The sequence below is a fragment of the Dendropsophus ebraccatus genome, chromosome 11 (assembly GCF_027789765.1).
Source record: "Dendropsophus ebraccatus isolate aDenEbr1 chromosome 11, aDenEbr1.pat, whole genome shotgun sequence".
Lineage (NCBI taxonomy): Eukaryota > Metazoa > Chordata > Amphibia > Anura > Hylidae > Dendropsophus > Dendropsophus ebraccatus.
Window position 1 is genome coordinate 25,039,182 of NC_091464.1, and position 60,948 is coordinate 25,100,129.

A 60,948-nucleotide genomic window follows, 5' to 3' on the forward strand; every position below is an offset into this window, starting at 1 on the left:
CTCACATACTTGTCACATTCCACATATACCACTCACATACTCGTCACATACCACATGTACCACTCACATACTCGTCACATTCCACATGCACCACTCACATACTCGTCACATACTGCATGTACCACTCACATACTCGTCACATTCCACATGTACCACTCACATACTCGTCACATTCCACATGTACCACTCACATACTTGTCACATTCCACATATACCACTCACATACTCGTCACATTCCACATGTACCACTCACATACTCGTCACATACTGCATGTACCACTCACATACTCGTCACATTCCACATGTACCACTCACATACTCGTCACATACTGCATGTACCACTCACATACTCGTCACATACTGCATGTACCACTCACATACTCGTCACATTCCACATGTACCACTCACATACTCGTCACATACTGCATGTACCACTCACATACTCGTCACATACTGCATGTACCACTCACATACTCGTCACATACCACATGTACCACTCACATACTTGTCACATACCACATGTACCACTCACATACTCGTCACATACCACATGTACCACTTACATACTTGCCAGAGAGTTTACCTAACATAAAATTCACTAAACTGTTGTAAGTTTTTATGTAGTAAAAAGGAAAGAAGTATACCCAGTCTATTCCTATCTAAGTAACCTGGGGCTAAATACAGCCTTCTGTCTGGGTAGCTGTAACTTAAATAAGACTTCCACTTTTATTACTAGTTATTTTTAGTAACTTAAATAAGCATTATAAATAAGATTTATGCTATTATTAGCTATTGTTCTTTTTTATGTACACTTGGGTAATTTAACAACTTTTCTTTAATGCTTTAAATTATATTTTTATCCTTTAAAGGAGAAAATGAATTTGAAAAAAAGGATGCAGCACAAGGTAAACTATATAATCATTAGTGGAGGCAGTGGCATGTACGATAGATCTTCAGTTCATTAGTATATACGTGGGTTGTTTTTTTTTTACAGGAAGTTCAAGTTGTATTTACAGAGACTCCAAAGCAATCAGCCAAAATTGGAGATATACAGTATTCTGCATCATCTGTTTTAATACAAACACCACTGAAGGAGAATTGGAAAATGTTGGACAATAAGCATAAATTTCCCCGGACCTCATCTAAAAACAGCAAGAGTGTTATCACAAAGGTAGAAATGTATTGTTTTATTTTAGTTGAACATGTGAACATAGGCTATGTTCACACGTCGTATCGGACCGGCCGTTCCATGACCCGGCTGGGGTCTATGGCCGTAGTGTTCTGATGCGGGCGCATCAGCGTGCACCTGCATCAGAACTCCCCATAGTGCACAATGAAGCAAACGGCCAGAGCTGCTCGCTTAATTGTGTGAACTGACAGGGTTTCCTACGGCCGCAATTCACTGAATTGTGGCCGCAGAAAACTGACATGTCAGTTCTTTGCAGCCCGGCATGGGATCCCGGACAGAGCATATACAATGTGTATACGCTCCGGCCGGGATCCCATAGAACAAGCGGCAATGTTCCACACTGCATTAAGTGGCCGTTGTTGCCATGTGGCTATGTTCACGTGGTGTGAACATAGCCACAGCCTCACGGGAACTTCCGGGGGATTGATCCCATTTAACCGCTACCACTGCACCATATATGTTATTAACAGTGGGCCTACCTTGTCTTTGTAATGATTTTACATTACTGCAATCACCCATTATAAAGTTTTAACCTTTCCCCTACTACATGCAAACTCTATGTAGGCAATGGGGTGAGGAGCATAACTTGTCATAGTACTTAGGATTAGTATGTCCGTATCTCTCAAACAGGACAGTTTCAGAAATGCTTGTAGATTTTAAATATGTTTAATTTCACACAATGCATCAGTTTAGACTTGGTTTCCTTAAAGGGGTTATGCAGCGCTACAAAAACATGGCCACTTTCCCCCTACTGTTGTCTCCAGTTTGGGTGGGGTTTTGAAACTCAGTTCCATTGAAGTAAATGGAGCTTAATTGCAAACCGCACCTGAACTGAGACAACAGTAGAGGGAAAAGTGGCCATGTTTTTGTAGCACTGGATAACCCCTTTAATGACACATCCCCTTTAATATGAGTGATTAGAGCAGCCTTTGAAGTGTAGAACATGGGATCTCTAATGCAGTAGTGTAGCTCTTCAGGGCCCAGCTAAACAGTTTTAGGGCTCCTTTACACAGATAGATTTTTAAAGCCAAAGACAATAAACTGAGAACAGGTCATAAAGGAAAGAGTCCTCTTTTCAAATCAATCCCTGGCTTTGGCTTAAAAAATCTGTCAGATAAATCTCTCTGTGTAAAGGCACCCTTAACTCGTGAACACCCAGCTACTTTGTTACGCCACTGTTTAACAAGTCCATATAATGCCTCTATGGTAGTGTTTTTAAGTTTATCTTAATTATTTGAATATACAGTGGTGCCTTGGATTACAAGCATAATTCGTTCCGGGACCGTGCTTGGAATCCAAATTACTCTTAAACCAAAGCAAATGTTCGCACTAGAAATCACAGACAACTGGTTCCCCACTCCAAAAATAATGATTCTTTATTCTAAATAACATGTAGAACAGATGAAACAAACAGATGAGAAACAGCTGAATATGTAATATTATCGGTTACTGTCCAGTATAGCAACCAGCATGTGGAGTATAATGTATAGTAAGTGCATAAACCTGAAAAAACAGCAGCAGTTTGTAGATACAGGATGGAGATGCAGATCACCATGATGCAGTAGTGTAGTATAACAGGCTAGAATAGAGAAGCAGGGCTGCTTCAGAGGTCTGTGCGGTCTCATGACTGCAATGGGAGAGGGGTGTGTGTTCAGCATGGGCCAATCAGGAAGTGAGAATCACAGAGCTGTGCAGAAGGACAGTGACAGAAACTTTTCTATACATCAGTGTGAATGGCTGAGTGTGAGTGCAAGCCCATTATAGCAGCAGCAGTGCGTATAGCTGAGTATGAGTGCAGGCACATTATAGCAGCAGTGTGTATAGCTGAGTGTGAGTGCAGGCAGATTATAACAGCAGTGTGTATAGTTGACTATGAGTGCAGGCACATTATACCAGGAATGGAGAGGATGGGAAACACAAGGGCTGACAGATTTGCCATGATTTGGAAGGTGAGGGTCAGAGTACAGTGCTGTAGACCAGTTTGTGCAGGCGATGCCCCTCCCCAGCTCCCCCTCCACCTAGTACAGGGAGCTTTTAAACCAAAGAAATGCTTTTAAACCAAGTTACAATTTGGAAAAACAGTGAGCTCTTCTTGAAAAAACGCTCTTGATCCAAGTTACTCTTAAACCAATGTACCACTGTAGTCTAACCCCTTGCCGCAAAATGACATTTGGGGAACGTCATGCTTTCCCTGCCTCCCCCCCGCTGTCCCTGACGGTGATCGGGCAGCGGGAGGAGGCTATGTCACATAGCATCCTCCCGCTGCCTCTGCCCGGAGGGGAGCCGCGCTCCCCGCGGCCAGTTAACCCCGTAAACGCCGCGGTCAATGCGACCACAGCGTCTATGGGGAGATTTGTGTTCTCCCGCTGATCGGGCGGTGGGAGGAGGCTGCAGAACGTTGCCCCGATTGCCCATAACCCCCCAGATTGCACGTAACCACACGTTGCTTCTGACCACCGCACGTTGCCTCTGACCACCGCACGTTGCCTCTGACCACCGCACGTTGCCTCTGACCACCGCACGTTGCCTATAACCACCAGATTGCCAGTGACTCTCTCCAGATTGCCCGTAACCACGCCGGATTGCCTGTAACGACCACAAATTACAGGTACCCATCCCAGATTACCTATAAGCACTTCAGTTTATCTGTTACCACCCCACGTTGCCCGTAACGACCCCACGTTGCCCGTAACCACCCCACGTTGCCCGTAACCACCCCACGTTGCCCGTAACCACCCCACGTTGCCCGTAACCACCCCAGATTGTCTGTAACCACCGCAGGTTGCCCATAACCACCCCAGGTTGCCCATAACCACACCAGGTTGCCCGTGACCACCCCAGGTTGCCCGTGACCACCCCAGGTTGCCCGTGACCACCCCACATTACCTGTAATCTAATTTTTTTTGTATTTTAGTAACTGCGCTATTCTAATAACTATTACTAGCTGCGGTTTTGCTCCAGCAAATTGGCGCTCCCTTCCTTCTGAGCCCTGCTGTGTGCCCATACAGTGGTTTATGCCCACATATGGGGTACCGTTTTACTCAGAAGAAGCTGCATTACAGATTTTGGGGTACGTTTTCTCTCCTGTTCCTCGTGAAATTAAGAAATTTTTAACTAAAAAAACATATTATTGGAAAAATTCGAGTTTTTCATTTTTACTGTCTTATTTTGAATACTTTCCTCTAATACCTGTGGGGTCAAACCGCTCACTGCACCCCAAGATGAATTCTTTCAGGGGTGTACTTTCCTAAATGGGGTGACTTTTGGGGGGGTTCTATTCTGCTGACACTACAGGGGCACTGCAAACGCACCTGGCACTCAGAAACTTCTTCAGCAAAATCTGCATTGAAAAAGCTAATTGGCGCTCCTTTTCTTCTGAGCCCGGCTGTGTGCCCATACAGTGGTTTATGCCCACATATGGGGTACCGTTGTACTCAGGAGAACCTGCGTTACAAATTTTGGGGTACGGATTCTCTCATGTTCCTTGTGAAATTGAGAAATTTCAAACTAAACGAACATATTATTGGAAAAATTCAAGTTTTTCATTTTTACTGTCTAATTTTAAATACTTTCCTCTAATACCTGTGGGGTCAAAATGGTCACCACACCCCAAGATGAATTCTTTGAGGGGTGTACTTTCCAAAATGGGGTGACTTTTGGGGAGTTTCTCTTCTGCGGACACTACAGGGGCGCTGCAAACGCACCTGGCGCTCAGAAACTTCTTCAGCAAAATCTGCATTGAAAAAGCTAATTGGCGCTCCTTTTCTTCTGAGCCCGGCTGTGTGCCCATACAGTGGTTTATGCCCACATATGGGGTACCGTTGTATTCAGGAGAACCTCCTTTTCAAATTTTGGGGTATTTTTTTTCTCTTCTTCCTCGTGAAATTGAGAAATTTCAAACTAAACAAACATATTATTGGAAAAATTCGTGTTTTTCATTTTTACTGTCTAATTTTGAATACTTTCCTCTAATGCATGTGGGGTCAAAATGCTCATCCTACCCAAAGATGAATTCTTTGAGGGGTGTACTTTCGAAAATGGGGTGACTTTTGGGGGGATTCTATTCTGCGGACACTACAGGGGCTCTGCAAATGCAACTGGCGCTCAGAAACTTCTTCAACAAAATCTGCATTAAAAAAGCGAATTGGCGCTCCTTTCCTTCTGAGCCCGGCTGTGTGCCCATACAGTGGTTTACGCCCACATCTGGGGTACCGTTGTATTCAGGAGAACCTGCGTTACAAATTTTGGCATGCTTTTTTTCTCATGTTCCTTTTGAAAATGAGAAACTTTAATCTAAACGTATATATTATTTAAAAGTTTAAATTTTCGTTTTTTTTTACGGCCTAATTGTGCATACTTTCCTCCAGCCCCTGTAGGGTTAAAATGCTCATTATACCCCTAGATTAATTCTTTAAGGTGTCTAGTTTCCAAAATGGGGTCACTTATGGGGGTTTCCAGTATACAAGCCTTCTAAATCCATTTAAAAAAAGAACTGGTCCCTAAAAAAAAATCAGGTTTGGAAATTTTCACAAAATGTGATAATTTGCTAATAAATTTCTAAGCCCCATAACACCCTAAAAAAGTAAAATATGTTTCCCAAATTATGCCAGAATAAAGAGGACATATTGGTAATGTGATCTCAGAATCGCTAGCATACGTTAAAGCATTATGAGCTATAAGCGCATAAAGTGAGACAGGTCAGATTTTGAAAAATGAGCCTGGTCATTAAGGCCAAAACAGGCTTTAGAGGCAAGGGGTTAAAGTGTCACTGTCATTTGTAAAAACTTCTGACATGTCATAGAGACATGTCAAAAGTTTTGATCGGACTGGGTCTGAACACTTAGATCGGGAGAACAAGCAGGGAAAGGACTGCCCTGCAACGCATCTACTCTACGTTGCTAGGGCTGAAATTGCAAACACACAAAAACAAAGAAATGCAACACATCAATGGCAAGATACAGACAAAGGCTATGTTCACACTGCGTATGAGTCCGGCCGCATTTCATACGTGGCTGCAAGTACGTAGGCGTGGGAAAAGTAGACATGCGGCCGGATGCGTACAAACCGCGAACATACGCCCGTAGTACAGTTATGCTTCCCTAGCTTGTTTCGAAGCGATCTGAGGCAGGTCATTTACTTGGAAATCTTCGCCCAGCCCCGTAAACCACACAGAACCTTTTGGATCGAAAAATCAAGTTCAATTTGGCTGAAATAACTACTTCGTCCTGGACTGCATGGAAATCCACGGCCGTGAGTTTCAACGTTTCCGTCCTTAAACAATGGTCTTGTTTATTTTTCACTGCGCCGTAAGCTCATACGTAGTGTGCATTGTGCGGGCGTATATCGTATACTTTCAAGCGAACGCATCAACCTCAAAACTACGTGCGTATATTCGCGGTTCGCACTACGGCCGGAAACATACACAGTGTGAACATAGCCTAATACAGATATAAAAATCACTAAAAGCAGCCTCCCAACTGCTAAAAACAAAATATGGATTTTTCTTTCTGGCATTTGGGGGATGCTTTTAGCGATTTTCATATGCATATTGGGTCTGTATCTTGCCATTGCATTTCTCTGTGTTTTTGTGTTTTGCAATTTCAGCTATAGCAACGTGCTCCTGCCTAGTGTAAATGGTGTTCTAAGAGAGCTGACCAAACTTGTCTTTTTTTTTCTATCCTACAGTCATAATGATAATGGTTTTCCCCAAAACAATGTCTAAAACATTTCTGACAGGAGATATTTTTATAGGCAAAAGAAACATTTTTACTACTTTGCCAAGAATAAGTTTTTTGTTCTCCCCCCCCCCCCCCACCCCACCCCTGGAATTTGGCTACTTTTAAAGGGGAAAATATGGATTTACCTGTATTATGGACACAACAAATACCTGTTTCTCCCACCCTGCAGTTCACTAGAACCAATTTAGTTTGTTTGCAAAAATTGCTTGGTAAATTTCTACAGTTTTTGTGTTCTTTTAAATCTAAAAAAAAGTAAGGCTTTATTCACACAATGTTTTTTGAGGTGAAAATATGGCCGGATTTTGATAATTACAGATGTAAGTAAAGAGCATGATCATTATTTACCGCCGTAATTATCAAAACACAGCCATATTTTCACCTCAAAAACCATTGTGTGAACATAGCCTTAAAGAGTACATCTGCAGTGTATTATATCATGTTACAAGTTTTTCTAAAAGCCAATCTATATCCAAGATGGGGCCAGCCAGGAAATTCATTTCCCATCATGCAGTGTTTCTGCCTGATTGGTCTGTGATGTAGCAGAGCTGATGATGTAGCAAAACTGATACCCACATGATGTAGCAAAGCTGATACCCACATTATGTAGCAGAGCCGAAGTGACATGACCCGCATAACATATTTTACACTGCAGTTGGGGGGGGGGAGACTGACAGGATGGGAGGGCTTAGGCTTGGCTGTATGTGATGTCAGTGGGTCATGTGTCCACCGTGTCTTTAGTGGGCAGGGTTAACCCAGCCATTCGAAGAGATGGAGAACACATGATCCATGTCTCAAAAGGTGGGGACCAGGAGCAGAGAGTGAGACAAAGAGGACCCAGTTTAGCTGTTTTTCTGCATCCAGAGGGGGTGAGTCCATGTAAAATGCATAAAAACTGCACGCAACTTTTATTATTATTTTATTTTACAAAAATGGAAAGCCATTAGTGAGCTCTTTATAAATGTAAAAATGATTTTGGGTGGAATACCTCTTTAGGGTGCCTTCACACGTACCGTATCGCTGCTTATTTATCGCACAAAACTCGCATCAAACTTGCATGAAAGTAGCTGCGCTTTTTTGTGGTGTTGAACTCGCCTGTGAAAATCATATGAAAATCAAAACTCGCATGTAAAAATCGCACCAAACACGCAGTGAGAATACACATACATTGACTTGATAGCAATCAGTATCACTGTGGATTTATGTGCGAGAAACTCACAGCGATAAATACACAGCGATACGGTACGTGTGAAGGCACCCTTAGGGTGTCATATTTTCTAATCTTTTATTTCTGTAACCTTCTTGTTGATTTTTTTGTTTCCCTTCCTGTTCTGTGTCACTGTACATCCCTATACTTCCAGAGATTTTCTGTGAAGACGCCACCAAAGTGTGAAAATGTTATTACACATCCACAAGGTTTAGAAAAGAAGAAAAGAAAAGTTGCCTTAGAATTTGATTTCCACTCAGACAGCTCCGAGCCTACAGACATTTTGGTAAAATGTTGTTGTACATGTTACTTTTAATTGCAGTTCTGCATGAAACCTCCCATTGAGGGTTTTTATTCAGAGCAGTTTTGAGCAGTGATCATATCCTTACGATGCATTTGAGACGCTTTCACTTTTTCACATTTTGTTATGTTACGGCCTTGTGTTAAAAAATAAGATAAAAACAAGTTTTCCCCCATCAGTCTGTATCCAATACCCTATAAAAATAAATCAGTCATAAGGTAGAAGAGTAGGTTCCCCACACAAACCAGAACCCCTGCAACTTCACAGACCTGGCATGTATTTCACAATGTGTTTTGGCAGTGAATCACAAAGCACGTTCAGTACAAATGTTACATTTGTGTGCAGTGTATATCTATCAGCATGCACATTGGTATACCATAGCCTATACTGCGTTGGTTTGTCTGTGTGGAATTTTCCCATTTTAGATGTTGGTAATATACCTTTATATACTCAGTTTATAGCTAATAAAGAATAATATTTAATTGCTTAACATGTCACTGCCATTATAAAGAAATTTTGACATGTGATCGGTAAGGGTCTAAATGTTCAGACCCTTACCGATCGTGAGAACGAGCCAGGAGAAGTCTGTGCTTAGCGAAGTCCTCTCCCAGCTCTGTATCACCTGATGAGTCTGTGAGCTTGATTCTTTTCACTGACATACAGTGGGGAGCCGACTGCATAGCCTCACTGACACACACCCCTCTCACGGGGTCCGGGGTTACAAAAATACTATAAACTCAACCCACAGGCACACGGCTTGGGGTACAAAACCCCTTTGTAACAAAAGACCCCCCTTTAAAACATTAAAATAAATAAATGATTGTGATTATTTAAAAACACATCACGTCCAGGCTAGGTAAATAGAAGTACATAATATGATTGAGAGATGGCTAACTGCCTATATAACTCTCTTAAAGTCTAAACTGTACCACCAGGCCCAGGCTGAAGCACTGGAGGTGGGCCGACCCACCCTTAGTGGGAAGAAACCCTAGCCCCTCCATGACATGACTCTATTAGAATCAATGGAGCCCTATCATAGAGGGGCTAGGGTTTCCTCCCACTAAGGGTAGGTCAGCCCGCCTCCAGTGCTTCAGCCTGGGCCTGGTGGTACAGTCACTTTAATATATGAACTAACTCAGACTGCAGATCTGTGCTAGTACTACAAGCAATGGACGTGTGCTTGTAGTACTCGTCAGGGTTATGTCTGTTCTCCTGATGACATTGCTTTAGCAACGAAACATGTAGAGGAGGCCTGACTGCATAGCCTGTCTCCAGACCTGATCCCAATAAAAAATCTTTGGAGGGAGCTGAAACTCAATGTTGCATAACGACATCCCTTAAAACCTGGGATAGAATCCCTGCTGTAGTGTGTACAAACTACAAGAACTATAGAAAACGTCTGACCTCTGTAATTGCAAACAAAGGTTACTGTACCAAATGTTGGGTTCTGTTTTTCTGTTGTATCAAATACTTATTTCATGCAATAAAATGCTAAATAATGTGATTCTGGAATATTTTTTGTAGATTCCGTCTCTCACAGGTGAAGTATACCTATGATAACAATTCCACACCTCTCCATTCTTTGTAGGTGGGAAAACTTGCAAAATTGGCAGTGTATCGAATACTTTTTTTCCCCACTGAATATATTTTTAACATCTACCTTGAAAGAGATTGACATTGTTTACAGCTGAAACTGTTGTTCACATGTGGCATTTTTGTTGGTGTATCTGTTGTAGTTTTGTCATAATCTTCCTGCTATTTTGCTTTAAATTGCACAATTTTGGTAACACTGCACCATTTTTGCCAGGGTTGTGGCAAAAATAGTTATTTTACTGAAAATATGAGATTTGCAGCAAAATCGCAACAAAAACGCCATGTGTGTACACAACCTCAAAACGTTGTAAAGAAAGGGCTGTCTCTAGTAACAGACCCGAGGAGAGGTATTGGAGGTGTCGGGGTATTAGAGGAGAGTAAGCTGTCTATTCACTCTTGTATACAGGTTTGTCTTTACATAGTTTACCGACAGGTTATATCTTGTCCCAAGAGCAAAAACTGCTTTTTATAACTAATGAAACAGTGTACAGGCTTAGGGCCCTATTACTCAGGGTGATTATTGGCTGAACTGGCCAATATCTCCCTGTGTAATAATGCTAGCGATCTGACCACACAAACCCTCACTGATCAGTTGATCAGGCTATTCTGACATGCTGAAAATCATCAATCATCTCACCATGCAATAAGGAACAAGTGTCAAACTGCGATCCTCCAGCTGTTGCAAAACTACAAATTCCACCAGCAGTCAATTGTGTGGCCCCACCACAGACTGATTGAGCCCTGTGAAGGTTGTGTAAACCTACACTGATCACATAGATGAATTTTAGTTTACAGAACTCATAAAGTCTAATAGGAAGAGGAGAATTCATACAATTTTTACTTTTTGGCAAATGTGTTTAAACGACTGTGCGCGTTTAGGGTTACTTTACATTACGCAAAAATGACAGACATCTTTTATAACAACAGCTGTCATTGTGCAAACAGTGCCAAGAAATAACGAACGTTGTTTGCGCAATGACGGACATTGTTATAAAAGATGGCCAATATTCTTACATAGTGTGAACCTAGACCTAGTTTGATATTATGTAATGTTTGAAGAGTTCATTGGTTTAAAATATTTTTAAATGTGTTTTATTCTATTTTATTTTAGGGAATATGTGGAAATGACAGTTCATTCAAAGCATTGTATCATCTGTCTCACTCAACTCCTATTACCCATACCGTAAATCCAAAAAAGGTATTTGTTACTCGATAGAATAAACTGGAGATTTGCTTTTATGGTTAACTATAATGTGCTTTTCAACAGATTTAGTAGGAAAATAAATAAGACCAAACTGGTATATATATCCGTTTATTTTTCTACTAAATCTGTTGAAAAGGAAATTCAAACATCAATTGACTGTTAAGTGTCCACATTTTTTAATTCAGGCAACATGTTAAAGGGGTTGTTCCATTAAAAATATTAGGGTAGATTTATCAAACATGGTGTAAAGTAGAACTGGCTCAGTTGCCCCTAGCAACCAATCAGATTCCACTTTTCTTTCCTCACAGATTCTTTGGAAAATGAAAGGTGGAATCTGATTGGTTGTCGGGGGTAACTGAGCCAGTTTCACTTTACACCATGTTTGATAAATCTCCCCCATTATGTGTTTTATTTTAACAATATGTTTGAAAATAAGTTTCATCCAAAGCAATTGATTAAAAATTCTGTTTCTGTTATGAGATATCTTACATTTATGTCAGTGGTAGCGTCCCCCCACTGTTCCTTTCTGGGTCCTCCATAGGTTACCTTGCTAACTTTAACAGGTGCATTGATACTTTGGTACATTTGAATATCATATACTACATGTATGCCCACCCATAAGCCTGTATATGTTAGGAAAGTTAAAATAGTAACACACAGAAATTCATAGAAATCTCTCTCTCTCATGGAGAGAGAATGGATTTGTGTGTAGTACTATTTTTGCTCACTTTACACACAGGCTTCTAAGTGGGTGAGGAATTATATAAGGCCCAAATAATAAAAAAGAATGATCAATTGGTGGGGACAGTGGAGAATAAATTTCCGGAAAAGTAGATTCCACAGGTCTCTAGACCTATATGAGAGGTGCAACTTTCAATGGAGGGAGACTGGAAAAGCAAATTGTGGTAACTAGGGGGATACCAAGGACCAGACTGCAATACACTATTGGAAAATACAGTAGCTTCCTGGTCACATGATCACACTAGGACCTGAGACACAAGAGCTGCAGAAAGGTGAAGAAATAAGCTAAAAGTGCCAAAATTACACAATCTTACACAATCTTTGTGCTGCATTTGTTATTATCTCAATGCTCACCCAGGTAGCTGATTGTGTGGATTGCAGAGCTACAGAACATTGGTTATCTATAAAGTGTTTTGTTCTCTGCTAAGTATACTTTGTTAAATGAATATTATTAATGTGTACATCCAAAGCTATATATACGTAGCTGATGTACCAATTGAATTAATGTTTCTTTTAGCCCTTCTTCGCTCTCTTAAATGGGTTATCTGGTTAGGTAAAATATTTGTTCAATCCCCCCCCCTCCTGGAGACTAACAATTCCTTCCATACTTATTATTATCATTTCACTCTCCCCCCCCCCCCCCCAGTTCTGAGCCTGGTGCTTTTTGCTGTTTACTCCGTCCCTACTCTGATCACACTCCTCCCCCCTCCCTTCCAAGATGGCTCATGTAAACAGTATTTCTGGCTGATTGCCCACCTTGACTACCCTTTGTTATGGTATTGTGTGCACCCACCTTTCAGCCATTTGATGCAGTTTTATACTAGAACAAATCAGTTTCAAGCAAATACTATTTGTTTAATCTGTTATGTCTCTTTGCTTCTAGCTTTTTACTGAAGGATCTTTGAAGTCCCCTGGTTCTGTCCTCAAAACTCCAGCTTCCATAAAAAAGATGAAGGAAGTTGACTGGGTTGCTATATCCAAAGTAGACAGAAGAAGAAAAATGAAAGCTGCTGAAAAATTATTTAGTTAAATAGTATATAGTTTATATTACATTTTGTTTGTTTTCTTATGTTTTTGAAGTTATTGATGGATTATTATAGTATATAGTATAGACTGTCTCTAAGTAACCTCCCTTAGGGGCCCTAGTGCACTTTTAGTGCTAGGACTTGCTTTTAAGAGGATCTCTTTTGACCTGTCTGTTTTAGTAAATACTTGTAGTCCCCATGAGATTCTGTAAAATTTCTTTGTATGGCCCTGTGTTGTGCTATTATCCTGTTATTTTTACTAACAACATATGACTAAATTTCCAAATGGGTGTTACCAGTTGGTAGCATGTCCCTACATTCTGGCAATAGCAGCAGGATAGTGTCAAACACTATGGGAACATGGCTTCAACTGATAATTCATTAGATAATTTAGCCATATATTTCTAGTGAACATAGAACAGAGTTGTTGTTTCATAGGAAATAAAAGTATTTACTAAAACAGGTAGGTCAGGAGAGGCAATTGGTTCTCTTTGTAGGATTAGCATAAAGGTAATTGATTTTCTCTTTATAGGGCTCCTACGGTGAAAAAAAAAACTCTTTTCAAATCAACTGGTATGAGAAAGTTATATAGATGTGTAAATTACTTCTATTTTAAAATCTCAAGCCATCCAGCACTTATCAGCTGCTATATGTCCTGCAGGAAGTGGTGTTTTTATTTCAGTCTGACACGCTGCTATCTGCTGCCACCTCTGTCCATGACAGGCATTGTCCAAATCAGTAGAGGTTTTCTATAGGGATTTGCTACTGCTCTGGACAGTGGCAGCAGAGAGCACTGTGTCAGACTAGAAAGAATACACCACTTCATGCAGGACATACAGCAGCTGATAAGTACTGGAAGACTTTAAAATAGAAGTAAATTACAAACTTTATACAACTTTCTGGAACCCATTGATTTAAAAATATGTTTTTCTCATCAGAGTACCCCTTTAACTCTGGTACCAAACACAATCCACAGACAAAAGTGCAACTAGTTTTGAAATTAAAAATTTGGCCAATCCGTTTATTTTGAAGATTTTCTCACAGCACATACAGTATAAAGGTTTTCTGAAATTCAAATGAATCTTGACAAAATGAGCAAAAGTAAATTGTTCTACCCATAAAAACAATAATCCTGATGGCAAACTCACCTTTTTACATTGCTATACATTTCCTAGTTTGATTTCTAGATTGTACTCTGCTCTTTAAAGTGTAATTATCATTTAAACAAACTTCTGACATGATCGGTAGAAAGAAGGGGCAGATGCGCTGAGACTTCTAATACAAGCAATGTATGTTATAATGGGAGCCTAGGGAACTTCCGGTATACAGAATTGCCAGAAGTTCCATAGGCTTCCATTATAATTCCTTAGACTGATGTATTAGCAGTTTATAGCAGAGAAGAAGGGGTTGACGTCTTCAGCCCCTTTGTTCTACTGATCAGTGAGGGTCCTAGCACCCGGACCCTCACCACAGGGCCGTTTTTAGGTCATTTGAACTACAGGGCGAAACTTGCTAAAAGCTCCCCCCCCCCCTTGTTACTAGGAAGAAGCAGTGTGTGTATTATGGCATCCCTCTGTGCTCCCCCCCATATTAATAATCCCCCCGTGCTCCGCCCCATATTAATAACCCCCCTTGTGTAGTCCCCATATTAATAATCCCTCCTGTGCTCCCTCAATATTAATAATCCCCCCTGTGCTCTGTCCCCCATAGTAATAATCCCCCCTGTGCTCTGTCCTCATAGTAATAATCTCCCTTGTGCTCTGCCCCCATAGTAACAATCCCCCCTGTGCTCTGCCCCCCCATAGTAACAATCCCCCCTGTGCTCTGCCCCCCATATTAATAATCCCCCTGTGATCCCCCCATATTAATAATCCCCCCTGTGCTCCCCCTATATTAATAATCCCCCTGTGCTCTGCCCCATTTTAATAATGCCCCCTATGCTCTCCCCATATTAATAATCCCCCTGTGATCCCCCATATTAATAATCCCCCCTGTGCTCCCCCCATATTAATAATCCCCCTATGCTCTGCCTCCCTTTTAATAATCCCCCCTGTGCTCCCCCCATATTAATAATCCCCCCTGTGCTCTGCCCCCCATAGTAACAATCCCCCCCTGTGCTCCCCCATATTAATAATCCCCCCTGTGCTCTGCCCCCCATAGTAACAATCCCCCCTGTGCTCTGCCACCCAAATTAATAATCCCCCCTGTGCTCCCCCCATATTTATAATCCCCCCATATTAATAACCCCCCCCCTGTTCTCTTCCCATATTAATAATCCCCCCTGTGCTCTTCCCATATTGATCCCCCTGTGCCCCCCATATTGATAATCCCCCCTGTGCTCCCCCGTATTGATAATACCCCTTGTGCTCTCCCCATATTAATAATCCCCCCTGTTCCCCCCATATTAATAATCCCCCTGTGCTCTCCCCATATTAATAATCCCCCCTGTGCCACCCATATTGATAATCCCCCCTGTGCTCTTCCCATATTGATAATCCCCCCTGTGCTCCCCCCGTATTGATAATCCCCCTGTACTCACCCCCGTATTGATAATCCCCCCTGTGCCCCCCCATATTGATAATCCCCCTGTGCTCCCCCCGTATTAATAATCCCCCTGTGCTCCCCCAGTATTGATAATCCCCCCTGTGCTCCCCCCATATTAATAATCCCCCTATGCTCTGCCTCCCTTTTAATAATCCCCCCTGTGCTCCCCCCATATTAATAATCCCCCCTGTGCTCTGCCCCCCATAGTAACAATCCCCCCCTGTGCTCCCCCATATTAATAATCCCCCCTGTGCTCTGCCCCCCATAGTAACAATCCCCCCTGTGCTCTGCCACCCAAATTAATAATCCCCCCTGTGCTCCCCCCATATTTATAATCCCCCCATATTAATAACCCCCCCCTGTTCTCTTCCCATATTAATAATCCCCCCTGTGCTCTTCCCATATTGATCCCCCTGTGCCCCCCATATTGATAATCCCCCCTGTGCTCCCCCGTATTGATAATACCCCTTGTGCTCTCCCCATATTAATAATCCCCCCTGTTCCCCCCATATTAATAATCCCCCTGTGCTCTCCCCATATTAATAATCCCCCCTGTGCCACCCATATTGATAATCCCCCCTGTGCTCTTCCCATATTGATAATCCCCCCTGTGCTCCCCCCGTATTGATAATCCCCCTGTACTCACCCCCGTATTGATAATCCCCCCTGTGCCCCCCCATATTGATAATCCCCCTGTGCTCCCCCCGTATTAATAATCCCCCTGTGCTCCCCCAGTATTGATAATCCCCCCTGTGCCCCCCCATATTGATAATCCCCCTGTGCTTCCCCCCGTATTGATAATCCCCCCTCTGCTCCCCCCTGTGCTCTGTTCCCCCCCCCTCCAAAACACACACACAAACGAAACAAAAACCATTATACTCACCTTCATCCATACAGCGGGTCCCTGTCTCCTCTTCTGCTCCAGCCTGCGAGAAGCAAAAAGGCCGCCGCCGCACACATCCTCTCCCTCCAGCAGGGTGCAGTAATATGACGTCACTGTGGCTGCTGGACGGAGATGTGTGAGGGGCAGCAGTGGCCTGAGAGGTGCTCAGCGTGGTCTGGGGGAGCTGCGGCAGAGCTGTGGGCGGGCAAGGCAGGTGATGGGGCGCTCGGGGCGGATGATCGATGGGGTGGGCGGCTGCGGGGTGCCCTTAAGCTGTCGCCGCCCTGTGCGGTCGCCCGGCCCGCCCGCCTCTAGAAACGGCCATGCCTCACCAATACAAACTTCTGACATGTTGCTATAACATGTCAAAAGTTTGTTTAAAAAATAGTTACACTTTAACTATTTATCAGTATCCTGTTTTAATATTTGTTGTTTTAGAAAATTAGAAACAATTTTAAATTACATTGCTACATGTATTTAATAGCAGTGCATTGATATCTGTTTAGTTCAAGTGGTTCTATTAAAACTATTATTTCAAAGTCATCTGCCTTTTATGTTTCATTTTTCAGAACAGATTATTTCTCACATGCACATGCACATTAAAATGTATAAACCCCATCCACCCATCCCTCCCATCAACAACAAGAAGTAGTTTTTGTCTGATTATATTTTTATTTCTTTTTCTGGAATAAATAGACTTGTCTAGTTATAGTCTAGTTTAGTATTCTCAAGTTTTCTAATGGTAAAGCAACACAGTTCATCATATGTGTTAGAATTGGGACAGGGAGACACAAGGACAGGTGAGCCCTGAAGCTGGCACCCACCCCGCTGTCCCTACCTTCTTGCCTCAGATGCTCTAAAATAGCAAACGGACAACTGGACGGCAGTCCCTAGGCTGGCTGAGTGAAACACAGAACAATACAAGACAGACAAAACACAATAAGGAGAAGTCAGAAGTCCAAGTCAAATACCAAACGGGCAGCACAGTACAAAATCGTGTCCAAAGGGGTAGTCAAAGGGTTAATAGCAGAAGTCAGGTAACCAGGAATCAAATACAGACTAAAGGCTAGGTCAAGTAACTCTAGGGTAAACCAGGTACTATCGCAGGTGAGGAATGAGAGCTCAGGGCTGATACTTATGGAGCCTGGAGTCCCAGCCCCAGACTTGATTGGGGCTGAGGCTCCAGGTCCTGCCCAGATACAGACATCTAACTGGTGAGTCAGCTGTCAGTCAATAATTAGTGAACACACACAACACCTATGCTGATCAGCCAGGGGAGTGAAACCCTGGCCTCTGCTACAACACAGAACAGCAGAGCAGAGTTAGTGAAAAACATATGGCTGCTATGGACGCCGAGCCGAACGCCCGGCCCGAGTCCTAACAGAACCCCCCCCCCCCCCTGAGGAGGGGCCTCCGGACCCTCACGAAGACCTCCAGGCTTTTCAGGATACGAAAGATGAAAACTTTTTATTAAATCAGGGGCATGAAGATCTCGTGATGTTACCCATGTACGCTCCTCCGGGCCATACCCCTTCCAATGTACCAGATACTGTATGGTCCTACGAATTCTTCTTGAGTCGAGAATCCTTTCAATCTCGTACTCCAATTCACCTTGGACTACAACTGGAAGGGGAGGAGGACAAGCAACTGCTGGAGGAGTGTACTTCTTAAGGAGGCTCTTGTGGAATACAGGATGAATTTTTAATGATCGAGGTAACTGTAACTTAAATGACACAGGGTTAATAATTTCAGCAATGGGGAATGGACCAATATACCGGGGTGCAAATTTAGCTGAAGGCACACGAAGTCGGAGGTTCTTGGAGGACAACCATACTTTCTCACCCACCACATACTGGGGACCAGGACGGCGTCTACGGTTGGCATATTGGATATGTTTCTGTTGGGATACGGTTAGAGTCGAAAGACTCTCCGCCCAAACTGTGCACAGTTTTTGTGTAAGTTCTTTGACTGAAGTGAATTGAAACTCTTGATTAGGAACTGCTGAAAACCGGGGATGATAACCATAGTTACAATAGAAGGGGGTTAGTTGTGTGGATGTATCAACGTGGTTGTTCAAAGCAAATTCTGCCATAGGTAAATACTCAAACCATGCATTTTGATTATTAGATATGTAACACCTTAAGTACTGTTCAAGAGACTGATTAGTACGTTCTGTTTGTCCATTGGTTTCTGGATGGAATGCAGAAGAAAATGACAATGATATATTCAACAACTCACAAAATGCCCTCCAGAATTTTGATACAAATTGCACCCCTCGGTCTGAAACAATATTGGTAGGGATTCCGTGCAGACGGAGGATGTGACGTACAAACAGTTTTGCCAGGGATTTGGCGGTGGGAAGTTTTTTCAAGGCTATCAGGTGACACATTTTGCTAAATCGGTCTACTACCACCCAGATTACGGTCTTTCCCCGTGATGGAGGAAGGTCCGTGACAAAGTCCATCGAAAGATGGGACCATGGACGACAAGGCAATGGAAGGGGCTGCAGCAGACCTTCAGGAAAGACCGTGGGGTTTTGGCTCGTGCACATGTCTCACAGGACTTTACGTATTCCCTTACGTCTCTCTGCCATGAAGGCCACCAGCATGAACGAGACAACAGATAACCTGTCCCAGCTATGCCAGGATGACCAGCCAGTGTGGACGCATGAACCTCTTTCAACACTGCTAATCTAAGGTTTACAGGAACGAACAGCTTATCAGGAGGTACATCAGCTGGCGCGTTATTTTGAGATCTCAAAATTTCGTTTTTTAAGTTAACGGACATACTGGCCAACACAATGCCTGGGGGTAGGATGTTTTCAGGCTCTACCTCAGGCATATTATCAACACCAAAGCTCCTGGATAAGGCGTCTGCCTTAATATTCTTGGATCCCGGACGGTACGTAACAAAAAAATTGAAACGGGTAAAAAACAATGCCCAACGGGCTTGACGCGGATTTAACCTTTTAGCTTTATCCAGGTATAACAGGTTCTTATGATCTGTCAAAACTGTAACCTGGTGTCTAGCTCCCTCCAGGAAATGCCTCCATTCCTCGAAGGCCCATTTGATGGCCAAAAGTTTCCGATTACCAATGTCGTAATTAGCCTCGGAAGTGGAGAATCTCCTGGAGAAGTAAGCCACAGGTCTCAAATTGGTATAAGGTTCCCTGCCCTGAGAGAGTACCGCTCCTACACCGGACTCTGAGGCATCAACCACAACCATGAATGGAAGCTCTAAATCAGGATGAACCAAGACGGGGGCAGTAGAAAAACTCTTTTTCAACTGAGTAAACGCCTGTTCGGCCTCATTAGACCAAGAGGTTGGGTCCGCCCCTTTTTTCGTAAGTTCAGTCAATGGTTTGACAACTAATGAGAAATTGCGAATAAATTTTCTATAGAAATTTGCGAAGCCTAGAAACCTTTGGACCTCTTTCAAGGTAGTAGGTTTTGCCCACTCCCGTACTGCGGACACCTTTTTTGGATCCATTTGTACTGAATAAGGGGTAAGAATGTACCCAAGGAACCCAACCTCTTTTACTCCAAAAAGACATTTGGAGAACTTAGCACACAAAGAATTTTTCCTAAGCCTGGATAACACCTCACGTACATGTCTCTGGTGGGACGGCCAGTCTGGTGAGTAAACAGGATGTCATTCAGGTATATCACGACGAATTGACCAAACAGATCACGAAATATGTCATTTACGAACCTTTGGAACACAGCAGGAGCATTACTGAGCCCAAAGGGCATCACCAGATATTCAAAGTGACCCTCGGGAGTGTTAAAAGCTGTTTTCCATTCATCGCCTTCCCGGATCCGAATCAAGTTATATGCCCCCCGAAGGTCAATTTTGGAGAACCAACGGGCACCTACAACTTGGTTTAAAAGATCCGGGATTAGGGGAAGGGGATGCTGGTCCTTAACGGTTATTTTATTAAGTTCTCTGTAATCTATACAAGGACGTAACCCGCCATCCTTCTTCTCCACAAAGAAGAAGCCAGCACCCATAGGAGACACTGATGGGCGGATGTGACCCTTCCTCAAACTATCCTGTATGTATTGCCGCATCGACTCTCGTTCTGGGGGAGACAGGTTAAAAATCCGACCCTTAGGAAACCTGGCCCCGGACACAAGATCCATGGCACAATCATACGGACGGTGAGGAGGCAAGGCGTCAGCAACCGCCTCATCAAAAACATCACAAAAGTCCTCAATGAACTCAGGAAGAGCCAACATATCAGAAGCTGAACACAAGGACGGATAAATTTGAGTCAAATGCGACTCACAAGAATTACCCCACTTGATCAATTCTGAGGTTCTCCAACTAAAGACAGGATTGTGGAGTCGTAACCATGGTAACCCAAGAATTACATCTGCGGCTAGTTTGTCCATAACAAAAAAGGAAATTTGTTCATGGTGGAGACAGCCAACCCCCATGGAGATCTCTGGGGTATGAAACCTGATGTTACCCCCACTTAAAGGGGCAGAGTTGGCACCTGAAACAGAGAATGGGTAACAAAGCGGAATCAACTTTAACCCTAAGGACACAGCAACAGACATACGAATAAGACTCAGGGCTGCGCCTGAGTCCACCATGGCCTGACAGGAAAAAATAACATCACCAGAAAACAATTTAACGGGCAGTAAAAGCTTATCATAGATTTTTGGAGGTACCTGTGTGCCTGGGTGACTCTCCAGATCATCACCCAGGCATTGCCGTTTTCCCAGATGTTGATTAGGCCTTGACGGGCACTCTCGGACGTAGTGACCAGGTTTTCCGCAGTACAGACACAGCAAATTGTCCAATCGATGTTTCCTGCGGGTGGCAGCAGAGGTTGACCCCAATACCATAGGTTCCTCTGATAACGAGGTAGGAGAAGGAACTGTAACAAATCTAGGGGAGGTTACCTTGCTACCAACCAAGTGACCCTGACAAGGAACACTAGATGTCACCCCTTGCTTCTCCCACTTTCTCTCTCTAAGTCGTCATGGAGATGGCTAAGGTCATCATGTCATTTAGAGAGTCAGGAGAGGGATGACTGACCATAGCATCTTTAATATTATCAGACAATCCCTGACGGTAAAAGGTTTTTAAAGGTGCGTCTGCCCACCCAGTCACCACACTCCACTGCCTAAACTCAGCCGAGTAGTCCTCAGCGGTGCGGTTACCTTGCTGGATGGACAACAAGTGAGCCTCGGCCAGGGCAGCATGATTAGGGTCATCATAGATCTGTCCTAGGGAGGAAAAAAAGGACTGGACTAAACTCCATTCTGGAGCTTCAACTGGTAATGACAAGGCCCAATCCTGGGGAGGCCCTTGGAGAAGGGACACAATCATGGCCACCCTCTCTGCTTCTCCAGAGAATGAATTAAACCGGAAATAAAGGTTACATGATTCTTTAAATGTTCTGAATTTCTCAGGATTACCGTCAAAACGGTCAGGCATGAGCATTTTAAGTCTAGTGGTCTGAACCGGTACTGCAACTTCGGCAGGTGTCGCAGTCGACTGGGTGGTGGCCTGAGTGAGGGAATCCACTCGGTCTGCCAGTTGAGTTACCACACCTGCAATACCGCTTATCCGGTTCACAAGTTCTTCTAAACGGTCAGCTACTGACGGCTCAGCAGACATGGTGAGCTGTCGTGATCACTGGCGTGGATTATTGGACCTGCGATAATGTTAGAATTGGGACAGGGAGACACAAGGACAGGTGAGCCCTGAAGCTGGCACCCACCCCGCTGTCCCTACCTTCTTGCCTCAGATGCTCTTAAATAGCAAACGGACAACTGGACGGCAGTCCCTAGGCTGGCTGAGTGAAACACAGAACAATACAAGACAGACAAAACACAATAAGGAGAAGTCAGAAGTCCAAGTCAAATACCAAACGGGCAGCACAGTACAAAATCGTGTCCAAAGGGGTAGTCAAAGGGTTAATAGCAGAAGTCAGGTAACCAGGAATCAAATACAGACTAAAGGCTAGGTCAAGTAACTCTAGGGTGAACCAGGTACTATCGCAGGTGAGGAATGAGAGCTCAGGGCTGATACTTATGGAGCCTGGAGTCCCAGCCCCAGACTTGATTGGGGCTGAGGCTCCAGGTCCTGCCCAGATACAGACATCTAACTGGTGAGTCAGCTGTCAGTCAATAATTAGTGAACACACACAACACCTATGCTGATCAGCCAGGGGAGTGAAACCCTGGCCTCTGCTACAACACAGAACAGCAGAGCAGAGTTAGTGAAAAACATATGGCTGCTATGGACGCCGAGCCGAACGCCCGGCCCGAGTCCTAACAATATGTTTACACATCAGGATGTCATGGCCATCTTTTGTTAATGACGGCCACAAATAATGATCATGATTGTAGGACATCTCTTTAAAGGCTGTCCGGAAAGACAGCCATGAAATCTTGATTTGTGAACATATTTTTAAAGAGGTTGTCCAGGGAAAATTAACTTTCCTCTATCCACAGAGGAACAATTGGACTGGAGCCTGCGTGAGTCGCTCTCATCTCTAGTAATGTTTGGTCCTCATTCTCAATCTGATTGCCAACAGGTGTGCAAGTTTGACATCAGTATGTTTAATCAAAGTGGGATACAAGACCGTGGGGGAGATTTATCAAACATGGTGTAAAGTGAAACTGGCTCAGTTGCCCCTAGCAACCAATCAGATTCCACCTTTCATTTTCTAAAGAGTCTGTGAGGAATGAAAGGTGGAATCTGATTGGTTGCTAGGGGCAACTGAGGCAGTTTCACTTTACACCATGTTTGATAAACCTCCCTCCATATGTAGGAAAAAATAGAAGCAAGTAACAAACTTTCTCCTCCATCTTAAGTATATGTCAATAAATGTCAGGTATTTAACATTATCAACTTCTCCAGCCGCTGGGAGTAAAATGCTGAGCGTTCGGGTTTGTTGCCAAACCTAAACAGTTCGGAAACTCCACTCAACACTACTCCTAAATGCTCTGTGAAGAACTCCTTCATACAGCACATGTAGGACACCTTTTGTTGCTGATTTAGAAAAGAAAAGGTGTTACAGACATTTAGTTAAACCACAATGAGTAAAAATCACCCAGCCACATAAATGGTTGAAGCTATTTATTTATAAAAATTAAAGTGTCTGCTTTGATCTTGTAGAAAGATTGTTCATAAAAGAGAAACAATAAACTGTATATATCTGTGAAGAACTTAAACATTGTAAGGCAGCTGATATATATTGCATCTTTATCAAGAATATAAGTTTAAAAAGCAATAAGGTAAAAATAAAAAGAAGCAAATGAAAAAACATTAGAAAGGAATTCATTAAAGAAAAAAAGGAAACTGGTAAAAAAAATTTCAATCTTTTCTTCTTTTACTACTCTCTTTTCTCTTCTCCTTTTAAGTCTCCTTTTTTAGTGACTTGATATTTTGGATTTATGGCCTGCCTGTGAAGGGTAATAGATTGTTAGGAGAGTTTTGCCCTTTTGTTGTTTGTTGAAAATCTGTAGCATTTTATATTATTTCTGTGTTTTATTGTTTATGTTCTTACTAAGCAACTACACTATCCAATGTAAACTTGAACTGTTCTGCTGGGACTATTTGTCTTTAAATATGGCTTAATATTTGCCCTTTTCAGCATATTTGAGTTGTGTATTCTTAAAAACTAAACAAAACTTTTTGGAAAACCAAAAATAATATTTTTGAGCACTAAAAAAATATTTTTTTGCAGGTTTTTTTTTCCAGTGAAAAGTGTTCTTATATTAAAGTGTTGTTTAAACACAGTAAAAAGAATATCAAACATTAACAAACATAAACAAAAATATATGTCTTAAAAAAATTATTTACTTTCATTTGTTCATGAACCCAGAATGCTTAGCTATTAAACAAACATTGTTTTATGACATTTGTGGGATTTATGAATTTGTGTGTTGAATCTGTAATTTTTGCCAGGGATAATAAATAAAGGGGTATATAGTAATACTTGTAGGGCTCATCAAGTTCACCTCTCTGCTCTAAAAGCAGTGGTCTGACTGATGTATATCTATTTGTAGTAAACATATTTACATATATTACACAGTATATAAAATAAGCAGGGGAAATTATATTCTACATCTTTGCAATTTACTTAATTAATTTTTTTGCCTAGGGTTTCCATGACAGATTCACTTTAAGAGCAGAGTGATGGTCGGTTTACGAAGACAACGAGCTGTCAACAATGGGAGGAAAAGAACGGCATATCAGGAGAAGGAGGCAAGTTTCCTAAATGATTTTATTTGCAAAGGTTTTAACCTTGTAGGGCTTGTCAAGATTAACTATAATAGTTGATATGGAAATACACCTTTAGGCTATGTTCACACTACGTAAAAGTACGCCCGTTGTTGCCATCGAAAACAGTGGCCGTACTTTGTACGGTGTGGAACACTGCCTTATCGTATACGCTCCGGCCAGGGTCCCTTATGGCGCCACAAAGAACTGACATGTCAGTTTTCTTAGGCCACAATTCAGTGAATTGCGGCCGCAGAAGGACCTGTCAGTTCACACAATGAAGTGAGCGGCTCCGGCCGCAAGCTTCAGTGTGTGCTGTGTTTTGATGCGCATCAGAATACTGCGGTCGGAAAGATCATCCGGATCATCCGGAATGATCTTTGCAGAGACCGGCCATTTTGTGACCCGGCCGGTCTCTCCCGTAGTGTGCACATAGCCTTAGGGTGCGTTAACACGTACAGTATATGCAGCAGATTTGATGGCGCAGATTTGAATCTGCTGCAGGTCTGCAGCAGATCCGCAGCAGATTTGATGGCCCAGATTCAAGAACATGTTATAAGATCAAAATGAACGATTTCTCGCTCGTCGTTTGTTTGTTCGCTGCGTTTACAAGTACGATTATCGTTCGAATTCGATCGTTATCGTGCGAATTTGAACGATAATCGTTTCGTGTAAACACAGCATTACTTTGCATTGAATCTGCAACTTCAAATCTGTGCCATAACAACCTGTGGCTGCTGCTCAAACAAAGGGCCAGGCTCAGCTGTACCTATGTTCTGGCCATTAATGTAAACTATATAACTAAACTGTGATTGTGGGCAGAGTGGCTCATATTTTTTTTTTTTTTTACTACACTTGAAAAATTACTTATTATGCACTATTAATGTTTTTGTGTTATAATTTTTTACTGCTTAAATATTTAGAAGCTAAATAATATTTGCAGGAAAAAATTAATTGGAAATAGGCATCTTATTCAGTTATTGTACATATGTAAATAAGGCACTTATGAGCTTACATTTAGTAAACACCAGTTTAAGTTTGTGATAAGATATTTTAAATGTAATGAGAAGAATGTATTTCTGAAAAATAAGGCACGTTCAAAGAAATTTGATAAGACAATAAAAGCAGACAGAGCACCACTGCCTGAACATTAGACAGAGAGAGAACCTGATAATAGACAAATAGGCATACATTGAAGGTATTGTCTAAAAAAGAATAGGTTAAATCTAGTAAGGGTTCATAAAACCAGTGTTTATAAAACAAAACAACTTATAAAAGCAATTCATAGAACTTATGAAATAGGAACATTTGGTTTCATCAGCTTTACTAGATCTAAAGTCAAACATTTCTTCTTAGGGAACCATTATTTGCTGGATCTGTCTCCTTATCACCAGGTAAGAACTCAAGTCTAAATTGGCCTGGTCTGCTACTGAATGAGACATAGTCATGCTGAGCGTCATCTTCCTCTAAAACGGTCATGTTGGGATTATAGATCCGAGGTGCATCGTATAGTCCTCCAGAAATCACAAGGGTATCATCAGGTGGAGAATATCCCTCTGAAAATACAGATCAATAGAAAAGTAAGCAAGCTTTGTTTATATGAAAACTATCACTATTTAATACACTATATATATAGGTATACCCTGTTTCCTCTGAAAATAAGTGTGTCATATATAAATTTTTGTTCCTTAAGATGCGCTAGGTCTTATTTTCAGTAGATTATTTTTTTCATGAAAAAGAATTCACAATTATTTTTGAACAAAAAAAAATGAACATTTGTTATATATTGTACAGTCTGGAGACTGTAACAATCTCCCGCAGCAGTTCCTGGAACACTTCTACAGCAAGGATGGTATTCTAGCTTCCGGCCACCAGGGGGAGCTCATCGCCACACATTCAGAATGGCAGAATGGGATAGTGTGCAGCTTTACATCTGGAGGTAGGGCACAACGGGGATGGTGGAAGGTGATGGGCCTCTTGATGCTTTGCCTGAACATTTAGAAGTTACGGAAGGGAACATCAGGGTTGGCAGCAAGTGACAGCCTTCATGTCCTGCATGCAGTTGCTCTGCAATGGATGTTGAAAATAGGGGACAAAAAGGGGCTAAAAGAATCACAGCTACATGCCCTGGTGTTCTGTTTGATGGGCATGCTTCCAAACAAAAACTAGGTCTTACTTTCAGTGGAGGCCTCATATTTAGCAATTCAGCAATACCTCTATGTCTTATTTTCATTGGATGTCTTATTTTTGGGGAAAATGTTAGCTGGAACTATCTCACAATTCAAAGTAATATATTTTGTAATGTTCACAGATTTTTTGCTGTGTTTAAAAGGAACTTGTCATTTCTTTAATGCTGCCTAATCTGTGAGTCATCAGGTCGGTCCCTAAAGACTTTTGCCACCACACCAGTCATAATTTATGGATCTTTCTCCATACCTAAACAAAGAGAAATTCATTAGTAAATGCTGGTGGGTTGGGAAGAATCCTCTGAAGGCTACCTTGATGAATCATGATTCAGGCAGCATAAAAGTGGGGAAAAGTTCTCTTTAAGGGATATCCCACTCAAACATAACTTTTCAGATGTATCTGCCCGTAGTGAGACTAACAATTCCTTCCATACTTGTTATTATCTATTCAGTCTCCTTTACCCAATTCTGATCCTGCTTCTTTCTGCTGAAGACACAAAAAACTGTGTATGAGCTGTTCTCTCATCTCTCCCTCCTCCCTTCCGAGACGGCTGATGTAAACAAAACAAAAGCAAAATTTGGCAGCACCTTAATGCCTATGTTCACACTGTAGGTTGCATGCTGCATGTGGCTAAAATACAAACAAAAAATGTGCAACAGCAACATACAGGTGCAAGAGCTTACCGTATATACTCCCCCCCCCCCCCCCCGTCATAAACACGATAAAAACAAGTCCCGTTTTGCCACTTTGTAGCTTCTTTGTAATCACAGTGAGTTCATAAACAACTTGACCTTAGGTTAACCCTCCCAGCATTAAAAAGAAGCTACAGAGTTGCAGATAAAGCCTGCCAGGGACTTCTTTACATCTCCCCTGAAGGGAGGGGCGAGGAGGGGGAGTTGGAGAGAAAAGCTCACACACAGTTTTTTGTGTCTTTAGCAGAATGCAGCAGCTAAGATCTGGGAGGAGATTGAATAGATAATAACAAGTATGGAATTAATTGTTAATGCATAGAGACTGCAGTACCGGCCGGGATGATCCGTTCCGTGACCCGGCCAGGTCTCTTACGATGTGTGAACATAGCCTTACTCTGTAGACTACTGACAAATTTGTAGAAACCTGGAGGGGAATTTTTTATGAAAACACTACTTCGGCAAAGTGGAACAAATGCAATGTGTTAATTTATATTATACATTGCTCTGGTGTGTTCTTCATATTATTTTTAAGTATTGGGCTATTTGTATTCAACTGCAAGCTTTTACCTGATTCATACACATTTTCATGGAGTGGATGGTGAGAGTACTGAGATCTTTGCTTTCTATATTTGTTGAAACAGAAGGCTAGCATTGTCAATAGTACCACAACTAAGACGGTGCCAAAGATGGATGTCAAGATGGTCTCAGAGTATTTCATACCATTTCCCATTGTATCTATAAAAAAAAAAAAATTGGAAAAAAAATGCAAATAATTATAGGTGTTGAAGATTAGATATAAGCGAACCAGGCCAAGGTTCGTGTTTGCAAGAACTCGAACCATCGGCATTTGACTCTCGAAGTCTTCCTGTCCGGTGGGGAAGGTGGAGACAGCCTGAGTCCCACCTGGAAAACAGGAACACAGCCTAAGGCTATGTTCACACTACGTAAGTACTGTAGTGGTTGTTGATCACGGCCGTGATCACTACGGTACTTATGTAGTGCTGCAGGCACATAGTATACACTCCGGCCAGGATCCCTAGCGGCGCCTCAAGAAACTGACATGGCGCAGAAAACCCTGTCCACATAATGGAGCATACGGCTCCAGCAGCACGCTTCATTGTGTACAGCGGGGAATTCGGATGCGGGTGCGCACAGATGCGCCCACATCCGAATTCAGCAGCGGTAAACATCATCCTCCCAGTACTGCAGTACCGGCCGGGATGATCTACTCAGACACCGTCCGTTCCTGTGACCCAGCCGGGTGAGAACATGGCCTAAGTCATAGACTGTATCCCTGTTTTCCAGGCGGGTCTCCACCTTCCCCATGGAACGAAAAGAAAGTGGGAGTCAAATGCTGATGGTTCAGGTTTGTACGAACCCAAACTTCAGCCTGGTTCGCTCATCTCTATTGAAGATGAAAGTACTTTTCTCTTGTTATTGCATTTATATGAAATCCTATTCAATGAATCTATCACATGGCATATTTGGACAAGACAAAAAAGGAACTAAGACAAAATTTATTAAAGAAAAATTACCTACAGTTATAATGTACCAAACAATAACCTAAAAAAGGAAATAAATAACATATTGCCTCAAAACAGCACATATTATTCCAGCCAGAAAATGGACATTAGTCTATGCTGCTGAATTAACATCTTCCAGCACCATGCTATAGGAGGGCACAGGTGGGAACAGCATGATGCTGGGATAAAAGTAAGGCCAAGGGATGCCTGGGATAAACATATACCTATCCTAAGATAATAAGAAAGAAAATACTAAAAGGGCCAGGTGGGCTTTTCTTGCTGCCAATCTTCTGTGTTTCTATGTTTGTTCTATGCTGTATGGGGCCCATGGTACTCTTAATCCACCCCTGAGTGAGAGCATTATAAATAAAGTGGGTTCAAGAACGTGGACTGAATTGGATGAGAACAAGACGTGACCTTGGACACGAATGGAGCCAAGGGTAAAAGCCAGAAGAATAACTGGAACCATGAGAACAATCGCATGGTTGACATAGAAGCCATATTCATAAACAAGGTATGGCCAGGATCGGGGCCAGAAAGGTTTTGAATCTTGCAAAAATGAGAGCAAGGAAAGCCTAAGAACCTCATTTAACTGGCAAGACATTAGTGGCTGAATTTCCTTTACATAGCCCTTCAATTGCCTAGCAATGTGAACCCAGCAAATTAGGTGAAAATAAGAACTGTGGCAGGATCCTAGATGATGGCCAAGGCCCAAAATAGGACCGGAGGATTTGGTTGCCTAACATTCAGATGGGACCACTGCCTCTAGTTAAATCAGCACTGGAAAAGGGTGAAGTGAGTACAGTAATCTGACACTGATTTTCAGTGAGTCTCATGATACCGTTGTGCCTAGAACTATGCTAATCAGCTGGGTGTGGGGCATGTGATGAATCTAAGTTATAGCTTTAGGCTCCCCTACCTGCTGTTATTTGTTCTCGCTGCAATTTCACAGTTAGGGTGGGTTCACACTGCGTTTTTGCAATCCACTTAACGGATAAATTTTTTTAAACGGAATTTTTTTATAATGGAAGTCAATGGAGAAAGGGATCAAAACGGATGCATCAGTTTTTTGCAATCCGTTTTTCATCAGTTTTTTTGCAAAAAACGGATTGCAAAAACGGATTGCAAAAACGCAGTGTGAACCCAGCCTTAAAAAAATAAAAAAAAACATCAGCTCAGATTTCAAACATTTTGATAAAACATTTGGAGAACATACCTGGCACTGAAGTTGCATTTGCTTCCGAGGGAAATGTTATTGTAGTATTACCCTGAAGAGTTGAACTTTCTTGGGTTGGAAGAACGGGTATTGTGGTGTTTTTTCCATTAGCTGTGCTGCTCATATGTCCTGTCTCCGATGCAGATGGAAGCAGAGTTGTGGTACGAGTGACTGTGCCGTTCTCATGTTCTGTCTCTGGTACAGTAACGGATGTATTTAAAGTTGCAGAAGCCAAGGTAGTTGACCCATCTACAGAACTGTTCTTCACTGGTGCCGATGGAGTTACCGGTGACGGCGTAGTGGAGTGCACAACTGTGGTGCTGTCATTATTAAATGTTGTATTCAATACAGGAGAAAGTGTCGTTTCTGCTACCGTGGATGCTGATGAGTTAGTAAGCACATTCTCTTTGCTTGTTGAAGCTGCAGCATGGCCCTCAGTCGCAGTTACCCCAGTTGTTGTGGCTTTAACATTCCAAAATACATATGTGCAAATAATGATTGAAAAAAGTGCAGATGTTGTTCCTGAATACATTATAACTGCTGCGTGTCAGCTCTCCGAATGACTGGAAATAAATGCACAGAAAAAGAATTTCTGATTAGTACTTGTATAATCTAATAGTGAAAGTGCTAAATATATCTACAATTGTAACACTATGAAGATATAATGCATAGAATTTGGTACTCCACTTCTCTCTGTAAAAACTCAGTAAAACTCAGTTTGTTACATATAGTTACATACAGTGGCATAGCTACCATAGAAGCAGACCATGCAACTACTACTGGGCCTGTGTGGCAGGGAGGCCCGGACTGCAATCAGCAAAATGTGGCCTGCCTTGATGGTACAAGCTACAGCACTTCAGGGTGCTGACTGCATCTTAGAGCAGCTTACAGAAGCACCCCCCCTCCCCGTTCAGGGGTTTCGACTCAACAAGGACAATCCTTTATCCCTCCCACACACCCCAGGGACAGCATCTCAGAAGGGCTGGCTCGCATACTCCCTGCCCGAGCCATCACAGCATCTCAGGGCAAGTCTTGCAGTGACTCCAATAGCACTGCACAATCCTCCCCCCATGGTACTCCCCCATGGTACTCCCCCAGACTCGTATACTCCTATTTACTTGGCCTGGTGTAGTCCCCCTCTATTTGTTCTCCCAGCTGGGTGAGCTGGGAGAACAAAGTAAAGCCGGGGGACTGCACCAGCCAATATGAGTGGGAATTGGGCGGTGGGGAGCAGGGGCCCGTACAGGATTCATGGGGCCCAATGAATCCTAGCTACACCCCTGGTTATATAGTACGGTTGAAATAAGACACATGTCCATCAAATTCAACCAATGGAAGATGGATGGATGAAGGAGTGGGGGTGGGAAACCACACACATAACCATCTGCATACACAGGAACATTATTTTGTTCTAGAAGATATCTAAGCCTGTTTTGAAGCCCTCCACTGTTTTTGCCATGTTCAGCTTGGACTGTTCCACAGACTCACAGTTCTCATTGTAAAGAAGGGTTGACCCGTAACCTTTTATTTTTAGGAGGAAGCAGTGCTCCGTTGTACTTTGAGGGGGTTTTACCTGAAACAGCTTTTCACCATATATTTGTACAGCCATTTATATACCTTAATAAGTTAATCATACCTCCATATCTCTCCCCAAGACTAAACAAATGTAATTATTTTAACTTTTCCTGCTTCAGAGCATCCTTTTTATGAACTGGTGCCCAGAACTAAACAGCTTACTCCAAGTAATCCATCTGGATCATATTCCACTGCATCTTTTCATCACAATGAGTTTTTCAAGGTTTTAAAGGGGAACTCCAGGTAGAGGTTAAAAAAAATGAAACTTCTGCAGAAGCATAAAGCATTATTTACCTATCTATCCTAGTTTTTAAACTACCAAAAATCCATTTGTTTTGGGGGGTTTTGTTCTGTATTGTGTTTCTGTACTTGCTGGTTTAGCAGTTCCCGGAATGCAGTACTGGAATGCAATGCTTTCCCTCAGCTGTTCATCACAGTCCTCCACCCTGCCCATTCCCCGCCCAAATCTGTTGCAGAACATCTAGGCTGTGTTCACACATTGCAGTTTTACTGTGTTACTGAATTATTTGCAGTATTTTATCATTTCATTGTGGTCCCACTCACACAGCACGCTGTATTCTCTACCTTTAACACCACACAGCATCACTGTTACTACCTGTAACACCACACAGCACACTGTATTCTCTACCTGTAACACCACACAGCACACTGTATTCTCTACCTGTAACAACACACAGCACCCTGTATTCTCTACCTGTAACACCGCACAGCACACTGTATTCTCTACCTGTAACACCACACAGCAGGCTGTATTCTCTACCTGTAACACCACACAGCACACTGTATTCTCTACCTGTAACACCACACAGCACACTGTATTCTCTACCTGTAACACCACACAACACGCTGTATTCTCTACCTGTAACACCACACAGCACGCTGTATTCTCTACCTGTAACATCACACAGCACACTGTATTCTCTACCTGTAACACCACACAGCACACTGTATTCTCTATCTGTAACACCACACAGCACTGTATTTTCTACCTGTAACACCACATAGCACGCTGTATTCTCTACCTGTAACACCACACAGCACACTGTATTCTCTATCTGTAACACCACACAGCACTGTATTTTCTACCTGTAACACCACATAGCACGCTGTATTCTCTACATGTAACACCACACAGCACACTGTATTCTCTACCTGTAACACCACACAGCGCACTGTATTCTCTACCTGTAACACCACACAACACGCTGTATTCTCTACCTGTAACACCACACAGCACGCTGTATTCTCTACCTGTAACATCACACAGCACACTGTATTCTTTACCTGTAACACCACACAGCACACTGTATTCTCTACCTGTAACACCACACAGCACACTGTATTCTCTACCTGTAACACCACACAGCACACTGTATTCTCTACCTGTAACACCACACAGCACGCTGTATTCTCTATCTGTAATACCACTCAGCACTGTATTTTCTACCTGTAACACCACACAGCACACTGTATTCTCTACCTGTAACACCACACAGCACACTGTATTCTCTATCTGTAACACCACACAGAACACTGTATTCTCTATCTGTAACACCACATAGCACACTGTTACTACCTGTAATGCTGATATTGGAATAAAGTAAAGAACTTTTTGAAAGAAATTTTTTTTCTTTTCATTTTAACGCACATATTATGATCAAGCATCTTTTATCTTTGAAGTTGAGCCCGACAATAAGGAGTTTATCCGATATTATCCTACATGGGATATAATGTTTGTGCCTTGTTTTTTGTCCAGGTGGGATTGGCAGTGCCGGCTCTGGTCTTCTCTACCGTTTAGCATCATTTACTTGTTACTGTATCATTTTTGTGAATACTGCAATGAAACTCCAACATGTGTGAACACAGCCCTAATTTCACTGCAGACTTTTGCACAATCAGTGAAATTGCAGCAGCTGCTTCTGGCGTGTCACTGATAGTGAATCACTCAGGGGATTGGGGGATCCAAAGAAAGCCTCCTGTGACATCATGCCTTGGCCCCTGTCTGCATCATCAGCCTGTGCTCAGCAAACACACACAATGTGAGACAGAGGCATGGAAGATTTGTCTCCTAAGGTGGGAGAGTAGTGGGAGCAGGAGACAATGTGAATTGGCATAGAGGCCATGTTTCTTCACTTCCTGGATTTCTATCAGCTACCAGTGTGGCAGAACTGTACAGATACGGTAATACATTTTATAGACACATCTATATAACTTTTAATGTACTTTTAATAGAAAACAAATTTTCCTTATGTGCAGTTCCCCTGTAATGTCCATAAAACTACTCCATTATCCTACAGTTTTACCAATGACTGATGAAATTTTGTTTGGGAGATCTTGGTAAGTGTGTGGTTCACACTGCTAAGAATAACTGACACAAGCACAAACATATCTATCCCAAGGTTTTACATTGTTTTGGGCTATGTTCAGTGGTCCAGCACTGCTGTCACTTAAACGGCAGCCTCAAATAAAGATTTGTTGTTTCTTTAATGCTTTTTTCTAAACTTGGAGAAGAATAAGAAAAGTGGGCATGGTCTCCATTTGTGAAAGTTTTTGGGAAAACAACAAATATTTTAAGGCTATGTTCATACAATGTCCTTTTTTGATAATGACAGCAGTATATAATGATCATGATCATTATTACAGACAGCATTATAAAATAACATTTATTATTTTTAAAATAACTGCCTTTATTCACCTAAAAAGATGTTGTGTGAACATAGCCTTAAAAGTACCCAAATTACTAATTAAGAGTAAATATGTTAATTTTACTATAAAATTATTAGAAATTCAAATACATACAATAGAGTTTGGTATTATTATTATTATTATTATTATTATTATTTAGCATTAACATATTCTGCAGTATTTTACAATTCTGAGAGTACATGTACAGATAAAAATCCACCTCTGCAGGATTATACACTAGTCAATTAAACAAGATTAGTGCCTTCATTTAGTTTTCAATTCGTCACAGGAGATATAGGAAGGAAAAAAGAAAACCTTCAAACAATTTTATAAACAGTAAGTAATACAGTATGATGTCTTTCTACGTTGTAAAATTTTTATAGTAATATAGTACTAAGTTTAAACACTAGGGGTCATCTAAGAGTCACAAGTCACACTGAGTAAGGTCAGCAAAAATCCAGTCATGTAACAATGTAACATACAGTTTAGGAAAATGAAGTAGAAAAGGCAATGCCCTGTAAACATATAAAAAATGTAAAAATGTATAGCTTTTATAAATTTATAAATCTGATAGCTAATTACTAATCATAAAATCAATTGTTCATTAATAACAAAAATATTAAAACATATACATGTCTGTTTTCTGACTTCTCTCAGAGTGTTGTGTTGGTGACTTGTGTTTCTGAAAATTGTTCTTCATATGATTGCAGGTGGTCGCTAGTAATTAAATATTTTATTACAGAATCCGTCTGTGGTGCAACCATAACCCCTACACAACAAGCCCGCTGCCTTGGGGTTATAGTTGACTCAGATCTGTCCTTCACTCCTCATATTAAATCTCTTTCATACTCCTGTAATTTGTATCTAAAAAACATCTCTAAAATCCGTCCCTTCCTTACTGTCGAATCTGCTAAAACTCTTATTGTCGCTCTGATTCATTCCCGCCTAGACTACTGCAACTCCTTACTAATCGGCCTTCCTTCCTCTAAACTCTCCTCTCTCCAGTCCATTCTCAATGCAGTGGCCAGGCTCATCTCCATGTCCAGCCGCTACACCGATGCCTCCCCCCTGTACCAGTCACTACATTGGCTCCCAATTAAACACAGAATACAATACAAAGTCCTCCTGCTCACCCACAAGGCTCTCCACAGTGCTGCACCTCTCTATATCTCCTCCCTCATCTCTGTCTACCACCCTACCCATGCCTTACGCTTTTTTAATGACTTATGACTAACATCCATCTTATCCCCACCTCTCACTCCCGTGTCCAGGACTTCACCCGAGCTGCACCAGTTCTATGGAATGCATTAACCAAGACTGTCAGACTCACCTCCAATACCCAAAGCTTCAAACGTGCCCTCAAAACTCATCTGTTCAAGCAGGCTTACCAGGTTCCCTAATTTTCACTGCTACCCTCAAACCCAACACCCCCCCACACACACACCTCCAACACACACACACACACACCTCCACCACACACACACACACACACACACACACACACACACACACCTCAACCACGCACACACACACCTCCACCACGCACACACACATACATATACACACACCAAGCATTTAAGCACTTAGACCTGTGCATGCAGGTATTGGCTGGTGACAGGTTCAGCCATCCTTACCTGCACTGCCTTATTTATATAGATGGCCGGACCATAAGAACAATGAAGCACTTTGCCCCTCTACCATTTTGTCTCAAACCCCCTCCTAGTAGTATGTAAGCTGATGTATGCCAGCAGGGACCTCACTCCTCATGTATGGATAATTATATGTATATCTCTGTAATGTCTATTTTTTGTCTATGTATGTACCCCCAGAATTGTAAAGTGCTGCGGAATCTGTTGGCGCTATATAAATAAAAATTATTATTATTATTAATCCCAAACAAAATAATACTTCCATTACCAAACAGGTCAAGTAAGGGTTTTCATCCAGCTAGGTCGTCAACGAAAGAGTCAGCACGGTACCAGGGATGATATAGTAATCATAATCAGATGGGCAAGGGATCAGGGCAGGTGGCTTCCGAGACAGGTCAGGTAATCAAATTCAGCAATAGGAGAGGAAAATGGTACAGAAGTGGGTAGGGCAGGAAGCGTAAACTGAGGAACAGGCTCGATACACAGGATATCACAGAATACATCATTGCTAGAAACACAGATCCAACAATGCTTAGGCAAAGTTGTACTACTCTTACAGTAAAGAATCTCCTTGTGCGTTGGTGTAGTTATTTTTTTATCCTGTAGACATGGATGATACCGCATTTTTTTTTAATTAAGTAAATAACCCTAATTGTGATATCTGTACACAATATTCTATGTGTGCTCTAATGATTTGAGCAATGGTAAAACTACTTCTCATGTGCATCTATGCCCCATTTGATGCTCCCATGATTTTTATTTACCTTGGCAGCAGCTGGTTCTATGACCTTTTGTATATGGATCCCAGACTGCTGGCACCTGCTATCACTATTGTACAGTAATGTAAAGCATTGGCTTCTAGTAATAGAAACCTGGCTCTAGTGCAATCTTGGTCACTCACCAGCTTCACAAGAAGATCAGGTTTAAGAACTGAGGTTGGTAAGCTTTTTTCCCTCCAAAGCTGTATTGCTTAATTATACACTCATTTGCACTAATTATGGGAACTGCACATATAGTGCTATTTCACTCAATTTAGTAGATCAGACAGGCTTCCATTTCTCTAAAAAAAAAAGGTGACATCACGACCCGGTCTATACCTGAAGGGGCCAGCAGGGGGTTCAGCATATGTAGAAATTACGTGTAAAAAATAACAGGGCCCTTTCTGTACTTTTGGCACAAATTTGTGTGATACAAATACTGATGTAAACTGGTCACAGTAACCAATCACAGCACAGCTTTTATATTTTTTTTATTTTTCACATTATTTGATTAGTTCTTGGCCACTCTTTTCAAAAATCCCATAAAATGGTTTAAGTGGGCAAGTGGACAATTCCCGTATCTAGGGATCACCCTAACCTACCTCATTATGTCCCTGGTGTCAGTTAATTGTAAATCTCTGGTCATACTCTAAACTCCCATTGTCATGGGTTGGGTGCATATCCACTGTGAAAATGATGGTCATGCCTAAGATATTGTTTTTTCTACGGAATCTCCCTGTAACCTTTCCCCAATCACTAATAACCTGTTTGCTTAGAATTATCATGGGTTTTGTGTGGAAAGGCCAAAGGGCTAGAGTTAAAGCTAATGTATTATGTAGGCCCCTAGCTGAAGGTGGGCTGGGTTGTCCCTCGGTGAAACACTATTATTACTAGATCAAACCAAGCAGTGGATTCTTGAGGCTCCTTCTAAACACTGAGTGAACATTGAAGCTCATCTTACTTGTTCCTGTCCCCTTGCACATCTATTTTGTCTGCTCTACTGCCAGACCATACTAGGTTGCCTAGAATAAATAGGGCCTCTCCCACAGTCAAGGCTGTGTTACAGATGTGGAGTAAGGCAGACCCTCAATTAAGATTGCTCCCGCCCAAGTTTCTCAAACTACTATTAGCAGTTATACGACATCATATACCCGATTCAAATTTTAGGGCATGTATAATGCAAGGAATAGATACCTTGGGTCATTTATACAGTAGTAACCAAGTAAAAGCTTTCTCACAAATCTCTCAAGTTCCAGTTATCTTCTGGAGAGTTTTTTTCCAATACTTACAGTTGAGACATTTTGTGAGTAATTTGCATATTAATACTCCCCCTCCTGTCTTTATGTGAAAAGTTTTTCTATGACCCCCAAGAAACTGATGAAGGTTAATTCAATGGCCTATAAATCTATGATGGACTGCTCCAACAACTCTCTGGCATGTGTTTCTAAGTGGGGATCGGAACAGGTTACTACATTTACCTTTAATTTACATTAAAATACCCTACTCTGTATCTAAATGTGTATCTTATTTGGAAGCTTCGAGGAAGCTGAGGTTTAGGTGGTATTACACACCTTATCGTCTCTCAAACATTTTCCCAGGGGCCTTCCACATCTGTTGCAGGTGTCAGGCCTACGTTGGATCTCTACAGCATATTTGGTGGACTTGCCCACTGGTAGCTAAATTGTGGCAGTCTATTTTTGACAAACTTATCTCCAAAATTATTGAGTATAACCCCCCCCCTGGAATCACGGGCTGGTTCTTCTGTTGTTAGGACTCGAGGAGCTACAAATATCGTATCAAACAATAGTATTCCTTATCCTAGTTTCCAGCAACAATAAAATTGCACAACATTGATAGTCGATTAATCTCCCATTGCTTTCTGAAATCATACATACTGTTCAACACAATTGTATTATGGAACACATGATAGGAGGTGGGAGCAGTACCAATGACCAGGGGCTCACAACTAAATGGGACAAATGGCTAACGTTTCAAGGTTATTCATTTACCTGATGTACAGCTGTGATTAGGACTACAGTTTGTTTCTCAATGATTGTGCTTAAAGGGGTTGTCCAGCGAAAATCTTTTTCTTTCAAATCACCTGCTTTCAGAAAGTTATATAGATTTGTTATTTACTTCTATTAAAAAAAAGTTCATCTTACTATACTTATTAGCTCCTATATGTCATGCAGGAAATCCTGTTTTATTTTCAGTCTGGCACAGTGCTCTCTGCTGACATCTCAGGACAGGAACTGTCCAGAACAGGAGAGGTTTTCTATGGGGATTCATTGAAAACCGAGACAAAGTTCCTGTCTCAGCCACAGATGTCAGCAGAGAGCAGTGTCAGACTGAAAATAAAACATAATTTCCTGCATGACATACAGCAGCTAATAAGTATAGGAAGATTTGAGATTTTTTTAAAGTAAATTACAGATCTCTTTAACTTTCTGACACCAGCTGATTTGAAAGAAAAAGATTTTCGCTGGACAACCCCTTTAATAATTTAGATGAGTACTAACCCCCGCTGCTTTACCTTGTGTTTATGTATTGATTTTTTCTTTCTTCCCTGTACAGGACAAGTTATGTTTATTCCTTGTTCATATTTTTGGATGTTGAGTTGTATAACTCTTGGTTACTGTATGGTAATCCCTGATATTTTTGTGAATGAGGTGCGTTCTCTCTGGCCGGAATGTAATCAAACTTGCTTTACCTAACAATGCTATTGTCCTAGCTATAAATATAAATGGAGGTAGATGTTATGGTATGTACCTTTATGAGTCCTTTTACAGCTATGCGAGCTACTAATGTTTGCTTGTCAGGGAGAACACACTACATGTTGCTTCAACTGTTTGCGCTGAGACTAATGGTGTGTTTAGACAGAGAGATTTTCTGACAGATTATTGAAGCCAGGAACAGACTATAAACACTGAACAGGTCATAATTAAAAGACTTGAGATTTCTCCTCTTTTCAAATCCGTTTCTGGCTTTGGCTTCAAAAATCAGATAAATCTCTCTGTCTAAACACATCATAAGGCTGCACTTTAGACTGGGCAGGGACCATCCACTTTCTTTCTGAAATCAAAATTTTTTGATCAACACATGAATTGATCATTTAATAGATTCCATCATATCACCATCCTGTTACGAAATGTGCTTAGTATATGGGGTACATCTAGGTAGGTCTTATATGTACCAATAGTGAAACTCTTCTTGCTAGTTTTTACAGACATTGCGAGGAAACTTGTCATGGCCAAAAAGTGGTATGAAGGTTCTAAAATATGCAGTTTTATACGTTATATATGTCAGTTTCGCAAAAAGTGGACAGGTGGGGGTTCGGCCCTTCGACCACCCAGCGGATTAACAGAAATGTGAATTGTCTCTAATACATTTGGAATTTTGAGAGATTATTTACAACTTCAATTACTGAATAGCATGGGAGAAAATGTGGGTTAATCATTAGCAGAATTACGTTCAGCAGGTTGGCACTTAACCCACTCAGCATTGCTTGTAAAAGAGATAAAACTTTGTTGTTGCTAACTATTTTTTAAAAGTTATCACAGCATTAAAAGGCCTATGAATATGTACACTGAATGTATTCTTCTCATTTCTGAAGAAATTAGTCTTATTGGCTGTAACCAGTAGCAGTAGAATATAGTGTATATCAATAACAGTATTTAAAAGGGGTTATCCAGGATTAGAAAAACATGGCTGCTTTCTTCTAGAAAGAGCGCCACTTTTGTCCTCAGTTTGGTTGTGGTATTGCAGCTCCATTGAGGGGAATGGAGCTGAACTGTAATACCACACACAACCTGAGGCTGTTTTTGGAAGAAATGAGCTATATTGTTTTCTAATACTGGATAATCCCTTAAACGTTATTGCAAATGCTATATATTAATGTATACTCTATTTGTTACCCTTTTTAGCATTTTAACTGCTCCTTATACTCAATATAAGTCATGGCCCTTGTATAGTATTTACAATGTCAGACAAAATTAGCAAGCTCCCTGCTCGCAAGAGCCTACAATTCATATCAAGGTGCTTGGTTTGCGTAATGCCCCAAAGGTAAAAGCTGCATGGTTTGCATAATGGGCGAGCCATCGTATATAAATAGGATGTGGATAAGCTAGGGAAAGGGCCCTATTACACGGGACGATTATTGTGTGGGAAATGTTATATTGTTCGAATTCAAACGATAATCGCCCAGTGTCATTGCAGGCAATAATCGAAAAATTGTTTGCGTGTTGATCGTTCATTTAGATCTAATCCTAAAATCATTGTTAAGTGTTCGCTGTAATTCCACATTTTTTTACTAATCGTTCAGTGTTATATGCTGCGTTTAAACGGAACGATTATCGCTCAAATTTTCGCAATAACGATCGCATTTGAGCGTCGTTCGTCGTTCGCTAAAAATCATTAATCGTTTGATTGGGCGAATTATCGTTCCGTGTAAACCCAGCATAATTGCACATCGTTCCTTCTTTTGCTGGGATCAGATGGAGTTAACAATTGTAGTAGCAATCATTGTAACGATTGTAACTAATGGTGCATTAACACAGACAGATATTTCTGACAGATCTTTAAAGCCAAAGCCAGGAACAGACTATAAACAGGGATCAAGTCATAAAGGAAAGACTGGGATCTATCCTCTTTTCAAATATATTCCTGGCTTTGGCTTTCAAAATCTGTCAGATAAATCTCTCTGCGTAAACGCACCCTAACGGTCCATTTACACAGAAAGATTATCTGACAGATTATCTGCCAAAGATTTGAAGCCAAAGCCAGAAACAGACTATAAACAGAGATCAGGTCATAAAGGAAAGCCTGAGATTTCTCCTCTTTTCAAATCCATTCCTGGCTTTAGCTTCAGATCTTTGGCAGATAATCTGTCCAATAATCTCTTTGTACAAATGGACCCTAATATGGTGAACCATTTTCCGGTTAAAGCGACTATGTACCCACAATCTGACCCCCCCAAACCATTTGTACCTTTGGATAGCTGCTTTTAATCCAAGATCTGTCCTGGGGTCCGTTCAGCTGGGGATGCAGTTATTGTCATAAAAACAATTTTTAATCTTGCAGCGCTGTGTCTAATGGCCGTGGCTAATGGTGCGTTTACAGTTACCGATAATTCGCCCGAACTTATGATTAACGATGTCGGAGTAACGATTTTTTTTTCATAACGAGCAGCGTTTAGATGGTACGATATATCGTACGGAAAATTCGTTTTGCGATCGTTTTGTGAACGCTTAAGACTATCTCACACATTGGTTAAATCGGCGAACGACTGTTCACACGGAACGATTTGCGAATTTTTTTGTGAACGACAAACGACGATTTGATAACATGTTGAAAATTCAAAATGAGCGATGTATCGTTCGTCGTTTGATCGCTTGCTGCGTTTACACGTACGGTTATCGTTCAAATTCGATCGTTATCGCGCAAATTCGTACAATAATCGTTACGTGTAAACGCACCATTATATTTGTATATGCATTAGGCTGGCACACCCTCTCTGTCCTTCTTCCCCACCCTCCTCATCATTAGGAATGATCCAGGAACATTTACTGTTTGAGCTTTGCACAGGTGTAATAATGATCCAGCCCATGTTCATTATGCACACAGGTGGGGAATAGGAAGCAATCTGCCTGGAGTATTCCTAATGCTGAGGAGGGTGGGGAGGAAGGACAGAGAGGGTGTGCCAGCCTAATGCATATACAAATGTAACCCCGACCATTAGACACAGCGCTGCAAGATTAAAAGTTGTTTTTATGACAATAACTGCATCCCCTGCCGAACGGACCCCAGGACAGATCTGGACACCACAAAAAACGCAGCTACTTTCATGCGAGTTTTGTGCAAGTTTAGTGCAATAAATACGCAGCGATACGGTACGCGTGAAGGCCCCTTTAAAGTGACTGTACCACCAGGCCCAGGCTAAAGCACTGGAGGCGGGCCGACCCACCCTTAGTGGGAAGAAACTCCAGCCCCTCCATGACGTGACTCCATTAGAATCAATGGAACCCTATCATAGAGGGGCTAGGGTTTCCTCCCACTAAGGGTGGGTCAGCCCGCCTCAAGTGCTCTGCCTGGTGGTACAGTCACTTTAAGGGTTAAGGTTATCTGAGATGTGTTCCAATCATGGTTGAAACTACACTCCCATTTCTTCCCCAATAGCTGTGCAAATACAGAAACACAGCCTCATGGTGCGTTTACACAGGCAGATTTATCTGACCAATTTTGGAAGCCAAAGTCAGGAATGGACTTGAAAAGACAGGGAATCTCAGTCTTTCCTTTATGACCTGCACCCTGTTTATAGTCTGTTCCTGGCTTTGGCTTTAAAAATCTGTCAGATAAATCTCTCTGTGTAAACGTACCATTAAACAGTGGGTGTTGGAAATGATTGTGAGTGTTTTAGGTGTTACATTCCAGAGCATTGGTGTAGTGTGAGCTAACAAGGAAGGTCAGGATGAGCAATGCTTGTGTTTACCCCCCAAATACTGTTTGAATTTGTAGAATTTCGAAGAAGACAATGTTAAAATACAATGTAAGGCTATGTTTGCACGCAGTATGTTTGGTCAGTATTTTGCCACCAAAAGGAGTAGATTGAAAACACAGAAAGGCTCTGTTCACACACTGTTGAAATTGAGTGGATGGCCGCCATTTAAAGCCAAATAATTGCCGTTATTTTAAAACAACGGCTGCTGTTTTAAAATTACGTTAATTATTTGCCATTAAATGACAGCCATCCACTCAGTTTCAACAGTGTGTGAAAAAAGCCTTTCTGTGTTTTCAATCCGCGCATTTTGGTTAGAAAATACTAAGCAAAAATACTGTGTGAGAACATAGACTAAAAATGCAACACTAATATACCATTGGACCACTGTAGATCTGATATCTGTAATAATATTAGTCTAAATTTTTTATTATGTTGTGACCAGTCATTTTGAGTAGTTCCTTATGCAATACATGTAGCTTAGAGAGCTCTTCTATTTCAGTCACATTGAGTGTGACACTATAACAACTGGCAGCAGATAGTTGCATCAGAGTCAGAGTGACAGATGTACACACCAAGCAATATCCCTAGAGAACACAGGAAAATATCAGGACACATTTACATTGGGTCTATTATTAAAACAATGGATAATCACAGATGTTCTGTTCCTGTATTGTTTAGTAATGAAATTTTACATAGGTAATTAAAGGGGAACTATCAGCAGGTTCAAAAATCCAACCTGATGATATATCCCTAGTAAACGGGAGACAGGTATGTCTCTTACCTTCCTCCTCGGCGCCGTTTCGGTGCACTTAGTCGTGTGCTCCACACTCTGGTAAGACTATTAGGAATACGGGGCAACCGTTAGGAGCACTGCCAGCCCCCATAGTACCAATCCACTCATTATCATTAGAAGGGGTGGGCAGTGAGCTATGGGGGTGGGCAGTGTTCCTAACGGGTGCCCCACTGCTCCTAATGGTCTCACCAGACAGTGGAGCAAATGACTAAGTGCGCCGAGGACTAATGACACGAGGAGAAAGGTAAGAGACATATCTTCCTCCTTAGCATCTCCTGTGCAGTTGGGACATATCAGCAGGTAATGGTGGTTTTACACGGAACGATTTATCGTTCGAATTTGCACGATAATGGTCGAATTCGAACGATAATCGTACGTGTAAACGCGGCGAACGATCAAGCGACGAGCGAGAAATCGTTCATTTTGATCTTTCAACAACTTCTCAAATCGTCGTTGATCGTTCGCAAAAAATTCGCAGATCATTCCATGTAAACAGTCTCTCAACGATTTCACCTATGTATGAGATAGGCTTAAGCGATCGCAAAACGATTTTTCCGTACGATGTATCGTTCCGTGTAAACGCTGATCGTTATGAAAAGAACATTGTTTATTCTAAATCGTTAATCGTGCGAATTATCGCTCTGTGTAAAAGTACCATTAGTAGTTCAAAACCACCTGCCACCAATGACTACAATCAATGGCAATCACTGTATCTAAACAGATATATTATCCAATATTGGTGGTTCAGAGGTCTGATTGGGAACCCCCACAATGCAGTCATGGCAGTCCAAGGATTTCTCTGTGTCAGATCTGCTAGTACAGGCAGCAGCTGTTATAATGCTAGAAATATTTTGTCTTGGGAAAGAATCCATGGGGGGCATTCATCAATGGTCTTGTCATGTGCTTTTTGTGCCTAAATGTCGAAACATTTTTGAGCAATCAAAAAAGTCACAAATTTTTGCACAGTCTGCCTCCTAAGTTTAAAATGTGTGTAAAAACAAAAAAATATATTTATAGCTTCTCTTACTGGCACTGCTACTTATTGTGTGCAACTTTTACATTTTTGCACAGTTTTTTTCTTCAAATCTATATATAAGAATATACATTGCAGCAGATATACTGTGCAGCAGATATAGATCAGAGTAGGGGATCAGAAACTGTAGGGCTTAGATAGCTCTGCAGTTCTTGACTCAAAGGTCGGTGGTAGCAGGAGGGAAAGAACCGCCACCGCTATTGTGTTATATCACAGATATTCAAACTTAAAGGGAACCTGTCCCCCGGCATTCCGGCACAGAGCCCTCCCGACCCCCGGTGGAGCCCCGGATACTTAGCCTTTGCTTGAAGTCCCGCTCCTGGACCCACTCCCGGGATGGAGATATCGACGCCGGCAGCCATTGCATGCACACACCAGAGATGAGTCCGTTGGACTCATCTCTGGTAATTAGCATACAGCCCATGCTCAGCTTCGGGCACCGATATTTCCGTCCGGGCACCGGATCCAGGAGCGGGACTTCCAGCAAAGGGTAAGTATCTGGGGCTCCATTGGGGGATCGGGCGGGCTCTGCGCCGGAATCCCGGGTGACAGGTCCTCTTTAAGCTTTCAGCTGTTATGATTAGTGACTTCTTGTCAGTGAACCTGACCTTTGTCTTGAACACAACCTACATTTTATTACACCTTTCCAAACAGTTGACTTTGCTTTTATTATATAAGTAGCAGAGAGCTCACCCTAAGATGGTGACTGTAATAGAAAACACATCCACTTAAGGGCAAAGTTCTTTTCTCTCTTTCTCTATGTAATAAATATATGAATCGGAAAAAGCTGCCATTAAAAACTACATGACACTATGTTGACAAAAAATTAAAAGGTTCAAAAACTGCAACAATAAAAAGGAAATGAAGAAAATTCTTTGGCCGAAAATTGTCTTGTTTACCAAGGGGTTAAATGTTATTCACAGAGAGATGTTTTACTATGCAGATTTGTAGGCATCTCATGAATATACCACATGATAGTCATGTGCAGGATGCATGAGCGATTTTGCATATCAGGGCCTTAGGCTAAAGCAAGTATCTACAGCTCTATGCTCTTTGTGCCAAACCAATCCGTAGAACTCCATGTCTCCAGCATTTGGGTGTTCTTTTGGCAAATGCTGTGCTAGTATGCATCAGCTATCCTGTTATCATACTGTCTAGGAGAAAATGTAATCTCTCTCTCTCTATATATTGTTTTACAGTGGAATCGAAAGAGATAATAATGAATGACGAGTGCGTCATAAAGACGTGTGAAGACTTACAGGCCATTCATGCTCCACTGGGACTTAGAAGAACGGTTATGCAAAGTAGTTCTAATGTGGTGCCTGCTCGACCGGTCCCTTGCTAGATGGTACTGTGTGACGCCACTACTGTGGTGGTTGGTCGGTGGAGTATAGATCAGCCAGATGGTATATTGTTGTGACGCCAATGCTGAGTCAGCACACAGGTATAGAGCACACCTGCTTTTAGTTTTTGGAGGCTGGCTATACCCTTTTCCCAATGATCGGTGACATGATGAGCTGTGATAGGTCCCTTGGGCACTTATCACGGTGGTTCGAAGTGGAGTTATGACCCACCCGGACTATCGGTACTGCCACCCACAGAAAGGGGAGATGACCCAAGGATGATGTAACTGCTGTGTAGGTGCTTGTGCAATAACCACTGAAGAAGTAGAATAAATAAACTCTTCTTTACTGAAGGAATAGTTAAGCATACAAGCAGACAATAGACCTTGGACTTGATTAGACTAGATCTGCGCTGAGAACTGTAGAGGTAGAACAGTAGTGCTGACTTGGTTGCGTGCAAAGAAGGTAGAGTTAGTTCAGAGTAGAAGAGAGGAGTTTGTCTTGAGAGTTCAGAGTAGTAGAGAGGAACAGGTCATGAGGGTCCCAACCGAAAGTAGTACTGTGCTCTGCTGGAACTTTAGAAGAAATAGAAGAATACTTGAGAGAAGAATACTTGTGACCGTGTTTCGACCTTTGTCGCTATGCCACCTTTTGCCCTGCAGTGTCGGGGAACCCGTCCTAACAAGGTGACACAAGCCCCAGTCCTAGTTACCTGAGTTGAGCAAAGTGTCCAAGCATTTCCAGGAGACTCTGGTCTGTGTGTCTTGCCTCTACGAAATCCAGAGAACTCCCTAAGTGTGAGTCTATACTTCCTCTCCCCATGTGGCAACTTTCTACAGGGTGTGTAACAACCTCTGTGAGTGGTGAAGAGTATAGAGATAGGTGAAAGGGAAGAATAGCTCCCATTGGTGCGCAGATCACAAACGAACAGTAACCCTTTGTTCACTACAGCTGTGCAATATACAGTATATACATGAATACACTGACATCTAGTGGCAAAACTGATACATGAATTCATTACCACTTTACTTTGAGTACAGGCCTTTGCGAGGGGTGTCTAAAGTAGTAACACCCGTGATGGGACACTACACACACCACCTTTTTTGATGGTTTTCTCTTAAAGTTAGGGTCCTATTACACAGCCTGATTACTGAGCAATTAGACGAGACGACTATGGGGTAGCAGGGCTGCATGGACATAGTTAGCAATGTCCATGCAGTCCTTTCCTTTAGTGTAAAATAATAAAGTATTTACTTACCTTACCATGTTCCCTGATGTCCTCGGACCTTCTCTGGTCTCTGCAGCTCTGCCTTCTGTTCCCGTTTCTGCATTGACAGGTCGCTCAGCCAATCACTGGCTGCAGTCTTATTTCGGCCAGTGATTTGCTGAGCAGCCTGTCAGCACAGAGACTGGACCAGAAGGGAAGAGAAGGCAGAGCTACAGCTGCAGAGACCGGAGAAGACCCGAGGACACCAGGGAACGTGGTAAGGTAAGTAAATACTTTATTATTTTATACTACAATCATCAGCCGTCAGCCACACATCACTATTACACCTAGCAATGCGCGCCCAAAGATTTTAGGTCTGGATCTAAAAAGCAATCGGCCAATGAACGTTTTATCTGCTGATCGTTGGCTTGATTTGTCTGATTATAGCTCTCTGTAATAGGACCCTTATGGTACTTTTACACGGAGCGATAATTCGCCCGATCGCACCATTAACGATTTTGAATGAAAGATATTTTTTTATAACGATCAGCGTTTAGACGGAACGATACATCGTACGGAAAAATCGGTTTGCGATCGTTTAATCTCACACATAGGTGAAATCATTGAAAGACTGTTTACACTGAACGATCTGCAAATTTTTTGCGAACGATCAACGATGATTTGAGAACATGTTGAAAGATCAAAATGAATGATTTCTCGCTCGTCGCTTGATCGTTCGCTGCGTTTACACGTACAATTATCGTTCAAATTCGATCGTTATCGTGCAAATTCGAACGATAAATCGTTCCGGTGTAAAAGGACCATTAGTTTTCACTTTAACTAGGAGTCTTAGAACATGACTAGGCATATTCCAAGAGGAAAATATCTCCAAAAGGGTATGTGCACACTGAGCAATTCTAGCGGAATTCTGCCCGAATTCCGCCATAAAAAGCGGACGGAATCCGCGTGGAATTCCGCCCGTGTAAATGCAACATTGCTCCTTCTATAGAGAATAATGGGATTTCCGACTGCCCGTGCACACAGAGTAAATTTCCGTCCGGAATTCCGAACGGATTCCGCGCAGAATCCGCATTCCGCCCAAAGAATGTACATGTCAATTCTTTGGGCGGATTCCGCTAGAGGAATCCTATAGAAGTCAATGGGGTTTGAAGTCTCCTGGTAATTCCGCTTGCATTCCGCTTGATTTCCGCGCGGATTCTGCTCATATTCCGCTCAAATTTCGCTTAAATTCTGCCAGAGCAGAATAGGCGAGGAATTTCAAGCAGAAATCTTTCAGCTACAATTCTTTAAGAATTGCTCAGTGTGCACATAACCAAAGGCAGGAATCTCCATCTCCGGACAGCTGTTTAAGGGTTGTTTTAGGGACCTTATCAGTGCAGAGCAGGGTGTTGGCTGGCTAGTGAGGGGCCCATTGTCCCGGGACCAAAGGGAAATTCCACACTCCAGCTCAAAAAATCCATAAAGGTTTTGTGATGTTTTATGACTGTGCGCTCTGCCGCAGTTGAAATGTAACACCATTCACTAACGTTAGGTGTGATGTTGCACGATTCTTTGTGTTGCACAACCCTAGCCTTATTGTGGTTATGCTTGGGCCAAAAAACGTAAGTAGCAGTGAGAACATTTTTAAACTTTATGCTACTTGTATATAGACTTTCATCACAATATGTTTGTACAGATCCATCCATTACCGCAATTTTTGTGGTACCAGCAGAGATGCAGGTGGCTGCCAACGTCCGCAAGCTGGGCCGAGCTGCGGAATCCGCCGTGGGGGATACTTGTGGGTTATATAGTGTGCACATACCCTAACAGCTCTATTTTAGATCAGAAGGAGCGTCACACCCACTGATATCTACGCAGCCTTACATGGCACTCATTACAGGGGTTATCCAATGCTATAAAAACATGGCCACATTCTTTCAGAGAAAACACGACAGTTCAGGTGCGGTTTGCAATTAAGCTCCATTCACTTTAATGGAACTGAGCAGCAAAACCCTGCCCAAGCTGGAGAAGAGTGGGGCTGACTCAGGAAGAAAGTGGCCATGTCTTTGTAGCGCTGGATAACCTGATATATAGCCTCTACTCATAAGTTCGTAATGAATCTTGAAAAAAATCTGAACAAGTGGGCTTGTAAGGGCATGCTAACCTTGACACCCAATGTAACGTAGCCAGGTGCCATAGCAGTTACATGTGCTGTAACATCTGTAATCAACCTATGGTCGTAGGTACAATCATTGTACGGTATATAGGCAGTGACTGTGCTGAGATTGCTGGGTGATCTTATAAAACCAGAGACAGACAGATTAAATACACTGACATACACTCAATAGGTGGGTGGACATGTCTTACCTGGGAGATCGTGGCGTAGGGTCACCTTAGCATGTATTCTGCTAGAGTCTCAGTCTGGAGGTGAGACAAGGAAGGCTGCTACTTTGTAACGCAGTTAAAATACTTCTCACTTCCGGGTGTGATACAGGGACTCTCGGGATCGCCTTTGTTTGAGGACTTGAAGTTCTCTGCTATGTTTCCCCCCTCTATATATCTCTAGTTAAAAGTTTGAAGACGACTCGTAAGGAAAGCCGATGACATGTCGTACCTGGAGGCAGCTGTTCTGGGTCACAACAGGTTTTGTGTTTGTCGAAAGCCTTTGTAATAATCTCCCCGGAGGGCTGAATGAGCCGTAGTACTATCTCTATGGAAACCACTGAAAGTTTAACCAGTGCTTAGAGATTACAGAGGGTGCATTTACAATGGGCCTTGGACGCACCTGTCTGCCAGTGACCCGGTGAGATAAAGAAAGGGCTTTTTTTCTCATGACAATAATATAATGGCCGTTTCATGTGCCGGAGGAAAGGTGCGCTTTTGTTCGAGGTTACTGTATGTAACATGAGGATAGGTTTTTATATGTTTTATTAACCGTCATGAACATTTTAACCCCTTAAGGAACGGACCTGAAATGACCTTAAGGACCGGGCCAATTGTCTCTTTTGCGTTTTCGTTTTTTCCTCCTCGCCTTCTAAGACCCATAACTCTTTTATTTTTCCACCTACAGGGCCATGTGAGGGCTTGTTTTTTTTCAGGAACAGGTGTACTTTGTAATGGCGTCTTTCAATCTGCCATAAAATGAATGAAGGAACCCCTAAATATTATTTATGGGGTGAATTTGGCTAAAAAAATGCGATTCTGCACATTTTGGGGGGGGGGGGGGGGTTCCTGTTTAATTAATTAATGCACTTTATGGTAAAACTGGCATATTTTCTTTATTCTATAGGTCGGTCTGAACACAGCGATATGCAAGTTTACTAGGTTTTGTAACCTTTTACTATTTTTATTAGCAGTAAAACTTTTTTTTTGCAAATAGGTATATTTAAAGTGGCCCTATTGTGACTCCTATAGCGCTTCTTTTTCTTCACTACGGGTTCTTATAGGACGTCATTTTTTTGCGCCATGATGTCATAATTTTTATTAGTAACATTTTTTTCTAAATCAGACATATTGATCACTTTTTATTATTTTTTTAATACATAAATATTGTTTTATTTTAATAGATCAGACGATTACGCACGCTACGGTATATTATATGTTAATTAACCTTATTATTTTTATGTACAAAATGGGAAGGGGGGTGATTTACACTTTTATTGGGGAGGGGCTTTGGGACATTTTTTAAAACTTTTTTTTACTCTTTTTAAGTCCCCTTAATACATTAGATTTCATACACTGATCACTGCTATGCAATAGCATAGCAGGGATCAGTGTAATCTGTGATCCTCTGATAGAGCCTGCCTGTGGCCTGTGGCAGACTCTATTAGGAGATCAGACTGCATGGAGGTAAGCAGTAGACCTTTGGCAGTCAGGCAGTGCGGGGGTCCCGTTCGGTAAGTGACAGGAGATGCTCCTGTCACTTACACCTAAACACCGTGTTTGTGGCGTTTAAGGAGTTAATGGCAACCTGCCATTGAGGGTGAGGGCCTGGCTGCAGATAGCAGCCGGTCCTTACCCGCTCTGAAGCAAGATCAGCTCCTGAGCTTGCTCCAGAGCACAGCCCCCCGGCAGGGCGTACATGTACGGCCTAATGCACTAAGTTCCAGGTGGCTGGTGCGTACATGTACGCCCCCCATCCTTTAGGGGTTAAACTCATATAATTACAGCTGTAACCGGGGCCAAACTGGATCCAAGATCACACTGCAGTCCGACCACACCGCAACCAATGTAATAGAGTTACTAATATTGTGTGTTGTAAGCTATACTAATTTTCATATCTAAGATTTAAAGGGGCAATCTGCTTAAACATAACTTTTCATATGTTGCTGCCCATGGTGAGACTATCAATTCATTCCATACTTGTTATTAGCTATTCAGTCTCCTTCCCCCTGTTCTGAGCTGCTGCTTTCTGCTGAAGATGCAAAAAATTTTTCCATGAACTTTTCTCTCGATCTCCCCCTCCTCCCTTCCTGATGAAAATAAGTCCCTGGCTGGCTTTATCTGCAACTTTGTATCTTCTTTGTATACTGGGAAGGTTAATCCAAGGTCTAGTTGCTAATGAACTGTGTGTGAACTTTTCTCTTCATTTCTCTGTTGAACAGTAACTTGACTTCAGATTAACCCTCCCAGTATTACAAGGAGCTTCAAAGTTGCAGATAAAGCCTGCCAGGGACTTTTCATCAGGAAGGGAGGAGAGGGGTGATGGAGATAAAAGCTCATGCACAGTTTTTTTGCATCTTCAGCAGAAAGCAGCAGCTCAGAACTAGGGGAAGGAGACTGAATAGATAATAACAAGTATGGAAGGAATTATTAGTCTCACCATGGACAGCAATATATGAAGTTATGTTTGAGTGAAATACCCCTTTAAGGCTCCCATAGCCCTGGTGTGACTGTTATCCATATAGTCACATCTCTACACATTATAGAAAGTGGTGGTAGAAGCTGTTGTAATGCCCAAAGAAAGCTGGTACTCTATACCCTTGGGTTAATTCCCCCTCATTGCCTAGTCTTTAGAGTCAGTGGTTCAGTGCCCCAGGTAGCCAGTGATTACCTTACTGCTCGCTCCAGCAGGACGCGGTTTCTTCCTAGTCTGGTGTATTCCCTGCTGAATAAATTGGCTGATCACTTACTCTCCTGCTTGTGCACAGAAGAACAGCATGGAAAGTTCCTTGTTATCTGATGAGCTGCCGCCATCTGCATCCTCTTCCTTCTGCGTGACTGGCCTTGTGAGTGCATGTGTTGATAACATTAGAACATCTTCTTTATCAAGTGGAAAAAATTTTAGAATCTGTGAGCTATGAATGATGTCAGTAGCAGTAGGACCTGTCTATCTGCAGAGGTTAGGCTGGGTTCACACTGCGTTTTTGCAATCCGTTTTTTTTTTCATCCATTTTTTGCAAAAAATGGATGAAAAAAAATGGATGCATTTGTGTGCATCCGTTTTGATCAGTTTTTCCATTGACTTCCATTGTAAAAAAAAACGGATCAAAACGGGTCGGTTTTTTTTGACGGACACAAAAACGTAGCTGACACTACTTTTACGTCCATTAAAAAAAAATGATCTGTTTTGATCCGTTCTTTTTACAATTGAAGTCACCATGTGACACAGAGCCAGGAGTAAATGCGCTGAGCGTGACCTCTCCCAGCTTGTTCTTCTGATCGGTCATGGTCTGAACAACGCGATCAAAGCTTTTGAAATGTCTCTCTGACATAGAAAAACAAAAAAGCAGCCAGCAGACCAATACCACTAGTCACATTATGCTGGTGCATGCTGCCATGGTGAAACTACAGATGAAAACAAAAGAATGCTACCGCAACCTGCAAGTGCTAGGACATACTGTATATATCCCCCTCCCCCCATTTGTATACACAACATAGATATTTGAAATGGAAAAAAGGCTCTAAATTTTTTTGTTGATCAAAACATTTGACCTTATACAGTGTACCAGCTCACTACTTTAAGATGACAGTGAGCAGGTCCTACAATAACAATGGTCTCTCTTGGGCTAATACTTATGCTGGATATGCTAAATATATACCGCGTTTCCCCATAATTAAGACCTAAGACCGTGTCTTATATTGATTTTTGCTCCCAAAGATGCACTATGTCTTATTTTCAGCAGATGTCTTCTTTTTCCATGAAGAAGAATTCACTGTTATTGTTGAGCCAGAAACATGACCATTTGTTATTTACTGTACAGTCTGGAGACTGTAACCATCTCCCACAGGAGTTCCTGGACCACTTGTGCAGCAGGTACGGTATTGCAGCTTCCGGCCACCAGGGGGAGCTCATCGCAGCACACTTAGAGCCCTATTCCACCGGACGATTATCATTCAAATTATCGTTATATCGTTCAAATCTAAACGATAATCGTTCGGTTAAAATGCAGTTAACGATTAACGACCAAACAAGAAATCATTGATCGCTTTGTAAGACCTGGACCTATTTTTATCGTTGCTCGTTCGCAAAACGTTCGCATTGAATAAGACGTCGTTCGCAGTAGATACGAACACAATAGCGAAGAAAAAACTATCGCAAATACGATCATAAGTAATGATTATGGATCCATGGAAATGAGCGAACGTTTTCAGGTCTTTCGCAATAGCGGTCGTTTGAGATAGTTAGCGATTATGCGAACGATAATCGTCCGGTGGAATAGGGCCCTTATTCAGCACAGCAGGGACAGCGTACAGTATGGCAACAGGCAGCTCTGGCGCTAGGGAACAATGGGAATGGCGGCAGACGATGGGCCTCTTGATGTCTTGCCTGCACATTTACAAGTGACGGCCGCCGAAGGGAAAATCAGGATTGGTGGCAGATGGCGGTCTTCATGTCCTGCATGCAGATACTCTGCAACGGACAGTGAAGGTAGGGGTCAACGGCGGTATGCTAAAAAGAATCACAGCTGCATGCAGTGTTGTTTTTTAGGCAGGCATGCTTCCAAACAAAAACTCTACTAGGTCTTACTTTCAGGGGAGGCCTTATACTTAGCAATTCAGCAAAACCTCTACTAGGTTTTATTTTCGGGGAACAGTATATATAAATTATATATGTGTATATATATATATAGAGAGAGAGAGAGAGAGAGAAAGAGAGAGTTAGCGTTGTTCCTTGCTTTGGTGTAAAATAATAAAGCTATTACTTACCTGATCACCTTCCCTTCCTCCAGCCTTGTCTGTGGGATTCCCCGATCACTGCAGCTGTAGCTCTCACTTCTGGTCCCGTCTCCAAAGTGACAGCCCGCTCAGCCAATCACTGGCAGATACAGGACATCACCCCGGGCAGTGATTGGCTAAGTGGCCTGTCACTTTAAAGACAAGACAGGACCAGAAGTGATAGCTGCAGCAGTAATGACCTGGGATCATCCAGGTGGCCCCTCCCACAGCTAACCTGCACAATGCCCCCTCCCCCATGTCTGTGCGTGTAGTATCTGAGACAGTGAGTGGGGAACGAGGGGTAAGCTAGTACTTGCTTGCTCCTTAATATCGGGCCCTGTAATACGGCCCTAACACTGAATTTGTGTTATCATGTGATATCTGTTTTTATAAATGCAAAGAACAAACTTTAAAACCGACCAACAATGCTTCTGGTATGAAATGTTTTCAATAGATAACCTATTTGTTGCCGCTAGTAGTCTAGAGCCCTCCAGTGGCCAAAGTGTAGAGTATACAATACTTTTTACTGTATTAGGATTTCCATGTTTTTTTACTGTACTCATTTTACCCTCTACAATTACAATCTTCCTGACCCTGCTACAGTGAAAAAAAGGAGTGGCTTTGACTAGTTAAAGGGGTACTCCAGAGAATTTTTTTTTTTGTAATCAACTCTTATTTAAAAACCTTTCAGTACTTATCAGCTGCTGTATGTCCTACAGGAAGGAGGCTAGGAGCTGTGTAAAACCTCTGCCCACTGGACCTGTCTCCACTAAGGGACACCTATCTACCTTCTAAAATATTGCATTGATGTCATTATTACAGCCCTTTTCTCAGTATTCAGTGCTCAGATGCCCCCTCCAGTCTCCTTGGGTATGATACCACTTTTGTATTGCCTTGGCTCTGTCATTGTCTTGTTAGAAATGGAATCTTTGGACCAGTTTAATATTCAGAGCGCTCTGGATCAGGGTTTATCTTCGTCCCTAGTACATATGTGGATTGCCAGTTGGGAACCACTGATACAGGAAAGCATATATCTCAACTTTTTGGACGGCCAAAGAGGGACACTTGTGGTTCAGCCTATGAAAATTTTACAGACATTTATTTTTTTCTTCTTTCTTTAATTCAAGGATGCAATTACACATCCAGGATCTGCTGCAGGTTGATGCAATCACACATCCAGGATCTGCTGCAGATTGATGCAATCACACATCCAGGATCTGCTGCAGGTTGATGCAATTACACATCCAGGATCTGCTGCAGATTGATGCAATCACACATCCAGGATCTGCTAAAGATTGATGCAATCACACATCCAGGATCTGCTAAAGATTGATGCAATTACACATCCAGGATCTACTGCAGATTGATGCAATCACACATCCAGGATCTGCTGCAGATTGATGCACATCCAGGATCTGCTGCAGATTGATGCAATCACACATCCAGGATCTGCTGCAGATTGATGCAATCACACATCCAGGATCTGCTGCAGATTGATGCAATTACACATCCAGGATCTGCTGCAGATTGATGCAATCACACATCCAGGATCTGCTAAAGATTGATGCAATCACACATCCAGGATCTGCTAAAGATTGATGCAATTACACATCCAGGATCTACTGCAGATTGATGCAATCACACATCCAGGATCTGCTGCAGATTGATGCACATCCAGGATCTGCTGCAGATTGATGCAATCACACATCCAGGATCTGCTGCAGATTGATACAATCACACATCCAGGATTTGTTACAGATTGATGCAATCACACATCCAGGATCTGCTGCAGGTTGATGCAATTACACATCCAGGATCTGCTGCAGATTGATGCAATCACACATCCAGGATCTGCTGCAGATTGATGCACATCCAGGATCTGCTGCAGATTGATGCAATCACACATCCAGGATCTGCTGCAGATTGATGCAATCACACATCCAGGATTTGTTACAGATTGATGCAATCACACATCCAGGATCTGCTGCAGGTTGATGCAATTACACATCCAGGATCTGCTGCAGATTGATGCAATCACACATCCAGGATCTGCTAAAGATTGATGCAATCACACATCCAGGATCTGCTAAAGATTGATGCAATTACACATCCAGGATCTACTGCAGATTGATGCAATCACACATCCAGGATCTGCTGCAGATTGATGCACATCCAGGATCTGCTGCAGATTGATGCAATCACACATCCAGGATCTGCTGCAGATTGATGCAATCACACATCCAGGATCTGCTGCAGGTTGATGCAATCATACATCCAGGATCTGCTGCAGATTGATGCAATCACACATCCAGGATCTGCTGCAGATTAATGCAATTACACATCCAGGATCTGCTGCAGGTTGATGCAATCACACATCCAGGATCTGCTGCAGATTGATGCAATCACACATCCAGGATCTGCTGCAGATTGATGCAATCACACATCCAGGATCTGCTGCAGATTGATGCAATCACACATCCAGGATCTGCTGCAGATTGATGCAATCACACATCCAGGATTTGTTACAGATTGATGCAATCACACATCCAGGATCTGCTGCAGATTGATGCAATCACACATCCAGGTTCTGCTGCAGATTGATGCAATCACACATCCAGGATTTGTTACAGATTGATGCAATCACACATCCAGGATTTGTTACAGATTGATGCAATTACACATCCAGGATCTTCTGCAGATTGATGCAATCACACATCCAGGATCTGCTGCAGATTAATGCAATTACACATCCAGGATCTGCTGCAGGTTGATGCAATCACACATCCAGGATCTGCTGCAGATTGATGCAATCACACATCCAGGATTTGTTACAGATTGATGCAATCACACATCCAGGATTTGTTACAGATTGATGCAATTACACATCCAGGATCTGCTGCAGATTGATGCAATCACACATCCAGGATCTGCTGCAGATTGATGCAATCACACATCCAGGATCTGCTGCAGATTGATGCAATCACACATCCAGGATTTGTTACAGATTGATGCAATCACACATCCAGGATCTGCTGCAGATTGATGCAATTACACATCCAGGATCTGCTGTAGATTGATGCCTTTAGTTACATTAATATCTGCAAATCTGCAGCAGATAATGTATGTGTGACTGCATCCTTAGGTCCCATCACACATCAGTAACCCTGTCTGTAATTGCGGAACCATGGACAGGATTACTATGTTTCAGTAAATGTCCGCAATTGCGAGGACCCACTGTCATATAGATGACATAGACCATGCAATGGCTTAATCATTTGTTTTTGCAGCACGGCTCATGGCCCCAAAACGGATCCATAACACCTATAGATGTGTGTATGGGGCCAAATAATCAATGAGTCTGCATGTGTAAAATGATGTGTGAAAGTGCCCATAATGTCTCCTGATTCAACAATTTTTAGGATTCAACTTGCATCACATGATGGAATAATATGCAAGTTTGGGTCGATTATACAGAAAGAAACCAGGCACTTTCTAGAGCAACATAGATTTATTAATGTCAACCTAATTTCTAGATCAAAAAGAGGGACATATAAGGGGCAAAGAGGAACAGAGGGACTTGGCTCAAAAGTAGGGACTGTCCCTCCATAAGAGGGACACTTGGGAGGTATGAGAAAAGAACTGAAACCACTGATATAGAAAAGTACTTCTGCTTTCTTTTCTATCCACTTCTATGTTTGGTTAAAGTGTCACTATCGTTATAACTTTAGAAAATCTAAATAAACAGTACATGTGATATAAAGTAAGTTTGTAATTTACATTCAGTATTCATTTATTTATTTTTGTTAGTTAGTTATCACCGAAAACACAGCACTTCCTGTGTTCTGACTTTTTTTTCAGACTAAACACAGGAAGTCCAGTATTTCCCAGGCCATCTGAGCGCTCACAGAGAGAAGGCAGTCATTTGACTGATGGACACATTGAGCCGTGACTCTCTGTACTGGCTGGAATTCCTGTGTTTAGTCTGTTTTTTTTCAACCAGCACAAGACTAATTTCTGGTAAGTTCAGCTTGGTTTTACAGCATGATAACAACAAAATAATAATGAACGTATATTTCAAACTTGCTTTATATCCCATCTACTGTTGATTTCGTTTCTGAAAGGTATAACAGTGACACTTTGTTTGCTCTATGCAAACCTGCATACGATTCCATCTAGCTAACAATGAATTTAAACTTTGTGAAAAAACACAGATCTTTAGGGACTACTCACTAACTGTGGCTGTAAGACATGCCGCATGGCTAAGATCCATCTGTCGTACACATAGGGGGAGATTTATCAAAGGGTGTAAAATTTAGACTGGTGCAAACTGCCCACAGCAACCAATCACAGCTCAGCTTTCCTTTCAGCACTGCCTAAAGCTGAGCTGTGATTGGTTGCTGTGGGTAGTTTGCGCCAGTCAAAATTTTACACCCTTTGATAACTCTCCCACATTATGTTTAGATAAGCGGTGTATATAACCAATACTACCAGCAGATGGCAGCATCTGCCCAGACACAGCTACTCTGGCTCAAACAGGTTTCTCAGTGTTAAGAGATAGGGGTGCTTGATGAGCTGTGAGCTGTTGGGGGGGTGGTTTGGCTTATGCTGCGTTTACACAGAGCGATAATTCGCCCAATCGTACGATTAACGATATCGAAAGAACAATGTTTTTTTTAGAACGATCAGCGTTTAGACGGTACGATATATCGTATAGAAAAATCGTTTTGCGATCGCTTAAGCCTATCTCTCACATAAGTAAAATCGGTGAACGACTGTTTACACGGAACGATCTGCGAATTTTTGGCGAACGACGATTTAAGAACATGTTGTAAGATCAAAATGAACGATTTCTCGCTCGTCGTTTGATTGTTCGCTGCGTTTACACGTACGATTATCGTTTCAATTCGATCGTTATCGCGCCAATTCGCACAATAGTCGTTCCGTGTAAACGCAGCATTAGTTTGGGAGTCTTTGGTGCACACCTAGGGTCCTTTTACACACACAGATATTTGAAAGATTGTGGGAGCCAAAGCAAGGAACAGTCTACAAACAGAGAACAGGTCATAAAGGAAAGACTGAGATTTTTCCTCTTTTCAAATCCATTCCTGTCTTTGGCTTCAAAAATCTGTCATATATCTGTGTGTGTAAATTGACCTATAGATGGGGAATGTAATATTTACTATTGGTGTGCTTTGTATTTTTTTCTGTCACTTTATTAAAGGGTTCTATGGAAGGTTGGGGGGCTGCAAATTAGACTTGCCATTCAACAGTTTCTTATGATGATATAATGGGGAGGGGGAGAAAAAACACATACCAAAAATCTGAAATTTTATTCTGTGGCTTTAATACCTCATTACTCAATTTGGTATTGACTATATGAAAATGTTCACACTCAGTTGTGCCGTGTTTGAGGGGTTTGTTATTGGTCACTCCTTTGTGGTTTCCTGGTATATTTAGATTCATTTGCATGTTGCAAGGCTTGCATGTTCACATGAATTCATACAGTCATGGCCAAAAGCTTTGAGAATGACACAAATATTATATTTTCACATGATCTGCTGCCCTCTGGTTTTTATGTGTGTTTGTCAGATATTTTTATCACATACAGAAATATAATTGCAATCATATTATGAGTAACAAAAGCTTATATTGACAATTAGAATTAGTTAATGCAGCAAGTCAATATTTGCAGTGTTGACCCTTCTTCTTCAGGACCTCTGCAATTCTCCTGGCTGCTCTCAATCAACTTCTGGACCAAATCCTGACTGATAGCCGTCCATTCTTGCACAATCAATGCTTGCATTTTGTCAGAATTTGTTGGTTTTTGTTTGTCCACCCGTCTCTTGATGATTGACCACAAGTTCTCAATGGGATTAAGATCTGGGGAGTTTCCAGGCCATGGACCCAAAATCTCTATGTTTTGTTCCCTGAGCCATTTAGTTATCA

General features: G+C 42.0%; 2 protein-coding genes across 3 annotated transcripts in view; one reads left to right on the plus strand and one right to left on the minus strand.

The window, feature by feature from the left end:
* Window positions 1–13,614, plus strand: part of LOC138767644 (synaptonemal complex protein 1-like) — a 42,708-nt gene extending 29,094 nt beyond the window's left edge. Inside the window, exons 9-13 of the mRNA XM_069945293.1 lie at window positions 870–905; window positions 995–1,171; window positions 8,286–8,417; window positions 11,137–11,223; window positions 12,854–13,614. Of these exons, the coding sequence (XP_069801394.1) occupies window positions 870–905; window positions 995–1,171; window positions 8,286–8,417; window positions 11,137–11,223; window positions 12,854–13,000 (579 nt within the window). The 3' untranslated portion in view covers window positions 13,001–13,614. The remainder of the gene's footprint in view (window positions 1–869; window positions 906–994; window positions 1,172–8,285; window positions 8,418–11,136; window positions 11,224–12,853) is intronic.
* Window positions 13,615–23,505: 9,891 nt separating this feature from the next.
* Window positions 23,506–50,560, minus strand: LOC138767851 (uncharacterized). 2 transcript variants are annotated; one of them, XM_069945681.1, is made up of 4 exons: window positions 50,459–50,560; window positions 30,285–30,847; window positions 28,113–28,280; window positions 23,506–26,222 (listed from the first exon to the last, which is right to left on the minus strand). In XM_069945681.1, the coding sequence occupies exons 2-4, from the start codon at window positions 30,814–30,816 to the stop codon at window positions 26,005–26,007; spliced, it is 918 nt and encodes a 305-aa protein (XP_069801782.1). In that variant the 5' UTR covers window positions 30,817–30,847; window positions 50,459–50,560; the 3' UTR covers window positions 23,506–26,004. The 2 variants fall into 2 exon arrangements, with proteins under 2 accessions (XP_069801782.1, XP_069801781.1); XM_069945680.1 differs by lacking the exon at window positions 50,459–50,560 and adding an exon at window positions 50,212–50,450.
* Between the last annotated feature and the right edge of the window lie 10,388 nt (window positions 50,561–60,948).

Bases quoted from the DNA above. Each gene is read 5' to 3' on its own strand.
- LOC138767851 (XM_069945681.1), bottom strand. From the start codon at position 30,816: ATGTATTCAGGAACAACATCTGCACTTTTTTCAATCATTATTTGCACA. The intron at 28,281-30,284 runs GTATGTTCTCCA...TTTTTTTTATAG, and splicing joins AAATGCAACTTCAGTGCCAG to ATACAATGGGAAATGGTATG. The intron at 26,223-28,112 runs GTAAAAGCTTGC...CTGTATTTTCAG, and splicing joins TGAAAATGTGTATGAATCAG to AGGGATATTCTCCACCTGAT.